Source organism: Melanerpes formicivorus, unplaced genomic scaffold, assembly GCF_026170545.1.
Source record: "Melanerpes formicivorus ecotype bairdi unplaced genomic scaffold, bMelFor1.0.p_v2 SCAF_17, whole genome shotgun sequence".
Taxonomy (NCBI): Eukaryota; Metazoa; Chordata; class Aves; order Piciformes; family Picidae; genus Melanerpes; species Melanerpes formicivorus.
The window spans coordinates 14,249,894-14,310,841 of record NW_027142369.1 but is presented as its reverse complement, the minus strand read 5'-3'; the positions used below and the strand labels follow the sequence as shown (position 1 = coordinate 14,310,841).

The 60,948-nt window shown below is 43.0% G+C and overlaps 2 protein-coding genes and 1 long non-coding RNA gene across 3 annotated transcripts; 1 reads left to right on the top strand and 2 right to left on the bottom strand.

Annotated features, from left to right (window-relative positions):
- Positions 1–335: 335 nt before the first annotated feature.
- On the bottom strand, positions 336–7,029 carry LOC137446520 (uncharacterized). The gene is made up of 3 exons (XR_010988669.1): positions 6,916–7,029; positions 1,717–1,829; positions 336–1,614 (listed from the first exon to the last, which is right to left on the bottom strand). It is a non-coding gene; the product is annotated as an uncharacterized lncRNA (long non-coding RNA).
- Positions 7,030–8,302: 1,273 nt separating this feature from the next.
- Positions 8,303–43,182, bottom strand: WDHD1 (WD repeat and HMG-box DNA binding protein 1). The gene is made up of 26 exons (XM_068149051.1): positions 43,136–43,182; positions 42,652–42,740; positions 40,947–41,058; positions 37,605–37,756; positions 35,611–35,722; positions 35,010–35,060; positions 33,458–33,553; positions 31,409–31,501; positions 29,725–29,831; positions 28,141–28,276; positions 27,785–27,974; positions 27,427–27,617; positions 25,563–25,747; positions 23,589–23,830; positions 22,946–23,083; positions 21,740–21,896; positions 19,751–19,865; positions 18,233–18,364; positions 17,427–17,644; positions 16,031–16,161; positions 14,565–14,621; positions 13,168–13,211; positions 12,860–13,018; positions 12,224–12,357; positions 9,733–9,868; positions 8,303–9,174 (listed from the first exon to the last, which is right to left on the bottom strand). Exons 2-26 carry the CDS (start codon positions 42,726–42,728, stop codon positions 8,971–8,973), a joined length of 3,369 nt encoding a protein of 1,122 aa, XP_068005152.1. The 5' UTR covers positions 42,729–42,740; positions 43,136–43,182; the 3' UTR covers positions 8,303–8,970.
- A 120-nt stretch (positions 43,183–43,302) lies between these two features.
- SOCS4 (suppressor of cytokine signaling 4) lies at positions 43,303–52,434 on the top strand. Its single transcript, XM_068149052.1, has 2 exons — positions 43,303–43,578; positions 50,574–52,434. The coding sequence occupies exon 2, from the start codon at positions 50,673–50,675 to the stop codon at positions 51,981–51,983; it is 1,311 nt and encodes a 436-aa protein (XP_068005153.1). The 5' UTR covers positions 43,303–43,578; positions 50,574–50,672; the 3' UTR covers positions 51,984–52,434.
- The last annotated feature ends 8,514 nt before the right edge of the window (positions 52,435–60,948 follow it).

Genomic DNA, 60,948 nt, shown 5'->3' with positions numbered 1-60,948 from the left:
CTCTAAGATCATTGAGTCCAGCTGTTTACCTACCACCAATATGGACATTAAACCACATCCCCAAGTGCCATGTCCACACTTTTCTTGAACACTTCCAGAGGTGGTGACTCCACCACCTCCCTGGAAGGAGAGGGCTTTTATTTATTTATTTGTTATAAATGTAGGTATTTGTCAGGATGTGTTAGGACACAGCCCAATTTCCAGCCATGGCAAAGCCCTGTCCCCCTAAAAGACAAACCCACAGTGGCTGGGTAAGCAGAAGCACAAATGCTTGAGCTTTTAAATAAATTGGGATCTTTAAAACAAACTATGGTAATATTTTATTGATCGTTCCTTATTTATTACACATAATGTTCTCATGTAGTCTTCCCAAAGAAATTTTTATTTGCTACTTGTGATTGTATTCCCCCCAAAAAATGAAACCCAGGCTATAACCAGAAGAGTGGCAGATGGTAGCATGCAGCTGTTCAAAGATACTCTGAATTTCCAATTGGAATCTGTCCCCATTGGTTTTTGCTGTGCTCACTCAGAGTTTGGGGGTGATTTTTGCTGTCCTAAGATTGAAGAGCCATTCTTAAGACAACAAAAGGAGGAATGCAAAAAGCCTTGAGGCTGTAGCTTGAATTATTTGCAAATCTAGAATAAGATCTAGAGCACATGAAAGCCCAGCACATCTGCTGGAAGATTCCCTGGGGGATCCCTGTGAGAGACAGAGGACACTGTTGGGTGACAAGTTGGGAGCACATGGCTGTTTGATCCATGGTAAAGCCTATGAGAAGCCTCTCTCATCTTCCAAAGTAGGAAAACACAAATTGGGGACAGGAAGGAGCAAGTTTGTGTTCAAGATCCAGCTCATCGACTCATTTTAGTGAGCCAAGCTTCCTGAATCAATCACAGAACCACAGAATCGTAGAATGCATCAGATTGGAAGGGACCCTCAAAGGCCAGCACCCCTCACTCCACCGCAGTAAGCAGGGACATCTTTAAGTAGATCAGGTTGCTCAGGGTCACATCAAGTTTGACCTTGAATATCTCCAGGGATGGAGCCTCTACTGTCTCTCTGGGCTACCTCTTTTGGTATTTCACTATCTGCATTAAATGTTTTGGTAGTGTTGAATGGGACCTGGCAGATGCTGGACCATCATTCCCTGTGTGCTCAGGATTTGCAGGGGAGGCTTTCCACACCAAGCTAGCTAAGGATGGAGAGACCCTAGGCAGTCTTCACGGGGTTGGATGAAGCCATCTAGAATGTTATTTCAACAGCAGTTTCTGCTCTGTCAGCTGCTAAAAGGCTGAGATAAATCATGCACAAAAGACACCTATTTTTCCTCCGTTGACTGTAAAGTGGAAGCATTTAGGACTGGGCTCAGAGCTTAAAGTTAGAGATGATGAATTCCAGCTTCTCAAGCCATCTGTGTCAACCCAGTGTATCATTAACATCTCAAGCAGGAAAAGAGCAATGCAGATCGATTCTGCTGTTAGCATGAAGCCAGAATGTGGTCAAAACTTGATCCTCAGATAATAGCTGTCCCCACGGCAGCAATGGATGGCAATGTGGAAGCCTGCTGACATCCTTTCCAAGCCCTGGGAATATGGCTTGGGATGTATCAGTCCCTGGAATCACAGTGGATCAGTTTAAAGAGTGAATCACTAGCAATTTAATTTCATTACCCAGAATAATAAGCAAAACTGATTACAGGCTCCTAAAATACAGACCTTTTGCAGTGGAATTTGGAGCTCCATAGGGACAGAGGATTCCCAAGCTCTGAGAAATCTTCTGCAGATCCATTTTAACTTTCCTGATGAGGTCTCAAATTTTGGAGATGAAACTGAAATTGAAAACAGAAGTTTTGCCCTGCTGAAGCTTTCCCTTTGTGCCTTCAGAGAGCAAGGACACAGCATGTCACACCAATGGACTTCTACACCTTTTGCTTCCCAAACTTGGGAAACTTCAGAGGGATGGCCTAGGCAGGCTGTAGGAGGCAAATTCATATTTATGCTTTTAGGAAGGTGAAAATACAAATAACAACTCTCCAGGCTCCCATGGACCTGTACCTCATTTCATAGATTGGATTGGGTTGGAAGGGATCTTAAGGATCATTTAGTTCCACCCTCTCCACCACCATGGCACCTTCCACTAGATCAGATTACTCCAGGCCCCATCCAAGCTGATGCTGAACACCTCCAGGGAGAGATCTGCCACAACCTCCCTGAGCAACCTGTTCCAGTGTCTCACCACCCTTGCTGTAAAGAATTTCTTCCTAACATTCAGTCTAAATCTCCCCTCTGACAGCTTCAACCCATCCCCTCTCATCCTGTCACTACAAGCCCTTGTAAAAAGTTCCTTCATGTACTGGAAGGCCACTGTAAGGTCTCCCCAGAGACTTCTCTTCTCCAGGCTGAACAGCTCCAACTTTGTTTAGAATAAACCTTTATTTAGAATAAACCAAACCAGGTTGGAAGAGACCTTCATCGCATCCAACCCATCAACCAGTCCAACCCAAACAGCTAACCCATGGCAATGTATTTACAGAAGGACTTTTTGTTGTCCTTCACAGCAGAGGCAACTCTCACAGCCCATCATCATACAGGAGGTGCATTTCCAACAGGAGCTCTCTGACATCAGCCAAGGTGATATCCAGATCCCTCCAACCCATTCTTAAAACAAGGGTGGCTTTTGACTCACATACTGGGCAGACAGGAATGCCATCTGTGTCCCCACATCATTCTTAGTTATTTCTTATTGTTATTACCCCAGGATCAATAATGCAATCTGTAGCTGGGACTGCTCCCTGGCAACATGTGGCTTGAAACTATTTCTACAAATTTCTTCTGCCATTCCTGCCCAGCATCAAGTGGCTCTTCAGGCAGCCCACGCAGATGTTCGTGTTTTGCCTGCCTTTAAGAACATTAATGATTATTAAACGTATGTGGTAGCATTCAGTTGAACATATTTAGTGCACCAGCCAGGAGGAGTGAGAAACAACCAGGTCTGCTGCTCTCTGTCAAAGAGCTCTACTGAATGAGACATCCATCTTTCTCACAGTCTTCTGCTCAGACTAAGTAGCTGGGACCACCAAGGCAAAGGTCACTACATGACCGTGACAGTTGTACTCTTTAGAAAGGAGTTGAGGTACATTTCATAGCCAGGTGTTTGAGAGGGGAAAGCTTGTCCACACAGGGTCTTCTTTGCCCAGCCTCACCCCAAGCATAAAAAATGGTCAAGTTTTCTTGGCTTTCCCACCATGAAACCATTCTCATTGCTATCAATCCTATTTTTACTGACTGAAAGTAAGGAACTCTCCCAGCTGGAGTAACCAGGCTGCCCTGGCTGTGCCATTGGAGCTGATGAAAGCCACAGAGGCCAGAGACAGAGCAGTACATCTAAGAAAGTGAGTTACACCAGGGTTTTGTAAAGCCAAGCTTTGTTTGAGTCAGGTGGCATTGTTCACTCCTGCAGCAACAAAAGGAGAAGTTAAAACCAACAGTTATTAATCTTCAAATTAGGGAATGCCATTCCAAAACAGGCCACAGGAACTTTGCTTTAGGTGGATGCAAATCCTCAGGGAGGGATGCAGCAGAAATACTGGAGAGCCCTAATCAGTGTCAGCAGAGCCAACTCAAGGATGGACCAGGTCCCTAGTGAGGCCATATCTGCTGTACTGGGTCCAGATCTGGGCTCCCCAGTTCAAGAGAGACAAGGAACTACTGGAGAGAATCCTGTGGAGGCTACAAAGATGCTGAGGAGCCTGGATTGTCTCTCCTATGAGGTAAGGCTCAGAGACCTTGGGCTGTTTAGCCTGGAGAAGAGCAGTCTGAGAAGGGATCTTATCAATGCTTGGCAATAGCTAAAGGTGGGAGGCAAGAGGATGGGGCCAGTCTCTTTTCAGTGGTGTTCAATGACAGAACAAGGGGCAAAAGGCACATATTGCAACTCAGGAGGTTCCATCTGAACATGAGGAAAAACTTCTTTGCTGTGAGGGTGTCAGAGCAGTGGACCAGGCTGCCCAGAGAGGTTGTGGAGTCTCCTCCGGAGATTCCAAACCTGCCTGGACATAGTGATCCTGGGCAACCTGCTGTGGGTGTCCCTGCCTTAGCAGGGGGGTTGGGTTAGATGGTCTTCCAGGGCTCCTGCCTAACCCATGCCATTCTGTAATTATGTGATTTGGCATTACAGTAACAAAAAAATAAGAGCACTGTACTGAAAACAGGAGTTCAGCACTGTCCTTGGGGCCCAGCTGCCTGCCCATCAGCTGCAAGCCCACAGGTCTGAGCCCAGAAGCAAGGGACTGGCAGCAGTGAGTAGCTCAGCAAGACAACAAAATGTGGGGACTTTCCTCCCTTGATCTTCCCATTATCATCCTCCACACTCACCTCATACCCAATACAACACTATTATGCTCTGAAGGCCAGTGAGGCTTCTTGTGCTGGTTTTATTGGCTGGAAGGTGCTGCAGTTTTGTTGTTTTCTTTCATAGCAAAATTATCCTGTTGAGCAAGTGCTGGGAAAGCCAAAGAAAATACCCTTCAGGAGGTGAGTAGATATTTATTTGTAGTAGAAATGTTCTTTCTCTGAATAAATGCTGAGAGTCCTGTGGATCTGGCACTCCCTCTTGCAGTCCAGCAGGTTAGCAACACTCCAGCACACCTTGGAGGTAATTTATAGATGTTTTCATAAATTAAAGGGCTTGGAATGCTCTGTCAGTGGCAGAATAAGGGAGGTGGGGGTTTGCTACTTGGGATTATCCCCCCCCTGGAAAGCTGACATGCTCTATCTGTCATTTCATGACTGGTTTTGTTGGGTTTTAGTAGCTGCATTTGTCCAGTAAGGAGCAGCTTTGGATTAAATATGGAACAACAGCAGCTGCAAAGGTAAGGGAACTAAGGGCCATACACACAAATATTCATCAGTTTTCTTTTCTGCAGACTCCATCAGCTGCTCTCTGTTCTCATAGAATGCTTTTTTAACACATGTAGAATCACAGATTTGTTTTGGTTGGAAAAGACCTCTGAGATCATCGAGTCCAACAATCAACCTAAGACCACCATGGACACTAAGCCGTGTCCTGAAGTACCATGTCCACACATTTCTTGAACACCACCAGGTTACTCCACCACTTCCCTGGGCAGCCTGTTCCAATGCCTGACCACTCTTTCAGTAAAGAATATTTTTCAAATATCCAACCTAAACCTCCCCTGGCTAAATTTCAGGCCATTTCCTCTCATCCTATTACCTGCTACTAGGGAGAAGAGACTGAACTACACCTCAGTCCAACCTCCTTTCAGGGAGTTGTAGAGAAGTCTCCCCTCAGCTTCCTCTTCTCCAGACTAAACAGCCTCAGTTCCCTCTGCTGTTCTTTATAAGACTTGTTCTCTAAACCTTTCACCAGCTTTGTTGATCTTCTCTGGACACACTTCAGCACCTCAATGTCCTTCCTGGTGTGAGGAGCCCAAAACTGAACCTAGTATTCAAAGTGCAGCCTCACCAGTGTCAAGTACACGGGCACTACCTCTTCCCTACTCCTGCTGGTCACTCTGTTGATGATACAGACCAGGATGGTGTGGGCCTTCTTGGCTAGCTGAGCACACTGCTGGCTCATGTTAAGCTACCTTCAGTACTGTTTGTAAGAAGTGCATGAGAAAGGGATTGTTTTAAAGTCAAATGATCCAGTGAAATGGAAGATGGTCACAGACTGGGACACATAGAGTGAAGAGAAGAATCATAGAATCACAAAATGGTAGGGGTTGGAAGGAATCTCTAGAGGGCATTGAGTTCAAAACCCCTGCCAAAGCTGCAAGAAGGAGAAGGTGCTTTCTGTTCCTGGAATTCAAAGAGGAATGGCAATCATCAGGTAGGGCAGTTGGAGCTGGATTTCGATACAGCAAAGCTTTTTCCCACAGCAACACAGCACAGTCACAGCCAGAGCCCCAGCTGGGGGTCAATAGCTGGAGCCCTTCAAATCTCATCCAAAGATGTGATACTTATGCGGTGCAATCCTCCCTGTCTGGTTCAATAAACATCAGGCAGGTTCCTCAATGGTTTCCAAACTGGCTTCTCTAAATACCTGGTTTTCCAGCAGAAAGGTGGCAAATTCAGCACAAAAAAATTCTGGAGGCTTCAAGGAAATTCTGTTAAATCCTTTAAGGAGCATCTTCAGAAACCCCTGAACAATAGCTAGTAGAAATGTAACTGTTTGCACTTGAAAGTCCATTTCATGTTTTCTGTTTGGTTTTGGTCTGGCATTTCATTTCCACCTGAATTCAAAGTTATGCTTTTGCTGGATGAGCACATCCTGTCCAGCTCAGCTCCCTGGAAGGCTCCATGTGATGGAGGGTGTATTTGTAGCTCTGCCTGGAGCTGTGTAATAGAGCAAAACCAATCTGTGATCAAAGAAATGTAACAGCAGCCTAGCGAGAGAGATGACCCTCTCAGCATAAGAGCTTCCATGATCTCAACAGGCCCTGTTGCCTGTGGACAGCAGCATCCCAGCAGCAACCTTCATAATTACAAAATCACTGCTGCCATCCCCACCACAGCCTTGCAACTGATGCAAAATTTCAAGTCTGATCTTGAAGGCAGTTTTGCCACCACTAACCAGCCATGGGGTTATCAGTGAAGTCCAGACTGTGACCCTGAGGCTGCAGATACTGGGTCTGATGGAAACCACACGCATTGTTAGGAACACAAAAATTACCTGAGAGTTGTGAGGACAGGCTGTGAGAGTTGGGGTTGCTCAGCTGGGAGAAGAGAAGGCTCCAGGGAGACCTTCTGGTGGCTTTTCAGCACTTTAAGTGGCTGATCAGAAAGCAGGAGACAGACTTTTAGGCAGAACCCATTATGACAGGACAAAGGATGACAGTTTTGAACTAAAAGGAGGACATTGAGAGTAGAGAGAGAAGAAATAATCATTTTTACCCTGAGGATGGTGAAACACTGTCACAGGCTGCCCAGAGAGATGGTAGATACCTTGTCCCTGGATCCATTCCAGGTGAGGTTGTCTGGGGCTCTGAGCAGCCTGCCTCAGTTGTAGATGTTGCTGCTGACTGCAGGATGGTTGGACTCAATGTCCTTTAAATGTCTCTTCCAACCCAGTCCATTCTATGAAGCAAAAACTAAGCCAGGAGAAAAGCAAACAGAAACCAGGGACCTGCAGGATAGAGCCCAACATCCCAGTAATTTCCATGAACCCATTCAGTAAATGCAAGAGCTGCCTTTTAAACAGACCTTTGGCATGTTTGTTTGGAGGAGCTGCACGATTGCAAACATCCAGCTCTGGGAAAACTCTCATGGAAGTTTACTTTGGATGTTTCCTCCCTCCCACAGGAGCCAAAAGGACTTTGGATGTTTTGTGGAATTAGCTGTTTGCAGCCTCTAGTGCAGAAGAGGAACCTCACCAGATTTGTGCCTGTAGTTTGAAGCAAAGCACAATAGGATGACCACCAGGTTGAGGCAGATTCTCCTGCTCCTCTACTCTGCCCTGGTGAGGCCTAATCTGGAGTACTGGGTCCATCCCTAGGTTATCATGATCCCCATTCTCCACACAGTGAAAAAAGGAACTGTTTTATCCAAAATGGCATGTAACAACTGCCATAAGAGTCTGGCACAGCCTCCTACACTAAGATTTATTGGCTTTTACTGAATCTCACTGAAACTTCAATTTACAGATTTCAGTGCTAAAAATGAGGTTTAAATGGACAGTCCTTTGCTTTCTCACTAATGATGTGAAGAGAAATGAAGAATGAAAAAAAGCAAATGATGAAAGGATGTGCAAATACAGGAGGAAAATAGACCTAAATTAGAACTCTTCACTCTCAGTTGTTACAGGAACTAAATTATTTTACTTCATCCTTTAAAATTTACTTCCAAATTTGAGTTTGCTTCAAATACTGTGTTAGACACGCTGCCTTTGCTCCAGAGAGGGCAAATACAACTCCCTTGTGACTAGTAGGCTGAAGTCTGTTTCATAGAATCACAGCATGGTTTGGGTTGGAAGGGACCTTCAAGATCATCTAGTTCAACCCCCTGCCGTGGGGAGGGACATCTCCTACTAAACTAGGTTGCTCAAGCTCTCACCCAACCCAGCTTTGAACACTTTAAGAGCTTGAAGCCTCCACAGCTTCTCTGGGCAACCTGTTCCAGTGCCTCACCCCCCTCATGGGCAAGAATTTCTTCCTGATGTCTAGACTAAATCCATCTTCTTCCAGTTTGAAGCCATCACCCCTCGCCCTGTCACTATATGCCTCCCTCTCCAGCTTCAAGTTTACTTCAATTATAAAACAGCAAAGACAACCACTTTAAAAGAGAGAAACAGTCATTTTATTTGAAAACAAACATGACAAAATAATACAGAGATTTTCACCTCCTGGACCTTGCTGAGGCACAGACTGGGAAAGTACATTTGCAGTCTAGAACAGCTCATGTTTGCTCACCTGACCTTCCTAACTCAGCCTCTGTCCCTAGTTTTCACTCTCTGCCAATGCCACAGACAAAGGTGTTGAAAATGCAGCTGAACACCAGCAGCTTCCCCCCACTCCCATTTCAGAGAGTATTTTTCTCATACAAATGTTTGCAGCAGGGAGAAGGAATGATATAGGAGCCACTACTCTGGCTCTCTAAAACCACAGGACAGCTTCTGGATGTAATTTATCCTCCCCAGAATTATTAACCTGGATTTAGCATCAAATATGCCACGTACAGAGCCACACAGCTGCACAACACCGTGTGGAACTGTGCTTCCAGGTACCTGGTCCATAAGTGCTGGTTTTGCTATCAAGCTTTAGATGAGTAACTTGCAAAAGGTCTGGAGAGCGGATTCAAGACTTCCCTCAAGAATTCACAATATACAACTTTCTAGGAAACTATCTGGAGCAAGGCACTCTTTGTGTTAGTGCTCTTCGAGCACAGCAGCAACTTTCTCACACAGAGCTACCTAATGTTTCCAGACAACACCCTGAGAAGGTGCCAGGTGATTTAGCTTTGCTTGAAGGCAAAAGCTGACAGTCGGACATTTGTAGATTGATCTAAAGGCTTCGATTTTTTGGGTACGTTTGAGTCCTCTGATTTTTGCTCCTGTTTCTGTTTTGCTTCATCCTCATCCTCAGCTGTGGGACGTTTCCGTTTTTTATCTTCTGCTAAATCATTACCTGTTCCTCCTTTTGCTTTCTCAGTCCATGCCTTTAAAGAAAGGATATAATTGAACAGAAAACCATGAGTTAGGCCACAGAACTCATCACTTTATTTCCCTGATTCTAAGGAAGCACTGAAATAATTCCTGTTAGGAACTAGTAAGGATCAATTTATGAGCGGTTTCCTCGCTTTCCTTTTTTTTCTTAACAACATCCTCCCTCAGAACTATACTTCATTTGAGCCTCTCTACAAAACTGAAGTTCTTGTTTGTCTTTCTGGGCAAAGAAGAGATCCAGAAGTCCTTAGAACAAATGTAAGCCCCAATGAATTAAGCCAAGCTATGTCATGCTTAACTCCTTCCCTTTCTCTTCTTTTTTCAGTGTTTCTTTATTGAGGACATTTCTCTCACTTTGGAAAGGCTCCTTTCTGTTTTAAATTATTCTTTCTGCTTTAAATTACTCCTCTCAAAGTATAGGTCATATACCATGGATCAATGCACAACAGAAGTCTGTGCAGATGGAGAACCGTGGAACTTAAAGTAAAAATTTCTAACCCAAAATATCAAAGGGCAAAGAAATTCTCAAAAACTAGAGAATGCTTTCTTACCATTCTTTCCTCTGCTGACAGCACCCTGAATCGACTCATGCCTTCTTTTATTACTTCTGCTTCATCCAGAGCAGGATTATCTGTCAAAATGTTTGCTCTGTTCTCTTCCAGCCACATTTGGAATCCTGTTCTTGGTCTAAAACAAGCACACAAGAATTATCTAAGAAGGTTATATATATATATATGTGTGTGTGTGTGTGTGTAGAATAGAATAGAATAGACCAGACCAGGTTGGAAGAGACCTTCAAGATCATTGCGCCCAACCTATCATCCAACACCACCCAACCAACTAAACCATGCAACCAAGCACCCTGTCAAGTCTCCTCCTGAACACCTCCAGCAACGGCGACTCCACAACCTCCCCAGGCAGTCCATTCCAATGGGCAATCACTCTCTCTGTGTAAAACTTCCTCCTGACCTCCAGCCTGAACCTCCCCGGGTGCAGCTTGAGACTGTGTCCTCTTGTTCTGGTGCTGGTTGCCTGGGAGAAGAGACCAACCTCTGCCTGTCTACAACCTCCCTTAAGGTAGTTGTAGAGAGCAAGAAGGTCACCCCTGAGTATCCTCTTCTCCAGGCAAAGCAACCCCAGCTCCCTCAACCTCTCCTCATAGGGCTTGTGTTCCAAATCCCTCACCAACTTTGTTGCCCTTCTCTGGACATGTTCCAGCAAGTCAACATCCTTCCTAAACTGAGGGACCCAGAACTGGACACAGTACTCGAGGTGTGGTCTAACCAGTGCAATGTACAGGGGCAGAATGACCTCCCTGCTCCTGCTGGCCACACTGTTCCTGATGCAGGCCAGGATGCCATTGGCCCTCCTGGCTGCCTGGGCACACTGCAGGCTCATGTTCAGCCTACCATCAACCAGCACCCCCAGGTCCCTCTCTGCCTGGCTGCTCTCCAGACACTCTGACCCCAGCCTGTAGCACTGCATGGGGTTGCTGTGGCCAATGTGCAGAACCCGGCACTTGGATGTGTTAAATCTCATGCTGTTGGATTCTGCCCATCTGTCCAGCCTGTCGAGGTCTCTCTGCAGAGCCTCTCTACCCTCCAGCAGATCAACTTCTGCCCCCAGCTTGGTGTCGTCCGCAAATTTACTGATGATGTAGAATGGACTGGGTTAGAAGGGACCCTCAAGATGATCTAGTTCCAGCTTCCCCTGTCATGGACAGGGACAGCTCCTACTAGACCACCTTGCTCAAGGCCCCATCCAACCAGCCTTTGAACACTTCCAGGCTTGGAGCCTCCACAACTTTTCTGGGCAACCTATTCCAGTGCCTCACTATCTTCATGGACAAGCATTTCCTCCTAAAGCCTAGTCTCAGGTGAGCTTCCCCCATCCTGTCAGTACATGCCTTTGTAAGAAGTAAATATCCCTCAACACAACATTTCTAAACACCACCTAACTGGGGTTTTTTTGTTCTTGAAAGAAAAGACCTATATAGTCAGCAGTCTGCTTTCTCCTATTGCAGCATGCCTGAAGAACATGCTGACAAGGCAAGACTAAGTCAAGCATTTTTATTAAAGCTGTGATATATATGGAGATTAACATTTCAGTTTTAGAATGACAAAGCATAATGGTTCTCCTCCTTTGTGAAAGGGTCCCATCCACCTACAAATAGAGCACATCTATTAGCATGTTTCAGCTAATCCTCCTCACAATTCTCCTTGCCACTTGTTTTAGAACATTATCTGTAAAGGTTAATGAAAAGAATGCTAACCCAAATGAATAATAATTACCTTCATCTTCCTCAGTGAAATGAAGTCTAAATGAAACATGATTATAATAATGCAAGTTTCATGAGGACTGGGATTGTTAGAAAATACATCTGCTCCAGAGGAACATGACAGATTATAGTCTTAGCTAGGAAGAGACGTGCTCCTTAGGTGATACAAGGGGTTTTGGCTCATTTTCTTCTTTAAAAACCACGCTAAAATAAAAGCTTTTACTCTTTGACATAAGGCTTTTAGACTTCCTCTGAGATTTGACAGTGATGTTTACACTTTCTTTCCTACACTTGGACCTAGCACAGCAGCATGGTTTCATTTATCATTCAAAGGTCACGATCAGATTTATCAAGGCAAAAATGGTTGCTCAGAGCCCCAGACTTGCATTGTGCATTGTTCACTTATTCACTCACACATTTATTTGTCTTAGGTAGATGTGGAACTCCTGCTTGGAATAACACTGCCGTGTACACTGGGAAAGATTCAATGGCCAGAATGCCCTTCTCTGCTCTGTCACCATGAGGGTAACGTGGCAATTTGGAACTCCAAAGAGTGTGGTTTTGGCAGGTGTGTTTAATAACACACAGAGTATAAGTAGCAGTTTACTAAATTTCTGAAGTGGGTTCATAAATGTGACAACTTGAGCTAATACTTCAATCTTGATGTGATGCCACTTCAGGCAGTCATCAGAAACAAAGTTGGTTTTGGACTTGCATTGCTATCAAAATTGGAGCATGGCACTGAGGTGCAAGTGTCCACTCACCTTCTGTTTTCGGTGTTCTCCTGTGCAGTGACTTTCACTTCCTGTGACTCATTTCCAGCTTTTTCTTCTCTTTCTTCCACTATTTTTGCACTAGAGTTAGGTGTATGAGGCTGGAAGAAGGAGGCTGCTGAAGCCTAGAGAAATTGAGGTTAAACAAAGAAAGAAAACAAAGTTAAGAACACCTTGTTCTCAGACAACACACACCACGCAGCCTAGCAAAACCCAAGCCTTTCCTCAGGACATCGTAACCATTGCATTAGTAGAGTGCCAAATCCATCCAATTTCAGCACAGCGGATGTTTAGTTAACACCGTTTAAAGTAAAAGCACAAAGTAACTCCAGAAAACTTGCCTGGACACATTCCTGTGCAACCCACTCTGGGTGACCCTGCTTTAGCAGGGAGGTTAGTCTAGATGATTTTCAGAGGTCCATTCCAACCCCCAGCATTCTGTCATTCTATGACAACTACAACTACAGGAAATGTGTGTTTTTATTGTTTCTGTGGTATGCTTAAGTGAACTTTGCCATGTAAGCTGCTTTACTCAGCCAGCAGGGTTTCATACATGATAAAAGCCGGGAAAGTTAAGTTTACTGTTCTTTGCTCACCGAAACAATGTAAAAAGACTAGAAACATTACCTGCTTGGACTTGGGTTTGGGAATCAGAGGCTTTATAACTGCAGGGTTCTGCTTGTTTGCAGCTCGACTGCTAGCCAAAGAAGTTTTCTTTGGCTGCTTGGTCATCGTGTCTAGAATATTTGCTGAGGGGACCACTGGCTCCTTTTTGTTAGATGACACCTAGCAAAACAAAGAAACAGACAGTGTATTTCTTTTCTGTTATGTTCCCCTCCTCTGTCCCTCCAAGACATCTGTCCCCATAGTTACAGTGTAAACTTCAAACAATAATTTTCAGAGCACTGCAATCAAACCAGCTGCAAAATTCTTACCTTAAAGGGATTCACTCGTCCTTGGCTGCCTGATGTAATCACAACTATTTAATAGGAAAGAAAGAAACAAGAAGGAAAAATGTGTGACTGTAGAAACACACACATAGCTATGAAGCACTGTGCACACTTTAGATGAGTAGTGAAACATGAGCTTTGATTCCAAAGAACAAGGTTAACACTCATTGTGTGTGTTCCAGCCTCTCTTCATTGACATTCAAAGAGTTGATTTATCAAAGGTATCAACTATTCCACACCAAGGAAAAGAAGTTCCCACCAGGCCTGCAAGTGGTTGGATAAAGATGCTATAACAACTCATGAAGGTTATACTGCACAGCTATTATTAGTCATAAGGAATGCCACACAGGACCAAGAGCTTAAAACACAAATCCACAGGAAGACTGAGTACTTCCTCCACTCCCAAATCCGTTTCCACTGCTATTATTCTTGCTTGAGGGCTAGCAGGAGGGAAGAAGCAAAAAAACCAGCAGAAGGTCTCATTCTGCCCCTGCCTGCTCAGATCAGTTCTAAGACAGGGTCATTAACTCTGCCTTTAAGTCCAACCTGTAAATGTGCCTGTGATTAGTAAACAAATCAAGTGATCACTGCTCTCATTTCTCCTGTCCCAAAGAATGCCTTCATGACATAACCAGCCAGGCTATTCAGCATTTGGCACAGCTAAGGCAATCAGATCTGTGTTGTGGAACCATTAGGTAAGGAAGATATCAACAGGAGTAGGAAACCTTTTAAAAACACGAGAACAACAATCAGTCTGAGGTGCCACTAGACCACACTGTTAACACACTGAACTGTGGTAATAATGGGAGAGTGAAGGATTTGGGGTAGACATAGAATCTTAGAATTGTTTTGGTTGAAAAAGACCTTTAAGATCATCAGGTCTCTGATTCCATCAAATCTGGTGTTAAACCACATCCCTCAACACACCACCTGTGCATCTCTTAAAGTATCTCCAGGGATGGGGATCCAACCACATAGCTGGGCTGTCTGTTCCTGTATTTGAGAACACTTTCAATAAAGAAGTTTCTTCTAATATCAAATCCAAATCTCCACTGGTGCAACCTGAGGCCATTACTTCTCATCCTGTCACTTGTTAGTAGAGAGAACAGACCAATCCCTACTTGGCTCCAAGCTCCTTTCAGGGAGTTGTGCACAGTGAGGAGGTCTCCCCTCAGCCTCCTTTTCCCCAGGCTAAAACAATCCCATTTTCCTCATCTGCTTCTTACCAGACCTGTTCTCCAGGCCCTTCACCAACTTTGTTGCCCTTCTCTGGACCCAGTTAAGGACCTCAGTGTCCTTCTTGTAGTGAGGGACCCAAAACTGAACACATATCAAGAGGCATGACAAAGTTCTCATCCTGGAATAAGTGGAGATGTACTCACTGGACTTCGGAGCAGGAACCTCTGCTGAAGTGACACTTCTGGAGAAAGGATTTGGCCCTTCAGAAAAAAGAAAGAGGCACATATTTAAGTGCAATAAAATGTAATGGCATAGCTTCTTTAGAACAACCCCTCAAACAGACAAGTTAAACAATCTGCACTTTAAAGTAGGGCTCATAGTTTTCAAGTGGGGCACACACTCTTGCAAAACCATGTTACTTCTACCCAGATTTACCTCACAGTCGTATACTTATTGCTTAAACCTTAAACTTATTCCTTGAACAAGCGTGCCCAGCAAACAACTTGTATATCTGCTCAACTCCTGTAAGATTTGAGCTGATACTGAAATAATTACTTCATAAGGTCACCCAGTGCATGAGAAATAGTATCAGACAACAGAAGAACTCCCCAAGGCTCCCTCAAATGGTTATGACCTACAATGCATAAGCAAGTTGCAGCAGAGCAAGTGACAGACACTAATCTTGCTTCCCTGCAGCAACAGCAAGACACAGGCTGGAATATGGACCTGCTCACTCAGTAGGCACTGCCATGCATCTCCCATAGGGGACTCCTGCCCACAGGCAGGAGTTACTGCATGTCAGCCTCCTACTCCTCTGCCATTATTCCAGTTCCCAGTCTTGTTCAGCATCTTCATCAGTGACCTGGAGCAGCTCTGTGAGGAGGAAAGGCCAAGAGACCTGGGGCTCTTTTGCCTGGAGAAGAGCAGCCTGAGGACATCTTCTCAATACTGATCAATAATGAAAGGGTGAGGTAAAGAGGGTGAGGCCAGAATCTTTTCAGTGGTGCACAGTGATAGAACAAGGGGCAGGGCACAAACTGGAATACTGGAGGTTTCATCTAAACATGAGGGAAAACTTCTTTCCTTTGAGGGAGCTGGAGCACTCGGACAGGCTGCCCAAGGAGGTTGTAGAGTCTCCTTCTCTAGAGAGACTCCAAACCCACCTGGACATTGTGATCCTGAGCAACCTGCTGTGGGTGACCCTGCTTTAGGAGTGGTGTGGGACTGGATAATCTCCAGAAGTCCCTTCCAATCCCTACCATTTTGTGATTTTTTTTCACACATCAACACTCAAATAAGACAGATTGGACACCATCAGCCCTGCTCCCACTAGGTAGCAGAAGAGCTTGTCCTTGTAACAGCTGCAGAGTTTCAGAACTCAGTGAAATAAACAGAGTTATTTTCTATTTGCATAAATGGATCTAAATCAAACCTCCTGTACCTCGCTTGTGGTGACCTGTGACAGGTGGGAGGCCTGTCTTTTCTATATTTTCTGTCAACAGGACACAAACAAAACTAAGGACAGAAAACTCATTGTTTGCAAAGTCCTATAGACTGATGAGTTATCCAAATGACAAATTACTTGGGAATTTTCCAGAATTCCTGATTAAGTCTGTGAAAGACACATCTAAACAACATCCAGCCTATTCAGGGAGCATGTTTTTCTTACTCTGTTTATGCACTTCTGGTGTTTCTTCTTCCTCCTCAGAGCCATCACTCTCCTCAGCATCTTCCATTTCTTGGTCCTGCTGAACATTTCTAACCGGGGGCTGACCCCACTCCGTGGGAGAGTTGCTGTAACTAAATGGAAGGAATCCATCAGAAAGGAAGCAATCACCACACTGAGAGGGAAAACGGGAACAATGGAAGGCTAACTTACTTACCTAATTTAGGAAGTAAGACAATAACATTTGGCATTTATTTACGTTCTATCTCTGGTTTAACTGTGATGGTTACTAAAAATAAAGTAAAGATTTATTAACCACTTCAGTCGACCCTGAAACATGAAGTGTAGCTCTCTGAAGTGGCTGAGTAGTTGTAGTTCTATGAGGGACCACACATGGTGATGAAACTGCCTGAAATTGACACTCAGCTAAGTACATGCACTGGCCTTCAAAGAAGTTACACACAGAGGAGCCATCATCCCAACAGAAACAGCAACCTTCTGTCACCTTCTTCAGAGTGCACATATTATTGCCAAAACCCTTTGCTGCAAACATAAAACATCTTTGCAATCTCTCAGGTTGTTTGGGACTCCAAGCAACCTTGATCTAGCTGAAGATGTCCCTGCTGACTGTGGGGAGGTTGGACTGAATGAACTTTGACAGCCTTTTCCAACCCAAACCACCCTGTGACTCTATGACTCTACCTCCATTTAAACATGAGTACATCCAATACCATGAGTAATACCAGATTACTTTTCTGCATACATGAATAAGACACAGGTGGTAACATGGATGTGTATTTTCAGTCTGAAGCTTAGGCAGCAAGTTTCAATGCTTGATTAGTCTGTAAGTTCCCAACAGCATTATGTAGATTTCTTGCACTTTCCTCAGTAGGCAAGGAGTGGAAATATTTCCCTTTGTATTAGTATCCTGCTACTAATGAGTCCCCAGAAGGTAGGGCTTGTGGTGATAGGACAAGGGGCAATGGTTTTAAACTAGAGCAAGGGTAGATTTAGACTGGATATTAGGAAGAAGTTCTGTACTATGAGGGTGGTGTGACACTGGAACAGGTTGCCCAGAGAAGCTGTAGATGCCTCACATCCTTGGAAATCTTTAAGACCAAGCTGCATGAGGCTTTGAGCAACCTGGTCTAGTGGAAGGTGTCCCTGCCCATGGCAGGGGGGTTGGAACTAGATGATCTTTAAGGTGCCTTTCAACTCAAGCCATTCTATGATCAAGAAGCATGTACCATTTTGTATGCACAGTTTCTAAGAAGAGCAACATGAGCTGTTACTTCGTAACAAACACGTCACAAACTATGGTCCAGAGAAGACAAATCAAAGTGTTAATAGATCAATAACAACACGTTCCCAGGCTCCAAATCACAGAAATTTGTGTTACCGTGCACTCGAGTGCTTTCGGAAATCTTCTTCCTCCTCTTCATCTTCCTCTGCTGCTGCCAGCTCACTTGCTTTTTCTACAGCCATTTCACTAAGTCGCTGAGCTAAATTTAGCCTCCGAGAGCGAGACGCGTACTTGATAGCTAAATTCACAACGCTTTGTGTCATGAGGTCAGCAAGTTCCATGCAGCGAAATTCACGCTCCAGTTTACAAGAAAGCTGAAAGAAAAGAAGCCTTGAGGATTCCACACTTAGCAGTTACACAGCTCTTCTCTAGGACCAGAATGTTATGGTCTTGGTGGAAGGAATGAATAAGGACGAACCACCAGCAATCGTGAGCCAAAAATAAATCTCTCTTTTGGTTCCCTTCTTTCCCCTACTCTTCATACTGATAAGCAGTAACAGTACTAACTGGAGTTAATTTCTTATCATAGTCTGAACTGGCTGGATTGACAATCACTAGCCAGTGTTATCATGGTATCTGTCAGGGTTGGAAGGGACCACAAGGATCATCTAGTTCCAACCCCCCTGCCATGGGCAGGAACATCCCACACTAGATCAGGCTGGCCAGAGCCTCGTCCAGCTTGGTCTTAAACGCCTCCAGGGACAGGGCCTCAACCACCTCCCTGGACAACCCATTCCAGGGCTTCACCACTCTCATGGTGGAGAACTTCCTCCGCATGTCCAGCCTGAATCTCCCCACCTCCAGCTTCATTCCAATCCCAGAAGAGTGATCACATCAAAATTTCCATCTATTCAAAATAAAGTCTCAGAAATTCTTTCCACTGTTTATTTATGTGTACTTACAGCAAAGAGCTTCATTAGAAGTTCCTGCTGTTCCTTCAGTGCCTGACTTTTAGCATTTTCATCCACTTCATAGCCATTTTTTGATAAGTAATCCACATGGTTGTGAAATACCAAAGAACGCCAGTACTGCTCCTGAAAAAGGAAGAAAGATGGAGGTCAGAGGGGGAAAAAATTCATAGCTTAATGCCTCACAATATTTGATTAACTTTAACATTCCTTTCATCTGACAAAGAGGGTGAGTGGTACACATTTCTCTTTAAAAGACATTGAGTACTGAGGAACAACAACAAAAGAAAGACAACACTGACCACCATTGTATAGAAACTAATCCAAACAGTCACCATAAATATTTAAGTTCACTTTTTGCTTTCTCAGAACAAGCCCTACGTGTTCACCTGTACACTACCAGGACAGACCATTGCAGAACAATTTGGTTATTTTATTTTCTAACTTCTGTCTCACAGCAAATTGTAAGTATTACAGAAAAACTCAGTAACTGTGGGGGTAATCATCATCTGTGGGACAGGAAAACAGAAAATACAAAGCTGATTCTTCAAGGAAATACCAATATGGCTGTTACATCAGGCTAGCTCTGATACAAAACCATTCTAAATTTATTCAAACCCAGTATATTTTCATTATATGTATTGGAGTAATCTGTTTCTTCATCTACACAGAATATTCCTTCAAGCAATGTTAACAGCTCCTTCTGTATTTTGTGGGAGTGGAGGGGTGGAAGACTCACCCCATCAGATAAAGAACAAAAAGACTTGAACCAAAAGAAGGAGAATTCATTAAAAATGACTAAGTGGTTATTATAGACTTTTTAATCTACACTTCTATCAAAGAGAATAAATTTCAAATAGCAATCAAATGTCTCTAAGGTTGAGCTTAGAATTTTAGGTTCATTTTTATTTCATGCCCTAAAATTGAGCCCCATGAGACTGAAATATTTCTGCCTATAAAACATGGAAGAATAAATACATATATTCTTCTAGAAGCTCTCCACATGTACATCTTACTTCACCAGCTTCTACCTTAAGAAAATAAGCCAATGCAGAAGGCCTGTTTTCAGAGTAATTATATGAATTTGTCTGGGGGAAAAAAACATCTTCCAGAAATTTTGTTATGCCTAAAATATTATAAAGCAGACCTTAAAGGAGTCTTAATTTGGATCTCAAAATCTGGTGCTTGTTAGAACATTAACCACTACCCACTATGAAAATAAAAGAGAGGGTGAGAAAGACTTCATGTGTCAGAAATAGATTATGTGTAAATATAACCTTATATCAGCTCTAGCAGCTTTATCTGGTATGCTTCTAGAAACAGTTGTGAACCAAACCACACCAGAAAAGCTGAACAAAAACACACAAGCCCAAATAGCCTCCTTAGTCATGTGTCTTACTCAGAGTTTGCAGTACCCCCTTTCATAGCAGAGGTGATTAATAGGAATTGTGTATAATCTCCACTATGAGGACATGTGAGGCTATCAGCTGTGGTCTCAACACCGTGCCATACCTCCATCTGTCCCTTTTCTGTGCTAACTTGACAGTAAGGAAGTTTAAATGATAATATTGCTACAGCAGGCCGGGGCAGCGTAGGAGGGAATCGGGCTCCTTTACAAGGAATGCACCTGTGTAAAGAAAAACAAAAACACACACACACACAATTATCAACACCTACAGTCACCAGTTGCCCTATGTCTAAATCATGTCTCCCAAGAAGCAAGACACTTTAAGAGGATTTGTTCTTTATAAAGGTGTAATTAAATTACTGGCTTAAATATAGCAACGTGTAAGATTGACTTGGAAAGGGTTGTTTTTGCATTGCAACCAGTCAAAGATGTTTAAAACAGCAAAGCATTGTGCTGCTCTTGTTCACACTAGAAACCCCAAGCAGAACAGACACAGATCTCTATCTCACACAACACAGCATGTCACAGCTATTACAGAAAGTAAATGAAATTTATTGAAATCAGAAAGTACTGAACAACTGAAGCCACTGGAACAGGAGCAGGCACATCTACTGTTTATTTTGATGAGGGCTCTTGTAGTTTATGGGGAGAGTGCTGTGTCCAGACATACACAGGGGGGTGGGGGGGGAAAGAAAGGGGGAGGGGGATGGGTTAGGGAAAAGAAGGGTAAACCAGATAAGCACACACTAAAAGCACAGCCTTATTGTTTCGTTCTATTTAAACTAATGCTTTCTGGTAACAATCACTTAAGCTAAACATTGATTGGGGAAGAGCTGAATTTCCAGCAGCAGCAAAGCAGCATTGGCAAAAATGTCTGGTTTTATAAGCTGCTGTTTTAGACACTAGGAAGAAGGGGGAAAAAAAAAGAACAGGAAGCACTAGTGTTCTGGCTATCTGTGTTAATTAAGGCATATGGTGTTGCTACAACAACCCTCCCCCACCTTATCTTTAATATGCCAGTGGCTTTGAATAAAACGTTTTTGTGCAACTCAGAGCAGCTCTCTCTTTCTTGGTGTAGAAGGAAAAAACCTCACAATGAGAGACTCACAGTTGACCATCTCATCAATGTGATGTGTCCTGCACATTTTGGGTGTGTTTTCTGGAGGCCAACATTATTTAATGATTTGGAGGAAGAAGCAGATAGTCAATTGACATTTACCAGTGATGTCAAATTATTTCTCTTATTGCCAACAGAGGAGTAAAAAGCATATCAGATAAATACAAGTAAAATGCAGTCTCCCACCAAACTCCACAATTGTGTGTGAGTAGCAAAGAAGAAAAGCCTCAAATTCAGTAAAATATGTGAGCTGATGGATTCTGTCCTGGTAGGAAAAGAACACAGCTCACTGAATAGGGAAGACTACGAACACAGCTTAGAAACCAATATCCAGGATGAACTTTACAATCAAGAGAAACAGAATTACTTAGACATCACCAGTATCACATTTGATTAAGTAATGGCCAACTCACAGCTAAATTGTTGAGCAATTTTAAATAGAAAATGGTTCTTCATGGCCACAGTTCAAATATAACAACAGTTCTGATTTATCTATGTCTAATGATGTAGATTAGCTATAGGATTGTTTTTTTCTCAAAATGACAAAAGGGAAAAATACAGGGGGGAAAGTAGGGGGAAAACAAAACCAAAAATAAACAAAATACCCACATAGATGCAACCTCACAAAGGCCATCAACAGCAGAAGCATATTCCTAACAGCAACCATAACTTCTCAATAGGTTTCTCTAGCAAAATGCAGTTCAATGACTGTGTCTGCATCCAAGATGTGTGATTTCATAATGAAGTGCAAGGCAAAAAGCCACAATTAGTTACAGATTAGAAAAGTCTTACAATCTCATTCCAAACCAATTTAGTGATGAACCATCCACACAGAACTACATTTATGAACTGGATAGTTTTCTGTGCATGTTTACCAACCACCTCTTTCAGTAGTTGTTTCCAGTTTCTCTAAGTAAAATGTGTTCTGTAATTGAAAACCAATGCAAACAAAGCATTTCCTTGTGAAATATCTGACCTGAGCTGCTGGGGATTTTCATGGATGCCAACTACCCAATAATGATCTGATTTTCCTTTGCAATGCTCTCTCATGTTACAGACCGGAATCCAAGTATTCCCGAGCCCTCGGTTCAGCATCCGCACAATGCCCTCAGAATCCACATAACAAGGGGTACCTGTTGGTTACAAACAATTATGCTGTCAGGCAATTCATTAGAACAGAAGTTAGTCTGAACTGGTGGATACTGCTGCGACATGACAGTTAATGGATCTCAAATACCACATCCTCCCACGCAGACAGCACAACCTAGCTGGGCAAAACTCGTTCCCTTAGAAAGATACGCCACCTTCTGACAAGTCAACGCTACTGCTAGTCAAACGACAGCTCTAATTTAACACATTTTATGAAGCCACAGAAACAGACTCACAGAATAGTGGGGATTGGAAGGAACCTCCAGAGATCATCGAGTCCAACCTCCCTGCTAAAGTAGGGTCAACCACAGCAGGTTGCCCAGAAGGGTTTGAAATCTCTCCAGAGGAGACTCCACAACCTCTCTGGGCAGCCACCTCCAGGGATTCAGCACCCTCACAGAAAAGAGGTTTTTGCTTATGTTTAGATGGAACATCCTGTGTTGCAGTTCATGCCCATTGCCTGTCACTTGGAACCACTGAAAAGAGTCTGGCCACATCCTCTCGATTATCACACTTTAGATATGGATTAGCATTGATCAGATGCACTCTGGCAGCTCTTCTCCAGGCTAAACAGACCCAAGTCCCTCACTCTCCTCCTTATACTGCTTGGGTAAATTCCCAAAGAAAATTCACCATTTTACAACTACTTTGTCTGATTATCATAAAAACTGCTCCTAAGTTACCAACATTTGGGGGTGGGAGGGAGGACTTTTGCTGAGATAGATGAACACACCTATTGTGGTGTATTAATGCAGTTTATTTCTTTTAGCTGAGCAGAGCAAGCAATCAGGAAAACAAGTTCTGATAACATATGAGTGTATTCTCTTCAGAGTGGAAGCATTAAAGATTTCTGATAAACATATTAAAGGAATGAATAAACAATTTTTTTTAGCACTGAGATTGAAACAAAATATCTAGAGCCCAAGATCACCATTCCAAAAAGGGTGAATTAATGAATTAGCCTAACTCTCCCCCAAAGTTCCCACAGCAGTTGTCAAGATTCGTCAGCATCACTCATGCAGGTATCTCATACCTTCTGCAGAGAATCCAACCCATACCAAATGGGATTTTCTTGTCAGAGAAAGAGGGTCTCCATGCAAAATCTGGTTTTTCTTCTTGCCTAACTCCATCAGCTGTACTCCAAGGCATTGGTCCCCATCAAACCCAGTCCCTAGGAAGAAGTGGTCCAATAACTGTGTTAGAAAAGAATTGTCTTGTCTCTTGGCTAAATCCAAGTTTTGACTAAAAACCCAATTCTGATGCAGGTTTATCCATGAATACCACTGTCGGACAAGTGACTGTCAGTTTGGATGTACAAAGCACACAACAACTATTCCTTGATTTCCCACAATTCTGGCCTACCTAAACCCCAAGTTTAGATTAATATTAACTACAAAATTCTCCCTTCCCTACAGGATAATCTTAGGCATGATAATATAAATTGTGGACTTCACTGTCAGAAGGCAAAGATCTGTGAGCTGAGACAGCAAGACCATCATCAAGAAGAATAAGCAACAGGATAATCACTATCAAGGAGAGAACAAGAAGGATAATCGTCATCAAGATGAGAAGAAGAACAGAACACTTCCGGTGATTACACTTTAACTAACTAGTGTTTGAAGCTAGTAACAGACAAAGGTTCTTGTTTTGAAGTTCAGGAAAAGAGAGATGACTACCTCTGTGATAAATAACCATCAACTGCTCTCCATGTCCTGCCATAGACACCACTGGACCTGGAAGGCTGAAGATCTCTTTCTGAACTCCTCCAACTGTAAATACACGAACCAGCAAAGCACTAGTGGCACAAGCAGCCCAGCCTTGCCCTAGACAGATGGCCTCAATGTCTTCATCCTTTGGCATATCTACTGTCCACTCCTTGTTTGCATCCCATGAGTCAAAATGAATGCAGTGCAGTTTGCTAAAGCAGAGACAAAAAACAAATCAGTCAAATATCTCAAAATGAAGGAAAAAAAAGTATCTGAAAAGACACCAATATATTACAGACACCTGGAGTCTATGGTAGTGACAAAGGAACTACTAATTACAAGTGGTGATTTGGGTTATCAAACACTGAAACAGGCTCCCCAGGGAGGTGTTTTAATCCCCATCCCTGGAGGTTTTGAAAAGATTCAGAGATGTGGTGGTGAGGAATGTGGTTTAGCACCAGACTCAGTGGAGTTAGAGAATGGTTGGACTCGATCTTAAAGGTCTTTTCCAACTGAAATGATCCTATGATTCTGTTTGACAAGGAGTTACTTCTATTATTCAAGAAGTGAAGAACCAGCTCAACCTCCAGCTCTGTAAATTTAAAGCCTCTAAAGCCTGGTGCAGAGAGTCTGAGAGAAGATTTTATCTGGAAACAGGCAAGTGTCTGGCATAATTCACATTCATAAGTCCCCTGAGTATTAGCCATCACTATATATTCTCTTCCAAAGGGGAAAAAAAAAAATAGGAACTTCAATTCTACCTTCTTAATAACTGAAAACTGCCCATGACCAATTCACAGATGCCATGGCTTTTCAGAGATTGCCCACTTGTACTGAGCAAAAAGGATTGAAGTCTTGGGTCACACAACCAAAACATACAAATAATACTTTTAAAGGTAAAGATCACAACGACATATGTGTGAAAGAAGTTCTTTCTTCAAGATATTTTTGCAGAAACCAGCAATAAAATTTTATTTCTGTTGTTCTTAAATGCAAGAACAGAGTCCAGCTGGCCCAGCTGCTACATATTTCTATGGGTTTCATAAATCTGGGTTCTTCACACTTATAACACGTAGGGTATCTAGAAACATTTCTCTTTAGCAAGAGTGTGAAAAGAAATAGCACAGCCCTCATGATTGATCTTTGGTCTGAGCAGATTGAAAAAGTATTGTTCATGTTGACAATTTCCTTTGAGCCAGCAATGTATGAAGTTTCCAGAATACATTTGAAAAATCCTCAGGGAACAAATAATATCTTTAGACATTCTTGAAGTCTTCAGGTGGGTGGATGTGACAACCCTCCTTAAAAGCGAGCCCCTAAATAAAAAGTATCAAAGTATCACCAAAAGCCAAGAACCTCAAAAAAAAAAAAAAAAAAAAAAAAGGTTACAAAAGTTGAAATTATAAACTGAAATTTAAGAAATTACAGATTGCATCTGGTTGGAAGGGACCCTCAAAGGCCATCTTGTCCAATGCCCGAGCAGGGACATCTCCAACTAGATCAGGCTGTCCAGCGCAATATTAAGCCTGGTCTTCAATGTCTCCAGATATGGGGCCTCAACCACATTCCTGGGCAGCCTGTTCCATTATTTCATGACTCTGATTGTAAAGAACTTCCTCCTAATGTCCAGCATGAATCTACTCTGCTCCAGTTTAAAGTCATTGCCCCTCGTCCTATCACTACAAGCCCTTCTAAACAGTCCTTCCCCAGCCTTCCTGTAGGTCCCCTCAAGACATTAAAATGTAGTTACAAGGTCTCCCCAGAGCCTTCTCTTATCCAAGCTGAACAGACCCAGGCCTGTCCTTGTAGAAGAGGTGCTCTAGCTCTCTGATTATCTTTGTGGCCCTCCTCTGAACCCACTCCAGCAGGTCCATATCTCTTGTGCTGGAAGAAGTTAAGTATAATTCTATATTATGATATTTGCAGAGCGAGGCCATGACTTACCTTGCAAGATCTTCTGTACTCTCACAGGCCAGTAAAATAGCTTCAGCAGAGAGGTCAGCCATTGTGTGATTTAGGGAGTTCGGCAGGTGTGTTGCATGGTGTATAGAGGTATCATGAAATTCTACATCTATAGCATTGTCTTGCTCGTCATTGTAACACCGAATGATGCCAACAGAATTCCACACCTAATAAAAAGAACCACCCACAAAACCCAACAAATCAAAGATGCTGTCCTAAAACAACCTGATAGAAATTGCACATCACAGAATCATAGAATGGCTTAGGTTGGAAGGGACCCTAGAGATCATATGCTCCAACCTCCCTGCCATGGGCAGGGATACCTCTCAACTAGGTTTAGTTATTCAAGGCCTCATCCACCCTGGCTTTCAACACCTCCAGGGAGGAGGCATCCACCACCTCTCTGGGCAACCTGTTCCAGAGTCTCATCACCCTCGTACTGAAGAACTTGTTCCTAAAATCCAGTCTAAAACTATTCTCCCTCATCTTAAAACCATTCCCCCTTGTCTTATCACTAGACACCTTTATGAAAAGTCCTTCTCCAGCCTTCCTGTAGGCTCCCTTTTAGGTATTGGAAGGCAGATATAAGGTCTCCCTGGAGTCTTCTGTTCTCTGAAACAAGAGTAGGTGAAAAGCTGGAGGGAAGACTTGAGGAATCATGTGGTCAGGAATTGTAGTTTCTGAACCAGCTGAATTAGGCAAAACCTATTCTCATCCTCATTGCTTTAGCCATCTTTCTCCTTATGAAATTGTGTGAAGAGTGTACAGTTAGAAATAAATAAAGTGATGACTAATAAATAATCATAATAGTGGATTACTAATGTGCAACTCCTAACAGTACAAAAATATCCACAAGTCCTGGCTAAAAAAATTTTCAAACAGATGTGCTAGAATAGCACAGGTACAGATTGTATAACTTGCTCTTGTCTTAAAGCAAAGTATTCCTTCCTACATCAAAACCAGCTGCCATGTACAGCATGACATTATGCAGTCTTTGCATTAACACAAAGCTGCTTTCCACTGTTTAGCTTCACACTGTGAAACATTACCAAAATTATCAAAAATCTTGGAAATTACTACATTAAGGCACATCAAGAACTGGATATTAAATATTCAGAAAGCAATCAGATCTAGTACATTCCTGAGGAGAAATCACACCAGGCACTGGTGCAGACTGGGGATCATCCTGCTGCAAAGCAGCTCCACGGAGAAAGACCTTGGAGTAGTAGTGGACAGTAAGTTATCCATGGGACAGCAATGTGCCCTTGTAGCTAAGAGGGCCAATGGTATCCTGGGTTGTATCAAGAAAAGTGTCCAGCAGGTCTAGGGGTTTCTCTTCCCCCCCTAGTCTGACCTGTCAAGAGCACACCTGGAATACTGTATCCAGGTTTGGGTACTCCAATTCAAAAGATACAGGGAACTACTGGAGAGACCCCATCAGAGGGCTGTGAGGATGGTTAAAAGATTTGAACATCTCTCCTGTGAAGAAAGACTGAGAGACCTGGGACTGTTGAGTCTTGATAAAAGCAGACTGAAAGGCGATCTTCTCAATGCTGATCAATACCTAAAGGGCTGGTATCAAATAGGATGGGGCCAGACTTTTCAGTGGAGCCAAGCAACAGGAAAAGGGGCAATAGGCACAAACTGAAACCCAGGATGCTCCATCTGAACACAAAATAAAACATCTTTCCTGTGAGGGTGCTGGACCCTTGGAGCAGGCTGGCCAGAGAGGCTGTTGAGTCTCCTCTAGAGACTTTCAAAACCCTAGGTGATCCTGCTTTTGCAGGGGGCTTGGACTCAATCCCTAAAGGGCATTCTATGAGAACCACCCAGCAATGAGACTTACCATGAAACGATGCATGAGATGTGTAGGAGTGGAGCCAGACTGGAACGGCTTTTGCTTAGGGGTTGGCAATGGCCCATCATAGAAAGGTTGCTGTGTAGATGCTGGTGGTAAAGCTGGAAAGCCACCAGACTGATCATCATTGTCATCTTCCTTTTCCAGGAGATTGGAATTAGCTTTTATCATCCCAATATCTAGAAGTTTAAAAACAATAATTACATCTTACACATATTATTATGACAGAATATAGGTTACAAAATTAAGAGTTAATATTTCTCTGGAAAAATAAGGGAGAATATATGCTGAGAGATTATCTCAATAACAGCACTGCAGCACTCTGGAAAATCAATTCATTCTGTACCTAGTGAGTTATCATCATCATCATCAACTATTGTCCGTCTCAGATGGCCTGAAGTTGGCATAATGTCATCATCATCATCTTCATCAGCTCCAGGCTTTGGGGAAGACTGTGATTCAATATCTCCATTTAAATAGTCATCATCATCTCCATCAAAGAGATCATTGTAGTCCTTTGTCACTGTACTGGCAACCTAAAACCAAATTAAGGCTTAAGGTTTAGCCATCAGAAAACTTTTGGAATTCAAGAAATTAATTAAAACACAAGAGGGAAATTTTCAGCACACAAACCAGAACTTTCATTGTAACTGAGTAGCCTAAATAATCATGATAATTCAAGAAATAATTGGTGCTGACCACCTTGTCACGCGGTTTCTTTTCGTCACCGATATGTTCCAACAGCCCCAGATTTCCTTCAGTGTCTGTGTAAGCAATTTGGTTGTATTTGGGGTGCCATGCTAGTCCACAAACTGAGTAATTTTTCTCATGCTTCATCCTAAGAAGAATGTGAAAAGAATGGATTTTTAATTAGCTTCTCAGGGCAGAAACCTCCTCAAGAGTTACAGCAGCAAGTGGCAATATTTCCTGGCATTAGAAAATGGTGTTACACATAATGAAATGATGAATAGGTCACCTCTAGACTGAACAGCATGTTTTCCTTTTCTATGGAGAAAATCATTTAAGCTTTATAAAACAAACAGAACTGTATTCTTAAAATGGAAGCTTCCTGATAGATGTAGAAAAGACAAAGTAAATCCCCTGCAGTCACACATTCCAGGGCCATGCACTTATAAAAAGAACACCAAGTTGTTTGTCCTGTACTGAACTGATGAGTTAATCCTCTGTTTTATCCACCCTTTATTGTCATTGAAAATCCTCCCATAATCTGACTAATTCTTAGCACAGGAATTACAGTAACAATCATGTTTCTTACCCACAATATTCAGACAGATAAATCATTCCTTCTCTACCTCACTTAATCAATACTTTTTGTTTGGTTGGTTTGGTTTTTGTTTGTTTGTTTGTTTTGGAAGGAGAATCACTGAATCACAGAATGGTGGGAGTTGGAAGGGACCTCTGAAGATCATCTAGTCCAACCACCCTGCTAAAGCAGGGTCACCCACAGTAGGTTGTCCAGGATCACAATACCCAAGTGGGTTTGGAATCTCTCCAGAGAAGGAGACTCCACAACCTCTCTGGTCAGCCTGCTCACAGGCTGTAGCACCCTTACAGTAAAGAAGTTTCTCCTCGTAGTCAGATGGAACTGTCCATATTTTAGTTTGTGCCTGTTGCCCCTTGCCCTATCACTGGGCACCACTGAAAAGAGTTTGGTTTCATCCTCTTAACCCTCACCCTTCAGCTATTGATCATCATTGATCAGATTCCCTCTGAGGTTGCTCTTCTTTAGGTTAAACAGCCCCAGGTCTCTCAGCCTTTCTCCCTCACAGAAATGCTCCAGGCTCTTCAGAATCTTCATCAGCTCCACTGGACTCTCTCTAGTAGTTCCTTGTCTCTCTTGAATTTGGGACCCTGGAACCGGATCCAGTACTCCAGCTGTGGCCTCTTTAGAGCAGAGTAGAGAAGGAGGAGAACTTTCCTTTACTTGCCGGTCCCACTCTTTTTAATGCACCCCATGACATCATTGCCACACTGCTGGCTCATGCTTGTTATGCACCAGGACTCCCAGGTCCTGATCAAGATGCTATTAAGGCTGTGAATTCTTCCATCAATGGAAATGTTCAAGGCCAGGCTGGATGAGGTTTTGAACAACCTAGTCTAGTGGAAGATGTCTCTGCCCATGGCAGGGGAGTTGGAGCTAGCTATCTCTAAGGTCCCTTCTAACCCAAACCATTTCACGCTTCTATAATTTGCACAAACAAGCTTTACAGAGAAGATAACAAAAATCCAACTTTAAGAAAAACATTATGGAATAATGTTGAGTACCTCTCTATGCACTCCTGGGTTTCCATATTCCACACCACTATACTCCCATTTACACTTCCAGCTGCCAGACGCTGCCCAGAAGGAGACCAGGCCACAACATTCAAGGGCTAAGGAAAAATAATTTTAAAAGAGAAATGCAAAAGAAAAAAATTACCAATCTACACACAGCATTCCTGTTCTGGAGCTTAACACTGACAGACATCTTGGAAGAAAACAATAACCTTTACAAATCATACCCAGCCTGCTGTGCTAGAGCTGGCTTTAAGTATTTCCCTACAAGAACTGTTCTTAATAGACAGCGCACTTTAGGGTGTTTTTCTTTTTTCCCAAGACTATTCCTCTTCTGTTACTAAATACTGCCATGAGGTCTATCACAACCTGATTCTAGGCATGTAGGCAGAAGCATAGTATATTTTGGAAACTCTAGCACTAAAAAGCTTTATTTATTTTGAACTTAATACAGTTTCATAAATTAAAATTCAAGACTGTGTGCTCTGTATCTTAATAACACTAAGAAAGTGGACCTCTTTAACCCAAACATTTCCAGGTGTATAGAACAGAACAGAACAGACCAGACCAGGTTGGAAGAGACCTTCAAGATCATCATGTCCAACCTATTACCCAACACCACCTAATCAACCAAACCATGCAACCAAGCACCCTATCAAGTCTCCTCCTAAACACCTCCAATGATGGTGACTCCACCACCTCCCTGGGCAGCCCATTCCAATGACGAATGACTCGCTCAGTGAAGAACTTCCTCCTCACCTCGAGTCTAAACCTCCCCTGGTGCAGCTTGAGACTGTGTCCTCTTGTTCTGGTGCTGGTTGCCTGGAGAAGAGACCAACCTCTGCCTGTCTACAACCTCCCTCAAGGTAGTTGTAGAGAGCAAGAAGGTCACCCCTGAGTATCCTCTTCTCCAGGTGAAGCAACCCCAGCTCCCTCAACCTCTCCTCATAGGGCTTGTGTTCCAAACCTCTCACCAACTTTGCTGCCCTTCTCTGGACACGTTCCAGCAAGTCAACATCCTTCCTAAACTGAGGGGCCTAGAACTGGACACAGTACTCAAGGTGTGGTCTAACCAGTGCAGTGTACAGGGGCAGAATGGCCTCCCTGCTCCTGCTGGCCACACTGTTCCTGATGCAGGCCAGGATGCCATTGGCCCAGGTGGCCAAGAGGGCTCATGTTCAGCCTACCATCAACCAGTACCCCCAGATCCCTCTCTGCCTGGCCACTCTCCAAAGTCAAAAGAAAGAAGACGGCACAGTTAGAGCTACTATGCAGTTAAATTTCAGCTTAATAAAGTCTAAAGTGAACAACTGATATCTCTGTTCAGTACAGCAATAATATTCTTGATGTTGTCCCTAAAAAGCTCTCTATTTAGAGCAGTTTGTGAAAACAGATGTTCTGGAGCTGCAGTTGGTGACTCACCAGTAACCCGCTAGATCTCAGAAATCTACTGATAAATGAAAGAGGAGAACCACAGCCATGTAAGGACATTTGACACTCTTCCAGTATCTCTCGCCTTGTTTTCCAACAGAACGTAACAGGATCAGAAATGAAATAGAAAATGTGAGTAACTGTTACGAAGGAGGCAGGGAGAAATACTGTCCAGAAGATAATCTCTAGCAGAACAGCATTTAAATCATGAAAGATTTAGCAGGCACCTGATTTGTGTACCTACCTGTGTGATGAATGCATCTGATAGATCAAATTGACTGTCCCAGGTTTCTCTTCTGTATAGTTTAACAACTCGATCTACAGGAATTGCCAGCAACTGTTCAAAGGAAACAAGAATCAAACAGTTACAAAAAGTTACCTTTCAAACAGGCCATTCACGCAGCAGGGTTCCTTCATTCAGAAGGATTACAATTGTGACTACTGCAGCATTTAATGGCTCCCTAGAATCCCCCCAGTGCCAGCTGAGAAAAGAAAGTTGAAGTCACTTGAATTACAAGATTCTTTAATACTTTCCACATGCAGCACAGCAAAGCACGCCTGCTTTTGGTTTAATATCCATTGCTTTCTGGCAGAAAATTGAAGATAATGACAGCTGCACTGTAAGGTTACAAGTTCTCATTTATGGAACAGCTAACACACACATGCACAAGCAGTTTTCAATGCTGTAAGCACAGGGTTCATGTTCTCCTTTTCCCTGCCTCCCCAAACCTCTGCTGATCAGGTTATAATTTCTCAGTAAATCTGATTTCAATAGCTGATTCATAGCTCATTTCACCTTTTACAAAACTACACAAATATTACTGACTGTTTATTTTCTTAGTAGTTAGAGGTTTTTTGAAGACTTCTAACAATTGTAAGAGAAGCAAGACAACTACTTACATTCCAAATAGGGAAGAAGGATATTAGGAAGAAATTCTTTACAGTGAGGGTGCTGAGACACTGGTACAGGTTGCCAGGGAGGTTGTGGATGTGCCCTCCCTCGAAGTGCTCAAGGTCAGGCTGGATGAGGCCTTGAACAATCTGATCTAGTGGAAGGTGTCCCTGCCCATGCCCATGCCCAGGGGTGGAACTAGATGATCTTTAGGGTCCCTTCCAGCCCAAACCATTTTATGATTCTATGTGTGTGTGTGAATAATTAGCCTTTAAAAAAATATAAAGATTTGCTTTTATGAAGCATAGGTATCGAAACACTTTGCACTACAGTTGACATTCTTTCTTCCACAGAGAAGTTAGACATATTTCTATCAAAGCAGAGTGGTATTTTGAAGAGTGGACACAGGTAGTCAGACACAAAGGTTAAGTTAGGGAAACAAGATTATTCAGGTAAGAACTGTGAGAAAAACCCTGGGAAATACTCTGTAGCTTCAATATACTGGAATATCAACAAAGGATGAATAGGCTCTGCCACACTAATATCACAAGCAAGAACAGAAGCCAAACATACTGTTTCCAAATGACCAACTTTTGCTCAATTCACTGTCCTTTACTTTGAGTATAATAGTTCATGCCCCAATTCATACAGGTTTGCATTCATCTGCTCATTCTGCCTCTCCCCATTGCATTATCAGAGAATGCAGAGGTCTTCTAGATGACATGCGACAGAGACACCTATACAGCTGTATTCACTCCCCAAGCTGTTTTAATTAGTGACCCATACACCGTACTACTGCAGCAGTATGTACACAATGCATCAGACCTCTAGTATTTTGCAGCAGAGGAGGTTTAGGCTGGACATGAGGAACAATTTCTTAGTGGTGGACCTGGCAGTGTCAGGTTAATGGTTGGACTTGTTGATCTCCAAGGTCCCTTCCAACCCAAACAATTCTATGATTCTATGTATCAGCAGCATTGTTAGTCACAACAGCATCAACTTCATTCTTCAGGTAAAAAGATCAACTTACTAAGGCAATATTTACAGAGCAAGATTACTTATAGGGCAAAATTTACTTAAACCAGATAAAGCCTAAACTCCTTTGATACTCTGTTGCAAGCAATTTGATTATTTCCCTTGTGTACAGTGTTTCTTCCTATTCAGCACAACATGACTGTTTAAGGGTGGTTGGGGCTGACAGCTGGACTACTGCCAAACACAGCCTGGGGCTTAAAGAAGGAAACATTTCCAGCTTTTTATTTTTCCTGAAAGTGAACTTCACCCCAAATATTTTCCTTAGTCCCAGGAGCTGCAATTTGGACTTGCCCAGATTGAATTCTACTCTTGGACATACAAAGAGTAAAAGGAGGATTAAGATGTGACTAAAACAATGTCACTTACCTTCCCATTGCCAGGTTGCCAGCCAAGCCTGCATATTGATTTAGCATTTATCACATCATTACATTTCTGCAGCAGCGGCCAGCTTGTTGTGCATGTCTGAAACCAAAACATCAAGCAATGAACTTTCCAGCTCTATCAGAATCTACTGTGCAGTACAAATTCTTAAAGAAAAAATGTTGGGGAAAATATAAATTTTAAAAGCTAAAGCATTTTTGGAACTGAAATAATCTCTTCTATCCAAATATAGACCTGAAACTATTTTAATGACAATACAACTACTTGTAACACAAATAAAAATTACAGAACAAGTGTTTCTAAACAAGTACAGAACAAATGAGCTCACATATTTTTAGGTTGTAGAGAAATCTAGACAAAATGCATTTGTCAAGTCCAGATCAACTGCAGCAAGGTGACACCCATCAACCCAAATGGCTATATTTTCAAATTACAGCACAAATACATCATGCTGCCACTATCCCAGGACAGTGGTAGTGTAACTGCCCCAAAAAGCAGAGAGCAGCACAGACTGAATCAAAAGTGTTCAAATTCCCCATTCAAATAAAAATGTTATCATCGTGGGCATTAAATTTCCTCCTAATCTCAAGTGAAAGTAATCATGTTGTAACAACATCACTTACAAAAGATGCTGTGTAGCATCTCATGACATTAATCCACCTTTACCAGACAGTCTGCAATCCTGACTATGGTTCATTGCTTCATAGGAAGTTTGGCAAAAATCAATAAAAACACCTACAGCACTGTTAATTAAAATTTAAATCCTTCTTTAACCCTGAAAGCAATTAGCTGAAGTCCTGAAATAAGGAATTGGGTGGTCATTGCCATCTTCACACAGAAGAGTCATTTCTGATAATAGGGCTTCTGATATTTCTGATAGGGTTATGAAGATGATTAGGGCACCACAACATCTCTCTATGAAGAAAGGCTCAGGGTCTTGGGGCTTTCTAGCCTGGAGAAGAAAAGACTGAGGGGGGGATCTTATCAATGCTCATAAATACTTAAAGGTTGGGAATGAGGAGGATGGAGCCAGTGACCAGACAAGAGATAACTGGCACAAAATTGAACATAGAAAGTTCCGTCTAAACATGAGGAGGAACTTCTTTACTTTGAGAGTGGTAGAGCACTGGAACAGACTGGCAAGACAGGTCAAGCCTCCATCTCTGGAGTCATTCAAAACCCATCTGCCTGCTGTCCCATGCAATCTGCTAGATTATCTTGAGAGGACCTTTACCCTATCATTCTGTGATTGTGCTGAGGACTAAACACAACATTGGCCAATGAAGAAAGATGAAGGGAAGAAATCAGAAATTCCACAGACAGGAAAAAGAGTCCACATTTATCCAAGCAGCATTTCAGCACAAGGCTTTGGAATTTCTCCCAGAAATAGACAAAAGCTTTCAGTAAAATGTAGTTAGATCCTTTTCCCAAAAAGAGAACACTATTCCAGCAGGGTTATTTCAGTCCAGCTCTTATTGCTGTCTGTGAAACCTTGAATTTCTTAGGAAATCTGAAGCTTGCAATGGAGATCTCTTACCTGATCTGCAATTTTCCATACCCTGACAGACCCGTCACAGCTCGACGATGCCTGTGTGAGAGATTTTTGTAAACCAATCAATAAAGACATAGAGAAATTGATGCTAGAAAATAAAAATTTTAAAAATTCCTGTAACCAATGCTACAGACACACAATACAGAGGCAGCTCTAAAAAGAAAGCCTTCCTGTTTAAACCATTTTAAGACTTAAAACTTTCTAATGCTGTCACCTCGATAACTATGCTCAGCTTCAAGCTACTGCTATTGCAAACCCTCATATTTCAAGTGAGCTGCTTATTGGCAAAAGAGACTCAAAATTTATAGCAAACTTCTTTAGTGACCCATCTTTTCACCTCTAAAATCAGACCAGCATTAGATTCCAGAAGAACACAGACAGTAATTGAGTAGTAAAGCAAAGATTGGGTTCTCCTGGGAGGCAACGAACTGCGACACGGTGCATCATCAGTAACATCAGCTGAAATGAAGTGGTCTCAGGTGCCCAGTCGTTGCTGGTGGTTTGGTTTGGTTTCAAAAAGCATTTATTTATTTTCTTTCTCAGGGAAAAAGAGGTTCAAAGCAGAAAGCAAACAAAATGTTTTTACCAGGTAAACATCCTGGGGGTCAAAAGACAGGCTTAAAACAGGAGCATCATGCCCTCGGAATGTTTTCTGCTTGCTGCTATCAGACACCTCCACAACTTTGATCATGAAGTCACTGTAGACACAAAGGTATTAACAACGACAAGCTGTGTTTAGGGCAATTAAAACTGGGTACTAGGCATAGTTTGAGGAAGTTGGGGCTCTCAATGCTGTATGATCTAAGGGAAAATGAGAATCCTGAAGCTTACTAAAATTGGAGTAAGGCAGAACTACTTTCTATAGAAAGTAATCATTGCTCTTGAGGGAGCTGGGGTTGTTTAGTCTGGAGAAGGAAAAGGGGAGATCATATTGCTCTCTAGAACAACCTGGAAGGAGGTTGTAGTAAGGCTACTATTGGTCTTGTCTCCCAAGTAACTAGCCATAGAACAAGAGGAAATGGGCTTAGGCTGTGCCAGGGGAAGTTTAGACTGGATATTAGGAAAAAATTCTTTACTGAAAGTGGTAATTGGAATATTGGTATTGGAATAGGCTGCCCAAAGAGGTGCTGGAGTCACTATCCCTGGAGGTATTTAGACACAGCACTTCAGGACATGGTTTAGTGGGCACGGTGGTGTTTGGTTGAGAGAGCTGTCTACAGGGCTCGAACAACTCTCCTATCAAGAAAGACTGAAAGACCTGGCGCTGTTTAGTCTTGAGAAGGCTGAGAGGGCATCTTACCAGCCTTGAAATGAAGGAATGCAGCTAAGAATTGAATCACAGAATATTAGGGATTGTAAGTGACCTCCAGAGATCACTGAGTCCAAAGTCCTCCTGCCAAAGCAGGACAGGCTACATAGGAATGCATCCAGGTGGGTTTTGAAAATCTCCAGACACAGAGACTTCACAACCTTTCTTGGCAGCCTGTTCCAGGGCTTGATAACCCTTTGTGTAAAGACATTTTTCCTAATGTCCAACCTAAACCTCCACTGGTGCAACCTGAGGCTGTTTTATCTTGCCCTGTTGCTTGTTCCTTGGGAGACCAACCCCCCCTCACTCCAACCTCCTTTCAGGGAGTTGCAGAGAGCCTCTTTTTCTCCAGGCTGAACAAACCCAGTTCTATCAGCCACTTGTCATAAGACTTGTGCTCTAGACCCTTCACCACCTTTCTTGCCCTTCCCTGGACATGCTCCAGCACCTCAATGTCCTTCCGGGAGTGAGGGGTCCAAAACTGAAACCAGGATTCAAGGTGTGGCATCACTAGTGCCCAGTACAGGGGGGGAAAATTCACCTCTGTAGTCTTACTGGCCACACTATTGCTGATCCAGGTCAGGATGCTGTTGGCCTTCTTGGCCACCTGGGCACACTGCTAGTTCATATTCAGCTGGCTGTCAACCAACACTCAGGTCTTTTTTCACCAGGCATTAACTCTATCCCAGCTGAAACCAGGACAATATAGTGTATGTTACATAAAAGCAAACAGACTGCCTTAAGAAATTAACTGAACTACACATTTAATTCCCCTCAGGCAAGTCTTGCAACTGTCATCTGTTATCACTTGGCAGCATAGTGGTGATGCTTATGCCAGATAATGACTCAAAGCACTCATGCAAATCAGTATCCATCTAACTTTTGCCTGTGTATACACAACTGCAGCACCATGATCCTGAGTAGTCAGGACATTACCTTTAGCACACAGCAACAAAATCCTCAATGCTGCAATGAGATCCATATGGGCAAACTCTTATGCATTAAAGGACTTAAAGCTGAAAACACTCAAGACTCCTCAAGAAAAGGAATAATTTCACAATACCAAATTCCCATTTTGAATTACTCAGTGGATGAAGCATCTTTCATGGTTTCCTAAAGCCATTTTCATTCCTTTTACCCCTCCACCCCTGGAAGGCATTTTACGATACTTCAAAAGCTTCAGAGGTACATGGATTACTGATCTCATTGGTAAAAGACAGCATGATGCCAGATTTTGAATGACAGCAATACTTTTATGAGGCACAGATTACCTCGATCCAGCAGCAATTTTGGTACCATCCCCATTAAAGATGATGTGGTTTGCGTTCGTGGTGAAACGAGTAAGGATGCCATCTGGAACTCCTTCCGGGAACGTATGTACCTGGACAGTGTTGTTTGATATTGCTGTGACCAGTCTCCCATTCTAAAAACAAAACCCAGCAGAAAGTTTGTTAGTTAAAACATATATATGTCCCAAAATTGCTTTGATATGCCTAATATTTGTGTAGATTAACTCTAGTAGTTCTGGAAGAGGTCTGACAGTAAGAGTAGTAGGGAAATATTCTTTTTGCTTGTGTTTCTTCTCCAAAAAACATAGGCTAGCACAGTAACTTTAATACTTTAGCACTTGAGCCAAACTATTGAAAACTAGAAAAAAATATTCTCTTCCTTTCAGTCCTGTAGAAAGAAGCACACTGCCAGGATTTAATACTGAAATCCCAGTTGCTTCAGCAGACCTAAAATTCATTGTACCAGCTATATGGCCATTTACTATACCAAGACCTTTCCAACTTGTACCTGTAGTAAAATAATGAATACCCAAAGTCACTAATGAATTTCAAAGAGAACTACCTAATCTTTTTCTGGTGGATGGAAAATTCACTTTTACATCGGCAAGGAAGCTCTCAGTACAGGAAGATGCTGCTTAGATGAATACCCTGCAGTATCAGGAGAGGGCACCCTTGGACCAAACTACAGGGAAAGATAAGAAGTTCCTAAATACAGCCCAATTCTCTTCAGAAAACAGAAGGCTGATGCTTACTAAAACTTAATCCAGATTAAAAGAAGTGTAAAACAAACCAAATAATTATCCTACACTTGGAAAAGTAGTATCTGCTCAAGTGACATAACTATTCCTCTGTTGTACATAGCAGTAAGGTTTTGAAAAATAGAAATAAAGAAACACCTTGTTTTCTTGAGGGTTTTTGTCTGTTTGAGTTTAGGAATGTGTAGGGTTTTGTTTGGTTGGGGTGTTTTTAAGTTGCCTAAAGTCATAATAAAAATCCTGGAGATAAAGCAGCAGCCAGTACTAAACAACCTAATTAAATAAAAGATGAGATTTATTACCATCCACATCTCAGATCAGCTCCTCATAACACTGCCATTAATGAAGGATAATTTTTGCAATAAGATTTCTTGAAGTTAAGTCTCACAAAGTGCTCTTAAGCTCACTGTTTAAAAATAAAACAGTCACAGGAATCTAAAAGCAAATTACAACAAAGGTAAAAGCCCTGGATGTCAAAAATAAAACCTGGTATTTTCCTTCCTCTATTCAGTAATAACTTTAACAATTTCTGGCTCTGCTACTGATTTGCTAGTAGAACTCAGTCAAATTGCCTCACTTGGGGTGTGAAAAGATAAGTAATGCAAAGAAAAGAGCAGCAAAGGTACATTAAAAGGGATAGGAGAGAGGTTTTGCTTAAGGTAGTAGTTCTGAATAAAGTTTCAAATTACTACTTTTGATACATATGTTAATTCTCATTTATTTCCTCCTTCATATTCCTCTCCAAAATCACAAACAGTTGAAACCCCAAAATTTTCCTTTATCACTGCAAAGTTAACTATGCAACACCTAAAGAATTGATGTAGATTCCTGGAATTCCTCTCTTCTACATTTGTCACACAGACATTTTAGACCTTCTATTACAGATGTAATAAAGAATAACAGCACATAAAGGAAATATTCTGAGAATTCTCAAGCTAAACACATGAACATGTATAGTAAAAAGAATTATTTTCTACTATACAGATTGACATAGCTGAGCTCTTTTTTTTTGTTCTTTACAAGTAATGGCTCCTGCAAGATACAATGAAAGAAACTGACTTAGCATTAAAACAAACAGCGCAGATGATGCTTCAAATGTCAATCAATCAGACTACAGAACTACCTCTGGTCAGCATTCTCAACACATACAAGCAAAAAACCTGTTATCTTCTGGCTTTGAGGATGGTGGGTCAGGGGCTGCTTTGGGTTAAATGACAAATTTGAGAGCAAAGTGTCAGGCAATAGAGAATGTGCTACCAAAGTATTATCAGGCACTGAGTCTATGACAATAATTCTTGACTATAGATTATAATTCCTTGGACGTTGAAGCAGGTCCACAAAAAACCCAACCTCTTGGCTCTTTTCCCGAATGCTTGACGATCGCATCTTAGGCTGGGAAAGTTTTTGCAACTCATATTGTGAGAAAACACTAAAATGACCTTAAAAGTTCACTGCATAATTAGCTTTATCTGCTGGGTTCTGTTCTCAGAAATGAGATCAAAGGCAGAAATGAGATTAACTGAATGTGAAGAGAGGAAAACAAAAACATTAGAGAAGCCTGGTATAACCCTCTATGGGGTAAAATGAATTGTCAGTAGTCTTGATTTATATAAAATACTTAAGTAAAGCATTCAAAACATCTATAGGCACATTTAATCAACTAAATTTCTGTGTATTTGAGAAAACTGTGGTTTCAACACTGCTTTAATATTTGCACTTAGACATAAAGATAGAATGTGTTCATAGCTCATTTAAATACCTGCTGCTCATTAAGCAGCATTCAGTTTGTTTCCATACATTAATCTGAAGACAAGGATCAACATATTTAACATACATTAGACTGAAATGTGAGACACACAGTATTATTCTTGCCTGTTTCTGTATGCTATCCCAGTATACATTTAATGTTACCTTGAAAAGCAATATCCATGAGCTTGAAAAACCAGCATCTGTATAGACATAGTATGGCCAGCAGGAGCAGGGAAGTCATTGTGGCCCTGTACTCAGCACTGGTTAGGCCACACCTTGAGTACTGTGTCCAGTTCTGGACCCCTCAATTTAAGACGGACATTGAGACTCTTGAACATGTCCAGAGAAGGGCAATGAGGCTGGTAAGAGGTGTCAAGCACAAGCCTCATGAGGAGAAGCTGAGGGAGCTGGGATTGTTTAGCCTGGAGAAGAGGAGGCTCAGGAGGGACCTTATTGCTGTCTACAACTACCTGAAGGGTGGTTGTAGCCAGGAGGGGGTTGGTCTCTTCTCCCAGGCAATCAGCACCAGAACAAGAGGACACAGTCTCAAACTGTGCCAGGAGAAGTTTAGGCTTGAGGTGAGGAGAAAGTTCTTCACTGAGAGAGTTGTTAGCCTTTGGAATGGGCTGCCCAGGGAGGTGGTGGAGTCACCGTCCCTGGAGGTGTTCAAGAGGGGATTGGATGTGGCACTTAGTGCCATGGTTTAGTAGTCATGAGGTCTTGGGTGACAGGTTGGACTTGATGATCTTTGAGGTCTTTTCCAACCTTATTGATTCTATGACATGCATGATACAATTCAGAGGAGTTCAGTTAACAATACCTTCAGAGCACACGAATAGGCCTTTTCTCCTACATTAATGGACTTTGGATCATCATCATCCAGGTTTTCCCAAATTCTAACATCTCCATCACTGCCACAAGTCACAATGCAGCTGTGAAAAGAGACAGGATTTGTTAACATTCAGGAATGGAAAGGTTAGACAATGTGATTTTCAGTCCCAACACGAAAATGTTGTTAAAGTGTTAGGGTTTTTTTTAATGGAAATGAAGTCCATACTATATGATATAGCAAACAAACATAACAAATGTAAGTAACTTCTTAAATGTGGGGGTGAGTGGGAAATCACATCTGGTAGCATAACAGAGTACCTCAAGTCTCTGATAAGTCCCTAGGCCTGGCATTCATCTGAACTGACCCTGAGATACTCCCAATCAATCCATTTTTTCCAGAACCTAGAGCAAATTCTTCAAAGGACTACATTAGCACTGATTTCTGTATGAACTGGACATTCATTTACTTACTGCTCAAGACTTTGAAAGCTTACCTCACAGCTGTTTACAAAGTTGAGGGCAAAGCTAAGAGTGTTAATGCATACTTAACTGCAGTTTAGCATGCTTAGCATGTTCCAGGCCTGTAGAAGCCTTAAAAAATAGTTAATACGAAATTCAAGTTTGCTGGAGTTAACTTCCAACTTTTTAAACCAGCAAACAAACCAGAAGTTGCAGAGTAAATACGCAAAAGATTGCATGGCATTTTTAATTAAAGATGTCATGAATACATAATCAAGCCTTGATTTCTTTCCTTACTTAAGTTGTCTGCAGTCTCCCAAAATTCTAATTAAACAGCAAAATGTTGCAAAGTCAGTGATGAAGCCGTGATGCTGCTCTTCTTAGTTCTGTAACTTTAACAGCAACATAACACTGTCTTGATATTTAACGTACTTGTGCTGGGCAGCGCAGCAGTAGTGGATCAGTGGTATTGGGCAGAGGTGTTTGCACCTATTTTTAAACATTTGCACAGTGACAGCAAAGAAGGCTTTTTGTGGCTTTGAGGGAACATTATTAGACTAACTCTTAAGAGTAGTTTTTGCACCAAGGCTAAAGAACTAAAGAAAGGAGTAAGAGGATAGGGACTTAAACCGTACATGAGATATGACTTACCCCTTGAGTTCGTTTTGAAGGCCTGTTTTCTGGCTTACCATTTATTTGTAATCAATTAAATGGTAACATCAAGTATTTTGTTGACATTTATACATTTGAGAGCCAGCACAAGAATAAGAAAAGATATTGGAATATCTGATTTCTTCAAGTATATTTTAAATTTCTTATTATGTGAACATATTTACTCCTGCACTACACTGATTCCTGCTATATTCTATGAAGTCACTCTTACAGAATCACCAAATCATTAAGGTTGGAAAAGACCTCTAAGATCATCAAGTCCAACCTTAATGATCAACTCCAACCATAAAAGAGGGCACACAGAGCTTTTACATATACATATATATGCATATATATATAGACACACACACATATATGCTTAAAGTTCAAAATCAATTGCTTCAAAACCTAGGGCATCAAAATATTGTCATAGAAACAGTTTACCAACACAGGCAAAAGCCACAGGACTTGCCAGACCAAACCATGCCATAAACCTATCCCAGCAGTGCCTAGGAAGGCATCAGACCGGCCCAAGACGATCCCTCCCCAGACCAGTTCCTGGTCTCCAGGAATTACGGTCTTACCTCCCAGTGTCATCGAAGCAGACATCTGTGTGACCTTCAGTATGGCCATACCGCATTGGCTTTTGTGCTGATGGCATCTTCACCCTCACCTGTTAAAGACAGAAGAAATAAATTAAAAGCTTCGGAGAGAGCCTCAGACAAGATCAGGGCTGCCTGAACACTCACCCACCGGGCTGGGGACGCGGGGCTCAGCCCCCAGCTGCCCTCCCCCCTTGACCTAAAGGGTTCACAGTCGGAGAGATGAAGGAAAGAAAACCGGGAAAGAAAAGAGGGCAAAAAACAGGTCACCCCTGGTGGGGGTGCCAGGGGCCTGTCCCTCAGGCACCTCAGTACTCGGGGCAGGCCGAGCTGAGCCAGGCCATCCACAGGGCCCTGGAAGAGACCAGGGGGTCAGACCCGCGGCTCCCGCCGTGTACGGGAAAGGGCTCGCACTGCCCGCTGGGCGAGAAGAGCCCGCAGGCCGAGGGCGGCTCAGAAGCCATACCCGCTCACCGCTCCGGCCCAGCCACCCGCTTCGAGCCTTCCCGCGCTCAGCCCCACCGCGTCCGGCCCCGCCGCACGGCCCGCCCCGAGGGCCGGGCCTGACCCGTCAGAGCCCGGGGCGGAGCTGCACGCAGGCGGGGCTGCCGTTGGCCCCCGCCGGCCGGGAGAGGGAGGATGGCGGCGGCAGTGGTGGCGGCTGTGCCGGTGGTAGCGGCAGCAGGCGCGGCCGGGGGCGCCTCACAGCGATTGTGTTCCGGCGGCTGAAGGGAGCCGAGGCTGCCGCCGCCTCACCCAGGCTACCGCCGCGCTCCCCGGGAACCCGGTACGGGCTGTCGCGGAGGTGCCGGCGACCTTCCTCCTGCTGTCACCCGCCTCGGGTCAGGCCGCCCTGTCCGGCTGAAGAACCGACTTGGGCGGCGAGAGGCTTCCGCGGGGGGAACGATCGTAAGTTGAGGTCGGGGGGAAGCTGAGGTGGTGTCAGGCGGAGTCCGCGCCCCTGTCCCTGAGGTGGGCTCGGTCCTCGGTGGGTGTTTGCTTTTCCTGTGAAAACCGGTGTGTGGGTGCAAGCCTGATGTATATATCCTCATATGTGGAGTGCATATGTACTTAGTGTACATACTTCTGGACATCTATTTGATGGTAGTCCCTCAGGAGACACATGAATGGCAAGGCAAGCCCAAATGAGGGCTTTCACCCTTCACCCCTTGTTTAGCCAAAATCCCCATCACAGCAAAGTGTATCGGGGAGGCTGGGGGATGTTCTTGCTCCAGTAAAGGCAGCAGGATCAAACCCACTTGGAGATGGGTCTGGTAATTATGGAATTAACACTGTAATTACAGCCACCCTGATGCATCTGTGAGATGGAGTTGACAGCAGTTGTAGTTAGGCAGGTAATGATGGCACTGCTACATTAAGCTTTCCTGCGCTGAAAAATAGGAGGAAGGCAGCATGGTTTAGGTCTTGAAGGGCAAAAGCTGTTAGAGCTTGTCATACCTGAAAAAACAGTTCTCTGTTTTCCCTTTATGTCGCTTTAATGGTCTGGCCCAGTCTATTCCTGCTTCTAAGAAAAATTGCTGCCAGGCAAAAGCCTTTTATCTTCAGTTTTGTTCTTGCGGCGGAGTTATCAGTGGTTGGGGTGAGCAGAGTGATTTATTTATATTGGAAATGTGGTTGGGCTCCCTGGAAGAGTCACATTGTTGGTACTTTCATGAATGAGTAAGTGACAGGATTATTTAAAAAAGAAAAAAAAAATAAATCAAAAAACCCAAACCAAACCCAACACATCTATATGCCCAGATTTCATTATTAAACCTTATGAAAGCTGTGTAGAGACATGTTTTCCATGGGTGTATGCTGACATATTTCGGTAAATCGTGATTTCTGGTGAGGATAACGTGTTCTAGCGAAGTGATTCAAGCTGAACCACTTCTCAGATGAGTGGGAAGACCAAGCTATTCTTACTGCAAGCTGCTGCCTGGGACGGAGACAAATGCATGTCGACTGTATTTATTTTTCTTTATTATTTTAGTTTGCAAAAACTCTCAGACAATATTTTACACCTCAAATATTTTATACCTAATTTTGCAATATAAAGCCGGTGTAAGTTCAGTTCTGTATCGCGACAAATTAATTTTCTGGAGATGATACCAGCTGGCATAACTCTTTGAACAGCATGGGAAACTAGGGGGAGGCTTTTCAGGGCGCGAGAGGATCCCGTGGTCCCTTGGCCAAGGGACTGCAGGTCCTGCGGCTTTGTCACGTCTGAAGTGGCACGGCGTCAAATACAAAGTTACTCTTTAAATCCGGTCAGGAACTCAACCTGCTGCTGACTTGATTAATGGGTGCAAGCAGCAGGGCGGGAGCTGGGAATCGCGCTGCTCTCCTATTCGGTTTCTGGGTGGAGCACGAAGTGTTGGTCATGGACCATAAAGCTTTTACTGATTGAGTGCTGCTGCTGTGGTCTGCCAAGCGCTGCTCCTTCAGCACATGAGCAGAGGTTCATTAAGCCAGCAGATATGAGCAGTCCTCACCTTTGGTACCTGGGCATGAATAAAATAGCCCCAGTGTTAGGGTTAGGGGACATGGCTTTGTGACCCCCTTCTCTTATAGTTCTGAAGATATTACAGAGCCAAGACAAATCCAGGCCATTTCCAAATAAGAAGTATTGTAGGTTATCCTGGTATCCTTAGATGGTCCCTTTCTTTTGTGTGTGTGATTATTGCTTTAATTTGCTGGAAAGGCTTCTGGAGTCAAGTTTAGGTATTTTTGGATGGTATCATAGATCAAAACAAATGTAGACAAGACTGAATTAAAATGAGTTAAGACAGAGGAATTGAGACTTAATTTTATCCTTAATAGGTTGGGCTTTTTTCCAAAATAAGTCACTAACAGCTCAACTTCAGGAAAAGGTCAGGTTTTAAAATGCAGTCTTGTGGCCAAAATCTAATTGGGTGAAATGAATGAAAACAGCATGTGACCAGTCAGACTTTTTTTTTTTTAATAACTTTTTTATGTAGGCTGAAAGGGAAAAAAAGGCAAAAGTACTCCAATTTATTATAGCTTGCTCTTTCCTCTCAGGATTTTATCAGCTCTAGAAGAGTATCAACTTCTATAACAATTCCAGAATGGATTTATTGTTCTTTGTGCAAGTCTCCTTTTCTTGTTTAATTAGAGGCATAGTACAGCAATGCTTTGGCTTTTGTGTACTTGGACAGAAAACTCAAGTTCTCTTTCAATAGAAGAATTGTGCAGCATGGGAGCACAAAAGAGGTGGTGGGATCTCCATCCTCAGAATTTTTCAAGATATGGCCAGACTGAGCCATGGGGTGGTGGGACCTTCATCACTGGAGGTTTTCAGAATGTGGCCAGACCATGCTGTGGGGTGGCAGGAGCTCCATTCTCAGAGGTTATCAGGACCTGGCCAGCCCATGCCATGCCTCCCCTGAGCTGCACTGGCAGCGCTCTTGCTCCAGGTGGGAGGATGGGCTGGAGATCCCCGTGTCTGCTTCAGACAGTGCTTTGCTGATAGTTTACACCATATTCTCCTCCTTTGTTATACCAAAAGGGAAGCAGCATGATGAAGACTTGGAGATACTGGGCTTGAGGCAAGGGGCCATCAGCTAGGACATAAATATCTAGTTAAAGCAATTCAGTATTAAATTTTAAAAAAGTCTTCTCCTGTTGGAGTTATTGAGTATTTGCCACTGATTTAATTAGACATATGGTGAGGCTGTAACTGTCTTATCACAGCCTACCTCTGTCTAGAAGGTAATATTGTTATTGCCTCCAAAGAGCTACTAGACATTGCTTTTATATCTATTAGATATTGTTTGGGCCTGAAATCTAAGTGGTGAGGCATCAGCACTTGGGATTAAAAACATCTTGTACAGCTGTCTGTACACCCCCCTCTTAACAGCCTGGCAAGAGCCCTGCTTCTGAAGGAGGGAGCCATGCACACTATAAAAACACCAATAAAAGGCACCCCTCTCTCTGCTTGTCCCCATGGACTGTAAGCTGTGACAGTGTTGGGTAACCTTGAACTACAAGCCTGATCCCCATGCCCCAAAGTGAACTCTGCTTATCCCTGCATGTTGTTTTATCTTTGCTGTTTGCTTAGAAGGAAGAGTTTCAAGCATGAGGGTTTTGTCAGGGCTGCTTCTGAGATGCCTTGGAGGTATCCCTGTGTCAAAGGCAGCTTTTGTAGGCAGGAGACTAATCGTATCTACCAAAAGGATCTCAGAACTGATGCGTGTAAGCTGCAGAGCTGAACTCCTCCATTTAACCTTGCCCTGTAGGGAAAAGTACACTCGGTGTTCTCTCTCTTTTATCCTTGCCCTGCTCTCTCAGTCGTGCTCCAGCTGTTAATGGATGGCATTTCCCTTGGCCCTTTGCAGTGAAAGGAATAGCTGGGCTGGGTGGATAGCCTTAAGTGGTAATACAGCACTGAATGCCTCGGTGCCCTTTACACCTCTTTTTTTCCAACACCCAGATTACTTTTGGTCCCCATTTTATTGTTAGGACTGTGAATTGGAAGGGTATGAAGCTGTGAGCTCTTACTGTAATGCCAAATGGTGGGATTTGGGCACCTAAATATGTTGTGGACAGTGTCTGTTTCAGGAGGCAGCTTATCTGTGAGAGCGCAGATCACAGAATCACAGAATGCCAGGTTGGAAGGAACCCCAAGGATCATCTGGTCCAGCCTTTCTAGTTTAAATGAGATGGTCCAGCACCCTGTCAATCTGAGTCTTAAAACTGTCTAATGTGAGGGTCCACTGCTTCCCTTGGGAGATGATTCTAATGTCTAACTGTTCTCATTGTGAAAAATTTTCTTCTGGATTCCAATCACAATCTCCCCAGGAGTAACTTGTACCCATTATCCTTTGTCTTTTCCGTGTGACTCCGTGTACAAAGGGAGTCACCATCTTCCTGGCAGCTATCCTTTATGTAGTGGTTCATGGTAAACAGGTCTTCCCTAAGCCTTCCCTTGTCAAGGATGAACAACCCCAGTTCTCTCAGCCTTTTCTCACATGGCAGATGCTTGTAACACATTTGGAAATCAAGGTTTTGTCTCCCGAGTCACTGAACCATCCTTTTCCTCCACAATGCCAAGTTCAAGGCTGGTTTTAGTTAGTGTCATCCCTTTTCCTCCATATATTCCATGCTCTTTTCACGGGTCCAGCGTTATGTCTGATTAGCAATTACTGCTCTGACGTGGCAGAACTGGCGCCTGGGTTCCAGCAGCCTTCAAACCCCAGGGAAACAGCTCTCTGTCTTGCTGGCTAATGGTGCATGTCATACAGCATCACGTGCTGTTCCTCTCATTGTAGTTTCAGGGTTTAGGTACCACTAATAGTCTGTGGTAGAAGAGAGGTACAAAATAGAAGGCGGCTTTACAGTTCACTACAGCAGCAACTGAGAAATGACATAAGCCACTGAGCTGAGTTCAGTTGCTGGGCTGAAGGGAGGAGATAACAGACCTTTTCAGCACTTGGGGGTTTTGTACCTTTTGCAGTTTTTAATTAAAAGCCCATATTCTGCCTCTTCTTATTCCTTATATGGGCTGGATGTGCAGGATGAGATAACTGAAGGTTTCAAAAGCAATTACAAACTGTCGTGTCCTAATTTTTAAGTACTTGACTTTGCAACTTCAATGATACCTCCCTGTCTAATTAACAATCCCATATATAGGGAGTTAATGTATTTTACTACAGGATGAATCTAGAATAACTTTTGGTCTTCAACAATTACTCCCGATTATCACCAGAAGAGGGGTTTTTTGTTCTCATTTTTTTGAGTTGTGGAGAAAATTCATCACTTCATTCTGATTGTTTCTGTATGAAAAGACCAGCGTTCCAAAAGCAAGCAAGCAATCTTGGTCCAAATAAGGGTGATTTGGGCCTTACGTACAAAGGTTGCCTTTCTCCTGCCTGCTTTGCATCCTTCCACAACCCACAGACCTGGGGGCAGTTTGTACTGAAAAGTGGTTTGCAAAACCCTGAGGGAAGGAAAAGAAATCTTTATTTTAGCCTTTGTTTTGTAATTGTTGGAATATCTGTGATTCCTCTTGGTACCAGTGAGGTATTGTTCATCTACACTGCTTTTAACACCAGGGGGATTTCACCATATTTGCTATATTTTACCTGTTTTCCCCTCATTCTACATTTCTGCATCTCCTCCTCCCTTTTGCTGCCTTTCCCCCACAGCTTTCAGGTTTGTGGGCTGTAAATAAGGAATTCAATGTCAAAAATTCCCGGGTGAAAGTTCCATCTGGGCTGCATTTGGCCTACAGACTGCATGTAAAACCTTTTGGCACTGCATTCTTATTCTTTTACTGAAAGCAGAGGCTAGAACTCGGCCTGCGCAGCCCCGGGGGACCGCAGAGAGGTTGTGTCATGCTGGCTAATCCTGATGATGAGAATGGATTGAATGGAGAGAGGAAGTGGATGCCCTTTTCTCTTCCTGCTTAGTATTTACCATGTCAATTAGTTCTTTAAAAAAAAAAAAAAAGACAAAACACAACACAACAACAAAAAAATCCACATCCAGAAAAAAAACCCCAGTGGAACAGAGGAGCTATACATGGGTTTGGTGCAAAAGCATCGTGGTAAGTGCGGGGAAATATTCGCCTCAGGAGAGAAAAGCACACAGAACATATTGCTATCTATCTACCCTGAAAAAAAAAATCTGTTCTACTTTCAACTGAGTAATCAAAAGAGGATTTTTTTTTCCCCCCTTCTTTTTTTTTAAAGCAGAGCATTCAAAAGGAAACCTCTTATCTATCTGAGAATTCAATACACTTTTGGAAACAAAAGAGAATGAAATCAGCAGCCGTAGGTCTCAGAGCAGCAGTGATTTTAATAATGTAAACTTTCTTCTCTAATGAGTAATAAGCAGTTCCATCTTTCACAGCCTTTTAAAATTGCTTTTAGTAAGGGACTGGATTTGTTTTAATCCTTTTCAGTATGTAAAGCCCCAGATATTTCAATCCCTTAGGGGCTCGGTATTTTCTATCTCTGTTTGAAAAGGCAGAGGAAAACAGCTTTCAGAAACTGATGGAATCTGTGACTGATAAAATTTTTCTTTCTTTTCTTTTTTTAATATATCCAGAAAGTGACCTAGAAGTGTCAGTTAAGAAAAAGATCTCTGGCATCCCATCCTGTGGATTAGTAGCAAACAGGCATATCATCTAGGTACAGTAGCTCTTTGTACTCTGACCTAGTTGTTACTGTTCTGGCTTGTTCCTTCTTGAAAGGTTATTTGGAAGAGATGCAGAACTTGCTCACTAAAGAGCTCAAGAGGTACCACCTGCCATGTGAAGTGCCTCCCTTTAAAATGGTCCCCAGCACAATAGGATTGCCAGCACCTAAAACTCTGCTCTGCTGTGTAGTGGGAATGAGTACTATAAAAACAACCTGAGATAGGTTGATGGTTGGACTCGATGGTGATTCTAAGGCCACCATGGCCATTAAATGATGTCCCAAAGTGCCATGTCCATACATTTCTTGAACGTCTCCAGGGATGGTGACTCCACCACCTCCCCAGGCAACCTATTCCAATGCCTGACCATTCTTTCAGTAAAGCAATTTTTCCTAATATCCAATCTAAACCTCTCCTGGCACAATTTCAGGCCATTTCCTTTCTTCTGTCAACTGATACTAGGGAGAACAGACTAACCCCCACCTCACTACAACCTTCTTTCAGGTAGTTGTAGAGAGCAATGAGGTCTCCCAAATAAAGCCAAGGTGGATTAGCCTGGAAAATGCTTTTTCCAAGGAAAAGGTAAAGGAGCATTGTCTGGGATCAGCCTGGTAGTGAATTCAGCATGATCATATTTTTTACATGGTTAGCAATTAATTGTCATTGCTGTCCTGCACTGGTCTCATGTTCTGTGCATGCACAACTGTTAACCCAGCTGTGTTGGCTTTTTTTTTTTCCTTCAGATATTTCCAGAAAGTGCCTCGAGGAAGCTTCCATATGTAGGAACCCCCTACAAGAAGCACAGTGTTCTTTCTGGCAACTCGTGAAGCAGAGCTGTCAGAATGGCAGAAAATAAGGACAGTAATATTAAAAGCGCAGACGTGAGGCCCAAAAGCAGCCGGAGCAGAAGTGCAGACAGAAAGGATGGTTACGTCTGGAGTGGAAAGAAGCTCTCCTGGTCCAAGAAGAGTGAGCATTGTTCTGATGTGGAACCAGCAAGCGCTTCAGGAAGATCAGGGGCTAATTTAAGGAGCCAAGAGAGGAAGTATAGCTGCTCCTCTATCGAGCTGGATCTAGATCGTTCCTGTGGCCACAGGTTTTTAGGTCGGTCTCTCAAGCAGAAGCTGCAGGATGCTGTGGGTCAGTGCTTTCCTATCAAGAACTGTAGCAGTCGTCACACCTCAGGACTGCCATCCAAAAGAAAAATTCATATCAGTGAGTTAATGCTAGATAAGTGTCCTTTCCCTCCACGCTCGGAGCTGGCTTTTCGGTGGCACTTGATCAAAAGACACACAGCCCCTATAAGTCCAAAAGCAGAAGACTGGATAATTGCTGATTTATCCCAGCAGGAGGAAAGGGAGGATCAGCTGCGAGACGATGAGATTGCCAACGGGGGAATGGACTCTCCCTCCCAGTCCTGTGACTTTACCGACAGCGGTTCCTCCAGGCGTGATTCGAGGTCTGAATTGGTTCCAGGTAAGGTGGGGAGGAACAGTAGAGATGAAAGCGACATGGACTCTGATGACGAAGTTATAACGCTGTGCACAAGTTCTAGAAAAAGAAACAAGCCCAAATGGGAAACTGATGATGAGCTGCTACGTATGGAAACACCTCCAAAATACCATACCCAGATCGATTACGTCCACTGCCTAGTCCCAGACCTCCTCCAGATAAATAACAATCCCTGCTACTGGGGAGTCATGGATAAATACGCAGCTGAGGCACTGCTGGAAGGAAAGCCAGAGGGAACGTTTTTGTTACGAGATTCTGCCCAAGAAGACTATTTGTTTTCTGTCAGCTTCAGGCGCTACAGTCGTTCCCTCCATGCGCGGATAGAGCAGTGGAATCACAACTTCAGCTTTGATGCCCACGATCCTTGTGTCTTCCATTCTCCTGACATCACTGGACTCCTAGAGCATTATAAAGATCCAAGTTCCTGTATGTTCTTTGAACCACTTTTATCCACTCCACTAAACAGGACTTTTCCTTTTTCTCTTCAGCACATATGCAGAACAGTTATTTGCAACTCTACGACGTACGACGGTATTGACGCGCTTCCCGTTCCTCCGTCGGTGAAGCTCTACCTGAAGGAGTATCACTATAAGTCAAAAGTGAGAGTACTCAGGATTGATGTGCCAGAGCAGCAAAGCTAGAAAATATTTTTATGAGATTGCCTCCAAACAAATGGTCTCTTCAGTCTTTCTTCCTTGTAGGATTTTTTTTCTTTTTAATAGCAATTTGATTTTTTTCCCTTATTCTGCAGATTATTTACCACCCAAACTAGCCTCTGTTCAAGGCTTTTTAATCCAAATGTACTTTGAGTCTTCCCAGCTCCCTTTTTTTTTTTTTTTTTCTTTTTAGTACTGATATTCATTGTGGGCTTTTGGTACTGTTCTCAGACTAGAGTTTTACAGAGTGGCAGGTAGGCTTTCTGGTATTTCCATAGATGGATAGTCTTTAGATCGAGTTCAAAACTGATTTTTAGATCTGTCTTTTATATTGTATTTCCATGTGTTGCTGACTTGTTTGAAATAATGCCCTGTTAACTAAAGGTTGACTTCTCTGTATTTTCTGCATTTCTCTTAAAATGAGTGCTCTAGCCTCTGTGTGAGTCTGTCTGTCCATATGTATCTGATGCAGTAAATCCATCTGTCTATTTCTAACATGACTATTCTGAGCAAAATGAAGTTTGAAAGAGGAGATGATCTTTCTATAAATACATCAGGGGACTAGACACCATGGAGGGGAAAAAAAAACAATTCAAGCAAAGGACAACACTCAGGACAGGAACAAACATGTATAAACTGGTTGTGAAAAGATTTTGGTTGGAAAAGGTATTTCCTTCATCATCAGAGCAGTGGGCTCTGGAACAGCTTTTAGTTTTGTATAGTAACAGTAAAAAGCCAACTGCTTGTGAACTGGGATTTGATCAGTGTCTAGAAGGGATAATCATAGAATCATAGAATGCTTTGTGTTAGAAGGGACCTTTAAAGTTCATTTAGTCCAATTCCACTTCCCCTCAGTAAGCAAAGGTAACTTTAAATAGAGCAGGGTGCTCAGAGCCCCAAATAAGCTGACCCAGAATAGTTCCAGGAATGGGGCATCTACCACCTCTCTGGGCAACCTGGACCAATGTTTCACCTCAGTGTAAGAGAAATCTTCCTTCTCTCTAGTCTGAACCTCCCCTCTTTTAGTTTAAAACCAACACCCCTTGTCTTGTCACAACAGGCCCTGCTAACAAGTCTGTCCCCACCTTTCTTGTAGTACCTCTTCAAGTACTGGAAGGCCACAAGGTCTTCCTGGAGTCTTCTGCACGCGGAACAACCCCAACTCACTCAGCTTGTCCTCAGAGCAGAGGGATTCCATCCCTTACATCATTGTAGCCTCCCCTGGCCGCACTCCACCAGGTTCATGTCTCTCGATGGTGGGGGGGTGGAGGTAGTCTCAGCAGAGCAGAGGGGCAGAATCCTCATCATCTACCTGCTGTCCATGCTGCTGGGCATGTAGCCCATGACACAGTTGGCTTCTGGGGTGTGAGTGTACAGTGCCAACTCATGTCCAGTTTCTCAACCACCAATAATACAGCTGCTTATGATAGATGGGACTTGGTTCTATGTTAGTATTTCACTATATGAAATACCCAGTTTTCACTATGGGAGCTGCTGCTTCTGAAATTACAAGGCATGGAGTGGGAGGGTGAGAAGGAAGATACTTCCTTCAAAATCTGCAGATTATTAACTCTCTGATCTTGCATGGTCAAACCTGAGGTGACACTGAATAACTTTCTTACTTTGATAGTAGGGCGGTTGTTTTTTTCAAGAAGTACAGTTTCCAAAGAACCAAAGTCTGCAGATTTTTCTTGCAATGTGAAACATGTGGTTGAATGGCCTCCTGCCAAATTCTGCGTACGGGAAAACCATGCATGGATAATGCTCCTAAAAGCATTACTTATATTGCATGGAGAGGCAGATCAGCTGCTGAATGGTGAAATCCCAGGGAGACTCAGTCTGGGGTCAGGCAAGAAACTCTGTTGCTTTCCAGGCTGGCCTCCTGGTGCAACTCCAGGAGATGCAGGAGTGACCTGTAGTTCTGTTGTCTCCATTTTCATCTGCTTTGTCTGCTCTCACAAAACGGGGCCTGGATCTATTCTGCCAAAAGTATTTGAGATGATGCAATTTTGGCTACAACCACCACCTTGTTTCCTCACCTTTGAGCACAGGGAGCTTTTCTGTCTTTTTGAAATGCTATTGAAACTGAGACCCCAACCCCGCAGAATTACAAATGTGTTTCATTTCATGTAGGCAGCAGATTCATAGATCCATAGAATGGTTTGTGTTGGAAGGGACCTTGACCTTCAAGACCATCTAGTTCCAACCTCTCTGGCATTGGCAGGGACACCCTCCACTAGACCAGGTTGCTCAAGCCCTCGGCCAACCTGGCCTTGAGCACTTCCAAGGAGGGGCCATCCATGGCCTTCCTGGGCAACCGGTTCCAGTGTCTTGCCACAGTCACTGCAAAGAATTTCCTTCTAACATCTTATCAAAAAGCAGCAATTACCTGTGTGTGTGAGGTTATGTCTGTGTGCAGGCCTGGAGCAGCAGAGCACAGTGCTATGGAGACTTGTTCCCAGACTGTAGCCTAAGACTAAGCAATATTTCTATTTGAATCTTTTAATCCTACACATTTGTGGACATCAACTCCATCCTGCAAGCTCAGTACTCAGGAGCTGAACTAAAAGATGTCCAAAGGTCCCTTCCAACCCCTATCATTCTGTGTTTGTGTGAGCTACCAAGGAATCTTTCCTATGCAACTCCACCGAGGACCTGCTACCCTGCCCTTGCCCCTCTGGGCAGAGAAAACCCTTTCCACTGAGCTATGGTCACTGTGATGATGCAAACAGATTTCCAAGTCCATCTGCTTAGAGACCAGCCCATTTGTTTTCACTGTGCTTTGAATGGGTTTTGAGCCAAAGTCTCCAGGGAGAAAACACGAACGCAGCAATCTATCGCGTCACACACGGATGAATACGCGACAGGACAAACTCTCAGCTGCTCTAAGTCAGCCTGGCTTTATTGATAAGCTCACAACAGCTTGTACCAGCTGAGATTCTCCCTCCTCCACATGTAAATCATAATAGTATGACTGATGCCAGAAAAATTACCCCTTTTTTGTGGTAATCTTTTCCTTGTGTTGCTTCTATTCAACCAACATTGCCCTTCTGCATAAATTGTATTTTATTAAGGACAGATTCATTCTAGGAAATCTGTTCTTCCCTCTGCCTATCACTGCCATTTTCCAAATGCAAAGTGACTAAGCAGCAAGGGTCATTTTCTGTGTCCATTGCCTGTGCCATCAGTCTCCTCTCCCTAGTATCAGGTGATAGGATGAACGGAAATGGCCTGAAACTGTGCCAGGGGAGGTTTAGGTTGGATATTAGAAAACATTTATTTATGAAAAGAGTGGTCAGGCATGGGAACAGGCTGCCCAGGGAGGTGGTGGTGGTTTCACCATCCCTGGAGGTGTTCAAGAAATGTGTGGACTTCAAGACATGGTTTAATGGCCATGGTGATCTTAGGTTGATGGTTGGACATGATGATCTTGGAGATCTTTTCCAGCTGAAGCAATTCTATGATTTTATGATCTTAGAGTGGTGGTCTCTGATTTGTGTGGGTGCAGTACAAAGTAATAGTATCTGGTTCAAAATCTGACTTCATGGAGTGATGTCAGAGATATTTGCAGTCTGATTAAAAGTCTATTTCAGAAACTCTTAATTAGGGCATAAAGCTCCTAATTTTGAATAGATTGTTGGGGGGGTTATTGCAAGACCCCTAAAAATAGATTTCAACCAAAGGTCACACTTGCTTTGGAAGTTAGTGAAGACCACTGTATTCAAAGCCAGCAAAGATTTTGTCCTTTCAAAAGGCCATGAAAGAACCTTGGTTTTTGGTATAGTTCCCCAACACACTGTGTTTTCCATGTTGTTCTGTATGCAGCCTACCTTGTTTTGACATTCCTTGTTGCATCACTTACCCCAAAAATGTCTTGAGCGCTCCAGTTTTAGGAGACCTATATAATGCAGCACTTGGGGGAAGAAGGTGCCGCACATAAAAATAGTGCCTTTAAAGGTGCCCTCACTACAAGAAAGACACTGAGGTGCTGGAGTGGGTCCAGAGAAGGTCGATAAAGCTGGTGAAGAGTGAAGAACAAGTCTTACAAGGAGCAGCTGAGGGGACTGGGGTTGTTTAGCCTAGGGAAAAGGAGGCTGAAGAGAAGCCTCATTGCTCTCTACAACTCCCTGAAAGGAGTTTGGAGCCAGGCAGGTATTTGTTTCTTCTCCCTAGTAACAAGTGATAGGACAAGAGAGAACGGTCCCAAGTTGCACCAGGGGTGGTTTAAATTGGACATGTGAAGAAATGTCTTCACTAAAAGGGTTCTCAAACACTGAAACAGGCTCCCCAGGAAGGTATCCTTATCCCTGGAGGTGCTGAAAAAACTTGTGGACTGAGGGACATGATTTTATCACCAAACTTGGTAGAGTCAGATATTGGCTGGAATTGAAAATATTAAATGTGTTTTCAGCCAAAATAATTCCATGATTCCGTGACTGTGGGCCAGTTAATGTCATGTATTTAGAAAAATCATTTGTAGAAAACACAAGTACAAGTTTTTGTACAATTTTCCCCTGTTTTTTTCTTGCTTTATTTGTCCGGATCCTTTGTATCTGTGTGACATTTGTACCTAGTGACGATGAGTGGTAGACTCATGAAAACTGTGAGAGAAAGATCCATTTAATGAAGTCTACAATATTTTATGGAACTCTGGTGGGTTGTTCCTGGTTGGACATCAGGTACCCACCAAAGCCGCTCTACCATGCCCCTCAATCAGTGAAAGGCTTGTGGGTCAAGATAAGGACAGGGACACCTTTCAGCAATTACTGTCACAAGCTAAAGAGACTTGATTTGGGGAAGGGGGTGGGAGGGCATGTAAATTGATTTCATTTGTTGTCAATCAGATCAGAGTAGGACAATGAGAAATAAAAACTAAATCTCAAACCATCTTCCCCCACCCCTCCCTTCTTCCTGGACTCTGTTCCTGATTTCTCTACCTCCTCCCCTGCAGCAGCACAGGGGAATGAGGAATGAGAGTTGTGGTCAGTTCATCACACAGTGTCTCTGACACTCCTTCCTCCTTGAGGGAGGACTCCTTATACTCCTCCCCTGCTCCAGCATGAGATCTCTCTCTGCTCCAGCACCTGGAGCTCCTGCTCTTTCTTCATTGGCCTTGGTGTCTGCAGCATTGTTGCTCTCATTCTCACCTCTTTCTGGCCTGCAATTGTTCAGTTTGGGATTTTTTTCTCCCCCTTCTCAAATCTGTTATCCAAGAGGTCTACCACCATTGCTGATAGGCTTGGCCTTGGCCAGTGGCTGGTCCATCTTGGAGCTGGCTGGCATTGGATTTGTCAGACATGGAGGAAGTTTCTAGCAGCTTCTTACAGAAACCATCCCTAGGCACCCCACTAGCAAAAACTTGCCCCACAAACCTGATACAGAAACATAAGAACTCAAAAGTTCTGTTTTGCTTAAATCCATATACCCTTTTATCTGTTTTGTTGTTGTTGTTGTTAGAAGCCTTGTAGAATTATCTGGGTTTACACTATGCCAAGGATTGCCATCCTAATGTTTTCCTCCCTCTGCTGTCATTAAGAGTCTTACCAGTGTTGCTCACTCTAATAATACTTTACACCACCTTGAATAAGAAGGATGACCCAAAGGTAACATAGCCTTGAAGTTCAGTGTCAAAGCCTTTCAAAAAATTAGTTTCTGAAACAGGGTAAGAACTTCCATTTTCTAAGACCACACTCTTGCAAGACAGTGATCCCAAGTTCTTCAGGATAAAAATTAAATCCTAGACTCATGTAATGGTTTGGGTTGAAAGAGACCTTCAAAGGTCACGTTGTCCAACCTCAATACCCCACTGCAGGGTCATCTTCAACTAGATTCAGTTGCTCGGAGCCCAGTCCAACCTGTCCTGGAATGTTTCCAAGGATGGGGCACCTACCATGTCTTTGGGCAGCCTATGGAACAAGGAGAAGTGTGGATATGCACAGAAACACACAGGCTAAAGACTATGCAGCAGGGCAGTGGCTGAGCAAGGACATAATCTAGAAGAGACCCTGGCCACAGCCCCCTGTTTTGGGGCACCCAGCCAGCTTTGCATCAGTAATTGTGTCAGCATGACGTGGTTTGTATTGTTTTGAAGGTGGTTCCACAGGAGGATAGTGGAAACAGTGTATCTCTGTGAACAGCTTCTGGTAAGAAAAAACTATCAGATTTTGATGAATTATTGTGGTTTAAGAGGGGAAAAAAGGTCAAGCTCTGCATGCATGCTGGGCAAACGACGTACACAGGCTATTTTTACAGGATGGGTTAAAAAAAAAGAAAGAAGAAGAAGAAGAATAAGAATTAAACACTCTCTCCATGAATTATGTTCTCCGGAGTTTGCTTTTGCCTGAAGTGACTTTTTGCAGCTCTGTAGTAATGTCAGTGGTTGGCCCAGTGCCGTCCACACAGAGCAATCTCAGCTCCATCAGAACCACTGATGGAGTTGGGATGGGTGGTGTGTCTAATAATAGGGAGCACACATTTCTTCTCCATTTTCCTATTCTCAGCACTCGTCTCAGCGAAATCCAGGGCAGGTTTGGAACAGGGTATGTGTGTCTGTAGTATCATATCCAACTATGCAAAACACAAAGGAGCAATCATCATTTCAATGCTTTCCTTTTAAAGATTCATAGATTCATAGAATGGTTTGGGTTGGAAGGGGCCTTAAAGATCATCTAGTTCCAACCTCCTCCCACCCTACCCCACCCCCAGCCACAGGCAGGGAGTATTTCCAATGCAAAGGAGAAATCCTTGCGTGGTGCAGTCATACATGGCTGGCTGTAAAACTGACATGCTCTTAAATAATTAAAAAGGGGGGATGCTTTAATTTTGAAAAAGGATGCTGGAGGAAGGAGGTTAAAGGAAGCTTTTAGTCAGCTCTAAGGTTAGATTTATTGATCTGGTGATCAATCCCTTTCTCTTTCCTGAATTTAAAGCTAATGGGGGACTGTGGTCAGAGATGAGTGGCTTTTAGTTAAGGTTTTTGACTCTTATAAATAATACAACAAATGTCCTGGTAAGTAATAAGAAATAAGATACTGGCTCGTTCTTTTTAAATAGAACAAATGTGGCAAACAAGACTCAGCTGTAATTTCTGAAGTCATTTATTAGACAAATTGCTCTCCTCCACTTCTTTTACAAGAGAGACATAAACCATTAGATTATTTATTCATGAATCATAGCCATTAAGATGATAAATCAAATTATCAGCTTCCTGTCTCTCTTCAGTTTTAATCATTTTTTATAGTTCATGCAACAGAAAGACAGCTTCCTTCCTATGAAACAAGAGACCTTCAGAGACCTTTTTATTGTAAACGTACATTTCCTTCCCATTTTTAAGTATATCCTAGCGATTTTCTCTGTCAGTTTGATCTGCAATAAAAATCCAATAAGGAACTTGTACATTGATTCACCAGAGCAAAGTTAGCTATGAAGTAAGTGATTTTGGTTAACCTCTGAAATAATGGAGTACTGGAAAATGCAGTTAAAGGATATTTTTATGCCACCCCTAAATGTTCATAGTAGTATCACACATTTAATAGAGAGAATTCTTTAATAGAGGGAAGTCTTGACAAATAGAATCATAGAATGGCCCAGGTTGGAAGGGACCTTAGAGATTATCTACTCCAACCACCCTGCCATGGGCAGGGACATCTCTCAACCAGACTTGGCTGCTCAAGACCTCAAACAACCTGGCCTTGAACACCTCCAGGGAGGGAGCGTCTATAACCTCTCAGGGCAACCCATTCCAGAGTCTCACAGCCCTTGTACTGAAGAACCTCTTCCTAAGAGCCAGTCTAAAACTACTCTCCTTCATCTTAAAACCGTTCCTCCTTATCTTATCACTAAGTACCCTTATGAAAAGTCCCTCTCCAGCCTTCCTGTAGGCTTCCTTCAGGTATTGGAAGGCAGCTATAAGGTCCCTCTGGAGTCTTCTGAACAATCCCAGGTCCCTCAGCCTATCCTCATAGCTGAGGTGCTCCAACCTTGGATCATCTTTGTGGACCTCCTTTGGATTTGCTCCTACAGTTCCATGTCCTTCTTGTGATGGGGACATGCTCACATACTGATAGCAAGACCTTTCTCAAAAAGTTTAGTGTGATCTCTGCAGTAATACCACTTCTTAAATGCACTTAAGCTTAATTTTCTGCTCTATTTTCACAGCCAGGATGGTAGTGATACCAAAGATTTGGCAAACCTTCTGAGACTGTTTTTTGGGTATCAGGAGCAGACATTCTTTATTGCAGCACTGGGTGTGCACACAAATAGTTTCACAAAGGTTGGGTGACCCTTATCCCAAAGTCAAGCAGTTTATATAGAGGGTAATTATACTTAGTCAGGAGATTTTCCAAGAATTCATTAGCATATTCATATAACTTCCTAGAATTACTTAATATAATGTAATCAATAGTATGATATGCATGCTCTGTTCTATAGTCCAAAATGAGTTGGTGGTCCACTGGTGGTCTCTAGTGGCAAATTAGTCTTCCTCTCAGTGTCCTGTAGTAAACCTTGACCCTGCACATGCTCTTTGCATCCATCAGCCAACTGCCAAAAGCATAAACTGATTCTAACTTGCTCAAGGCCACAATCCTTTTGCTTTGGTCACTAGACGTGGACCATCTGTCCCAAAACCAATGCTCCAAACACTATGTTATCTCTTGCTGAGTGTTGCTGACCTCTGTGATTCCTAGAAAGATATCTGCAGGAACAAGCACCTCAAAGTTAAGCTACAAACAAAGGCTCTATTTAGTACCAGCGGCTCTATTCAGTATCTGTAGGTGTTGGAAGGGACCTCCAGAGATCACCGAGTCCAATGTCCCAGCTAAAGCAGGATCACCTTGGGCAGGTCACACAGGAACATATCTAGATTGGTCTTTAAAGTGTCTACAGAAGGAGATGCCACAACCTCACTGGGCTGTTTGTTTCAGTGTGCTAGCACCCTCATAGGAAAGAA

Bases quoted from the DNA above. Each gene is read 5' to 3' on its own strand.
- WDHD1 (XM_068149051.1), bottom strand. From the start codon at position 42,728: ATGCCATCAGCACAAAAGCCAATGCGGTATGGCCATACTGAAGGTCAC. The intron at 41,059-42,651 runs GTAAGACCGTAA...CTCTTTTCACAG, and splicing joins TGCTTCGATGACACTGGGAG to CTGCATTGTGACTTGTGGCA. The intron at 31,502-33,457 runs GTAAGTGACATT...TCCTTTGAACAG, and splicing joins GGCAACCTGGCAATGGGAAG to TTGCTGGCAATTCCTGTAGA.
- SOCS4 (XM_068149052.1), top strand. From the start codon at position 50,673: ATGGCAGAAAATAAGGACAGTAATATTAAAAGCGCAGACGTGAGGCCC.